Source organism: Strongylocentrotus purpuratus, unplaced genomic scaffold (assembly GCF_000002235.5).
Source record: "Strongylocentrotus purpuratus isolate Spur 01 unplaced genomic scaffold, Spur_5.0 spur5_scaffold_5, whole genome shotgun sequence".
Classification (NCBI taxonomy): domain Eukaryota; kingdom Metazoa; phylum Echinodermata; class Echinoidea; order Camarodonta; family Strongylocentrotidae; genus Strongylocentrotus; species Strongylocentrotus purpuratus.
This window is the reverse complement of record NW_022145611.1, coordinates 30,626,013-30,680,362: the sequence shown is the minus strand read 5'-3', so window position 1 is coordinate 30,680,362 and position 54,350 is coordinate 30,626,013. Positions and strand designations below refer to the sequence as shown.

Genomic DNA, 54,350 nt, shown 5'->3' with positions numbered 1-54,350 from the left:
TTTGAAAAATTGACATTTTGTTCCGTTGGGGGGGGGTGAGGTCACCTTTTTTAGGTCAGCCATTGGCATAATTTTTTTTTTTTTTTTTTTAAATTAAAAAACAAACCAAAAAACCAAAAACCAAAGGGGGGGGGGTTTCCCCAAAAACTACATAAAACATACACATAAAAAGAACTCAAGGGGGGGGGGGTTAACCCCAAAACCCTCGCCTGCGTACTCGCCTGCACACACACACAACAGCCATTTTCAAACCCTTTCGTTTTGAGGGAAGTTCTAAATAAGTATTGTCTTTCACTGAAATGCCTTTGAAATTTAACCTTTTCTTTTTGTGACCTGCAAGTGGGACATAATAGTTCCTTTAAAGAAATAGGCCATTTTAGTAAAGTAATCAAATTAACATTTATTTGAATTACGAAAATGGTATATTTTGATATAATTATGTGCGTAGGCCTACATTGTTAATTATTAGGGCATGGGTGCCACTCAAAGACAGGCATACTCCACCAAAGGCTTGATTAACGTTACCAGTGTACACAGTCAAAATATCCTCACAGCTAGGGGAGCTGGAAAGGTTTGAGTTGTCTCAACATGTAAATTGTCCTCCTAGCCAAGCTTGGAAAGCATGGTGCTTACATCATGGCTATATATATTTTGAGATCTGATTGCACAAGGATACCTCATATTTGACAACAAGTAGATTCATTTACAAAGATTAAGGTTCAAAATTTAAGATTTATTGTCCATATATAATACAGAAATTTGTTTTCCATGTAAAAACACAAGACAAAAACATGGTGTCGTGTGCTGAAAGCCAGAAGGGCGTCAAGACTCTATAAAGAAAAGTCTTTGGCTTTCAGCACAACACATAACAAGACAGTTATATGACTTATACATAGCAAGAATTTTAAATACAATTCTGAATCACATCATGAATAAATTCAGGTATGAATATAAATTTGAATATGAAAGGAGAATAGGAGCAGCATCACAATCGAAATACGAGCAAAAAGAGAAGGAAAAAGAGAGCTCAAGCTCGAAGGACTGATAAAAGAGAGAAATATAGGGAGAGTTGGTAAGGGTCCAAAGGGAAAGGGGCAGGCGCAGATCCAGGATTTCTTAGGGGGGGGGGCCAAATTTGAAATTATGCGAGCAAAATAGTGGTACGTAATGGTGACAACGGCAGTGGCTAAAACGTTTGGGGGGGGGGGGTCGACAAAAAAAATCCCCATCCCCCCACTCTTACATGCAGGCTCCACTGAACCTTTCTTGGCCTTTTAATGATATGTTCGTAACAAATAATTCGATTCATAGTTACTTCACTCGCCAGGCGAGCTCTTTTCATCTACCATTAAATAGAGCATCGTTTGCACAAAAGACATTTGTTTTTACAGGTCCAAATTGTGGAATTCTCTTTCAAAAATGTTGTATTAGGTTTTATTTCCCATTAACTGCATATGAAAAGAATTTACAAAGTAACGCATATACAAGGTAAAAAACATGGACTTATATTCGACAGATAGGTGGTGTTACAACAGTAAAAATTATTTTATGCAAGAAATTAAATACAAATGATGCTAACAATAATCTGCAGTAATGAGAAGGAAACCTTGGAAGCATTATGCTTGTGATTAAGGTTCCCTTAATATAATACGTTTGTTACAAAATATATAAAAACGAATAACAAGACAAAACAAAAGCAAAAACGGGTATGTGGTGCAGCCAACCAACGAGGTATGATAATAACGATGTACTCCATCATGATGACCTTCTTAAGCATTTTCATTCTGAGGAAGAAGTTTAAGTTTCAAGAGATATTTGAAAGTACTTAAATTTGGCAGCAGTTTGAGCGGCATTTCTAAGGAGTTCCAGTACACCGGACCCGTATAGATAAAAGTGTTGTTTTCAGTAAAGCTCTCAGTTTGTTTAAGTGAAAAAGGGAAGACTGCCGGGTTGGATAATTATGAAGTTGTTGATATTTTGGAATGTCTACGTGATGGCATGAAGAAGTTCGTTAGAATTTAATTTAAACATAAAACAGCCTAACAAGAAATTATACAAGTCATGAACTTTCTTTTCTTTTTTTAAAATTTAAATAAACTATTGATGTAGCTTAACCTATCAGTGTGGCAGATTATTCGTATGACGCGTTTTTGAAGTATCAATAATTTTTCAAACTGGTAATTAAACGAATTCCCCCATCCAAGTATGCCATAGTTAAGATAAGGCAAGATAAGCGTCGAGAACAAACTTTCCAACATATACAGGAATTTATTATTTCAATGTTCCTTGATAGTGTTTTGCTCAAATATAAGTTGTGTTCTTTTCAAGAAAGTTTATTGTCAATGATAAAAACCAAGGAATTTTGAAGAATTACCTATTAAGTTTATAACTGTTTTATGTAAACACTGCTAGGCAACCCCCGAAATAGAGTTACTGAAGAGCATACATTGAGGTTTCTTTAAATTTAGGGAAAGTTTGTTAGCACAAATCCACTCTTCAACAAGTTTCGGTTCAAGATTAACTGTTTCAAGTAGTGCATTGGGGTTTTTGTGTGAGAAAAACACGGAAGAATCATCAACAAATAATATAATCGACAAAACATTGGAAGAGTTTTGAAAGTCATGCATATACAATATAAATAAAAGAGAACCCAGAAGAGATCCTTGTGGAACTCCACAAATTAACTGTAGAAAGGCTGAGTCTACTCCATTTATATATACGTATTGTTTCCTACCCCTGAGGTAGCTTTAGAACCCCTCCATATAGCTCCGTTTAGTCTCATTTGACAACGCCCCCTATCGTCAGAGTCCAGCAGCCTATAAACATGTTAGCCTATGGACTTTTACCCACAAAAATCGTTAAAAATTCATTTTTTTTTTGTTTAAACGAAAAGCACATCCACCCCGACGTACGTTATCACTAGCTCTTTCATTGGAACCCTCATTTCCCATTGACTTTTGAAAGTTTACCCACCGTAATGTGGTCAAAATACGTCGCCAGCTCGCCTTTGCCTATATAACACATGTGCAACAAGTCGAACTTTGGACGCAATTTACCACTCAATTGTAAGGTTACAAGTCAAGCACAGGAAGGATAACAAGTATGAATTATCATACATCAGTTCTGATTTGTTCATTATGTCCATTTCAGCCAACCCCCCACCGTAATTTGTCCATTTAGTATAGGCAAGCAATTTGCCGAGGTAAGCAAAAACATGAATATTCATGAACACCATGGACTATTCGATCATTAACAGAGGGGTGCAATTGTGCCCCACATCAAACTCCCCTACTTTCAGTCAAGTATTTCATTGTATTATGTAGTTTGGTAGGTTTATTTTACTAACTATTTAATTATCAGATATCAATGATAGTTTAAAGAGTATGGAAAAGGTTCTTGTATATTATACTTAGCAAAGCAATCTCACATACAAAATCACTGTCAAGTGTCGTCTGATCCGCCGATTGCCGTCTGCTATACGCGAACTAGCTACGTTTGTGCTGGCGAAAATGAGACAACCGGAGCAATATGCAAGGCCCTTCAACGTATACCATAGTGTGAAAGTTTGTATAGTAGACTTGGATGGTCAAATGATCAGTGTAATTCGATACAAATTTTCGAAAGTAGACCCCAAAGCTTTGTTCTGAATAGTGACTAGGCTATTTCATTCCCCAATTAAATATAATATGTATTGTGAGATAATGCAACTTTGATGTTTGTGTAACTTTGATTGTTTCTTTTTATGTATGTAGGCCTATTTATCATCGTTTTGCGTTAACAAAAAAAAAGATTTTTGTATTACTGAATCAGTTATTGTTATTGTTGTTTTATAAAATATTTATTCATAATAATCAATAAACAAATTGAAAGAGGGAAAATGAATGAATTGAATTGAATTGAATAGAGTTCAAGGGTTCAATAATGTTTGTCTAAATATGCCACTAACCTTTGCAGGTGTATGCGTTGGAGCATGGAATGGGGTCGTATGGGAAGAAACTCCGCTTTCCGGCCGTTTCAATTGAAAGCATGAACCCTAATGAAACTAACTACAGGTGTGTTCATGTGGATGTTACTCCGACTTTGTTACATGGTATAATAATTTTCAACACGTTCAACCATTTTTTTTTAAAGATTAAACCGAACTTTTGAACCTTTGAATATAAATCATGGAATTACCTTGCATTGGAAGTGAAATAGCAGAAGGTACCCTTGCAAGTGAAGGGCGAGCTGCTCGTGATGGTGGAAGTCGTACAATTATCTGGTGTGTACCTCGCTCTGTTTCTACGGCTCTCACCAAGTGTCTTAGTTTCATCGAAGGCATCCAAGTGTGGTTCGAACCCTACATCTACTGCAGATACGCCAGAGTGATTACAAAGCAACAGCTAGACCATGATTTACCAGCCGAATACGAAGGGAATGAAGAGATTTATAAACGAATGGCTGATCACTTTAGAGAGATCGGGCTGATGAACACAACGAGACAGGAGAACCTTTCGTAAGTTTTCTTTAGATAATGCTCACGTACACCCCTTCCAGTGGCGTTATGAGCAAACACGTTTATTTCATTTTTTTTGGGGGGGGGGGCAGAAAAAAAAAAATCACGCATCATCACTACCACTGTGTGACAGAATATACAGATGCTTAGGAGTAACAATACACCTAAATCTTCCGTAGAAAGTGTAGCATTGACAATTAAAACAAAATGTGGGGTCTTAAAGCCCCTTTGCACTACTTGTAGCTACTTGCTCCCTCTATATAGAAAACAATGCCTAAGCGTTGCCCGTTGGTCCCTCATGGTCCTCTTTTTCTTATGTTAATTGAGAGCTGAGTTGATGAGATAACCACCTGTCAGTGACCACGCAGGGTGGTCTAATTCCTCCTGGTTAAACTAGTATAGACGGGCTTTAAAGAAACTTCGGACCTCACTAAACAAGAAACAAAATTTATCGTGCCCCACGTAACCTATTGTTGCAAAGTTTGGGCTAGACGATCAGAGTGTAACCACACTATACAGTTGTCACATTTCTGTAAATCAATTAGAATATTTTGTTAACATCTGCTAATTTCTTTATTGTGTGTGTGTGAATAATAATGAATATAATAATAAAGGATATTAACAGCTGCTACTCGTTTCCTTTTAGTGAAGTTCGAAAGCACATTTATAGGTTTCTTCTAATAAAATATTTTTAACAGCAATTATTCGTTTGTGTTATGTGACGTTTGAAATGTAATTGATGTAGTTTTGGACCTTTGAAACCGAATGATAGGAGAAAAGGCGTGTGTATGTGTGTGTGTAGAGAGAGAAAGAGAGAGAGAGAGAGAGAGATGTTCAGTAGAATATGTTTAATTTGGTGCAGGATTTAGGCCAGTTTACAAAAAAAATCGTTATCAATAACAAATGACTATGACAAATTTCGTCTTAGCCAATCAAATGCCACGAGTTCAGGAGATTATAAGATTTATACAGTTATTGTAACTTGTTATAGATAACAAGTTTTATAAAACAGGGCCCTGATTGGCCATGTTCAGGCCCGACGAAAGACTGATTTTGGTTATAGACAAGTAGTTTTACATCATACTTTTATTTCATGCCCCGTTTTTTCCCCTTCTTTTTACAGTTATGCATCGATCGGTCGTTTTTTGGAGCAGTCAGTAAGCCGTCATGTCTTGGTGAAGGATATGGCCCTCTCACCCGAACAGTACAAGTTCATCCCAAAGGGCTTCAAGCATATCTTCTTAATTCGACATCCTCTCAGAGTGTATAATTCGTTTCGAAAATCAGCATTTGACCAACTATCAGCCTGGGGGATGTTGAAAGGCGAATCCGCAGTTGAGGAAACGTTCGATATCGGACGCGACCACCCGTTCCGAAAAGCAGGTGACTCGGTGCATAAAGATGTTTATTACATGTGGAAATATGTCATAGAAAATCTAGACTCCGAATCCATTGTTGTCGACGGCGATGATCTGCTGACGAATCCAGCCGAATTGCTACCGAAGATCTGCCGATCGGCCGGGCTGCCATACGACGAATCGCTCTTGAAGTGGGATGGGTCTTCCGAAGTGACGAAGAGTTGGATGGTTCCTTCGAACGACATCTTAGGGAAGATGGTGTACTTCTTCGACACAGCTATCAGGAGCAGCGAATTTCTGCCGGCAAGCAAGATGCCTTTACGTGACGACGTTCGACCTGACGTCAATAGATGTACCGATCAGGCTATGAAGTATTATGACGAAATGTATGAAGTTAGGATCAAGGTCTAAGTAATTTACCTTGTTCTGAGCCTCTTAGGTGCTAGCTATAGGACACCAGTATGCGTGAATCTATATTAGCAGCTGTGGGACAGGGGCGCACAATAATGGGATTTAATTATAATTATTTAGTTATTATATCATTTACCACTGTATAATTATAAGCTACATTGTTTATTGTTAATTTGTGATCGCTCACGAAACCATATCACTTGTTGATTGACTTGTTTATGTAATTGTTTTATTTATGTATTGTTAATGTTCCTGTATTTGAATGAAGTTTACTAATATAACTCAAAAGATTTTTTTTTTATAAATTAGAGATGTCGCCCCCACCTTTCGCCAAGTCAATCTTTTTAACACACCGTCTCTATTTGTTGAGACATTTAATTAGAATGAGAAAATTCACGAATGCTGCCTAGATGGCCTCGAAGAATATAATTTAAAGGGCAATCAAACTTCTGTAATAATTTTATTTGTATGAAAGCGGAAATAAGAGAAACAGATTGGCGAAAGTTTGAAATGAATCGGACTAATGATAAGAAAGTTATGACAGTGTATGAGTGTTTGAAACATGAGATCACTAAAGCTATGCAAATCTCAAATAGGCAATTTGGTTACTGGATTGTGACGTTGTTGCGGATAATTATTAACTCTCCCATTCGTGTTGCTGTTTTTCTCCTAAGCGCCTTTTCCCTTGGGGCGATATTCAAAATATATTGTGGATAACATATTATTAAATGTTCTCTAAAAATAAATGATACTCTCGAGTCATATATTTTGAAAAATTAACATTTATGATTTATGTCATTTCGTATGTTGGAACAATGGGAAAGTTGCCCGGCGCTTCGTCATAGTGACTCTACCGATTCAGAAAATTGAAGTGCCCATTACGTTTAGTGATTACAGCTTACAAAATAAAATATTCATAACTTTCTTATTTTTGTCCGATTTCGTTCAAACTTGTACCAGCCTGCTCCTCGGTTTTCTTTTATAATAGTTTGCTATTAGAGTTGGATTTCCCTTTAACGAGAAGATTATGTCCTGGTGAAGGTGAAAATAGTTTATGAGCTTTCTAATTCCTTGTGCGTAAACTCATAAGAGAAATGCCCCTGAAAAAGATTGAATTTGCAAATGCCCTCGAAGTCGAAATATACTTGAGCTCTTGAGATTGAGCTCTAAAGTTTGGACAAAACATTCATGATTTCACATGTATTTATTGTATTGTAATGTTTTTATCAATTTGTAAAAATTCACACAATTCAGCCTTCGGGCTGCGAGATGATTTTCAATAAAACAAACCATTTATGTAAATGGGTGTAGTTCCACATTGTTATAGTCCCACTGTATATGGACGTTCAGCTCAATTTAGCCATCTCCTTTTCAATTTCCTTATTGTAAACCCTCAGACTACACAATGTATTATTATTGGCTCCATAATCTATTTACCTTGCTCAATATAGTTTGTCTCACCTTTATTGTATGACCAGAATAGAACTTTATGTGTAACAGTATTGGAAAATGCCAAAAAGAGAAAGACGGAAGAAGGCATAATCACAAGATACATAGAAGGTTCACGTAAGATAATATTTGAAATCACTGAGTAGAAGGACATAAGAAAAGAAGGAAATGAAACAAAGTTTAAAAAAATACACGGGAAGAAGAAAGATGGAAAAATGTATTTTGTTCTTTCTTTCTGCCCACTTTTTATTTAGATACGTTCTGAAGAGAAGGAAACAAATCTTTATACGTGACTCTCTATTCTCCTGCATACTCCTATAACAGCGTCATATACCCCCCCCCCCTTCCCAGGTGCTGTCGACTCAAGCATTCATGCTAATGATAGATGGCCTATGCTTTTATCTTGATTCTTTGATCTACCTCCATACTTTTAAGTTTTCATTTATGTTAGTTACATAGAATAGTATGTAGCTTAAGTTGTTCCTGTATTCAATAATTCATATATATATATATATATATATATAAACAAATTGTTAAATGTTAAGCTACTTTGTATTTGTGTTATGTGAAGTTCGAAAAGTAATTGATGTAGTTTTGGACCTTTGAACCTGAATGATAGGAGAAAAGGCCCGCGTGTGTGTGTGTGTGTTTGTAGAGAGAGAGAGAGAGATGGGGCATAAAGGGGGGAGAGAGAGAGAGAGAGAGAGATGGGGCATATATATATATATATAGAGAGAGAGAGAGAGAGAGAGAGAGAGAGATGAAAGAGAGAGAGAAAGGGGGAGAAAGAGAGAGAGAGAGAGATGTGTGTGTGTGTGAGAGAGAGAGAGAGAGATGAAAGAGAAAGAGAGAGAGAAAGAGAGAGAGAGAGAGAGAGAGAGAGAAACACACACACACACAGGGGGGGGGGTTAAAAAACATTAATATAGATGTACAGTGTGAGTCAAAAAAAGTTTACACCTAGAAAATTGCTAATTTTTTTAATAATCATCTACGAACAGTAAATTATTATACATCTTATGAAAGAGTGTTTTATTTCAAATCGTTTGGTATCATTTTTTGTGGTATGTGTTCACGCTTGGATGAACAGGAGGCATTGTTTGCGAGGGTGCAAAAATCGACTTGCGCCAAAGTTGCTTATGTGATGTTTGAATAAAACAATAGGGATTTGGGTATTTATTCGGTCCTTGCAGATCCAAATAACATCCTGACAAAGTTAATCATGCCACACATATCAAATATCGAATATCAAATATCAACGAACATTTGTGCCTGCGTGTGTATGTGTGTTGTGACTTTGCTTGTGCAAAAACCATAAGCAATGCATTTCATTTGATACATTCAATACATTCTCTCACTCCGCTAATCCCAACATAATACATGCTGTATGGCATCACTTTGGCGCAAGGCGATTTTTGCACTCTCGCAAACAATGCCTCTTGTTCATCCAAGCGTGAACACATACCACACAAAAATGATACCAAACGATTTGGGATAAAACACTCTTTCATATGATGTATAACAATTTACTGTTCATAGATGATTTTTAAACTAATTAGCAATTTTCTAGGTGTAAACTTTTTTTTGACTCACACGGTATATTGTGTGAATTTGAAACACGTATAGGCCTATACATAAATATTGACAATAAATATGAGATTTTATCTATGTCGAAATGCAGGGGACAGAAGTGAAAGAGGGAGTTTGAGTGTTCACAGAATTCAACAGTAGGTCCCGTTGTCGTTAATATTTTTCTGAATAATAACATTTAGAAAATTAAAGACTTGTATATTTTTCAGCTTGGACAGTTAATGTACACTGTACAATTACCTTTGCCTTTTAATGATATGTTCGTAAAAATAATTCGATTCATAGTTACTTCACTCGCCAGGCGAGCTCTTTTCATCTACCATTAAATAGAACATCGTTTGCACAAAAGACATTTGTTTTTACAGTTCCAAATTGTGAAATTCTGAAATTGTGAAAAATGTGTATTAGGTTTTATTTCCACATTAACTGCATATGAAAAAAATTTACAAAGTAACGCATATACAAGGTAAAAACATGTACTTATATTCGACAGATAGGTGGTGTTACAACAGTAGAAATTATTTTCTGCAAGTAATTAAATACACCGTCGCTCATATAGTTGGAATATTTTTGTTTTACCCCAATTTATGGAATTATTTTAAAAATAATTTAAAAATAATAGATCTAGATAATAGTATACATTCTCAGATTTTATTGAATATTAATTTGACAATGTGTGTTTTGCGTGACTGCTAAAGCATGTGTATACTACTATGCTTATCAACTAGGGGACCTACACCCTTAAGTCATAAAATGACAGTTATGAGGATAAATGCCCCACAAAACTGGGGCACTTATATAGCACATCGACACGGTTTTGATCCTGGGGCCTCACAGTAACGAGGCCATCGCTTTGTCACTGAACCATGGCTCTACGCAGCGGGGCTAGGGTAGGGGGCAGTTTCCATAAATAAAAAAAAAACAGAAAATGCAATAAATTTTCAATAATTTATTGCATTTTACCCCGGTCCCCAACATAAAAAAATCCTCTGGACGGCCATGCATTATGTACACTTGTTACCACCGGAGTGTTGGCTCAGTCAGTAGAGCGTCCGCCTCACAACTGGGAGGTCGTGGGTTCGAACCCCGGCCGCGTCATACCAAAAGACGTTAAAAGATGGGAGTTGTTGCTACCTTGTTTGGCGTTCAACAATAAGGGATAGAGCAACGTCGATCTGGCGCTGCTCAGTGGCTGCCGGGCTCACGATCAATTGGGCAAAAAGAATTTCCGTGTCGGTTTAATAAAATTTGGAGTGGACTATTAGGCTATTATTATTATTATTATTATCATCATTTAGCCCGACGCCTATCGGATAGGCTAACTCCAGACCGACTCCAGACTGTCTCCACACCGACCAAATTTGTGTTACTTTAGGAGTAATGTTTATTTTGTTAGGTCTGTATAGTCGGGCTGGGGTCGAACAGGTGAATATGCATGTGACACCTGTTCTACACATTTATACATAATAGCAGTGAAGAGATGTTCCTTTGTCTACCCGAGGAACTGTATATTTTGTCCGCTTTCTTTGTCCGCCATAATCATAGTGACAAACAGCGTGTTTCCATCACAAAACGCGAAGAGAAATGTGTAGTCATATCCAACATCACAGACGTGAAACGTGTAGCCATATCTTTGTTAACCTAGCAGAATAAAGAGGAACTTCCGATGACGTGTTCCCAGAGGTGTAACCACATTTTGACCCCTCGTTTTGGTGATATATACTAATTAATTAATTAATTTACAAAACGTTTTTGAATACCGCGTAACACTTAGACATGATTGCATGCCTCTATGCGCTTTACTTGCAAGTCTGGTTATACTTTACCAGAGTTGAAGTGGAATAAATTGTGACGCCTTTTAACCGAGACTATACACAGAAAGCAACATGCATGCTACTGATCAATATGGACCGATCAATACACCGCAGAAGTGAGTGATGTCATGCACTCCACGTCACAATGTCGGCCGGGGATTCCTGATCCTGTTCGGCTATCGCACTGCTGTATGAGAAATGGTAGTCAACATTCTGTCAAATGTTATAGGCCTATATATTTGTTTTTATTCTTCAATCCCCTTTTCCCCTCTTAGTTAAATCATGGACCTATTACGGATGGACATTCAACGTGATTCTTTCTTTGATCCAATGATAGTCACCGCCTTCTGATTATGTGCATCTAAATGAGAACATTCAGCTGTTTTAACAATAACGACTGCGTAAGCATTTTCGGTCATTGACAAAGGAGCAGTTTCCCTCTCTTGGGTTTTGTTTGGATGATGTGCTCTGTAAGAGTGTGTCTTAAATAAAAGCCAGGGGCGGATCTAGCTTTTTGCTAAGGGGGGGGGGGGTTTGACCAAAATAATGACGATGCAGAGCATCGTCCACGAGCCGCAAAGCGGCGAGCCGATTTTTTGGGGGTGTTTATTAAACCCCGTAAGTGATGTTTTCCTGGCATCTATTAACACAATGGAGACCATAAAAAGCAGTGCATGATAACGTCTTTTTAAATCAAGTAACAGTTTAATACACAGTTATATCCAGAGTTATCATGTGTTTGGTTAAGTTACCAGATGAGTTGAATATCTTCTCACAATATTTGCATTTGAAAGGGTTTCTCTCCAGCGTGTGTTCTTTTTTCTTTCTTTTTTTTTTTTTTTCCTTTTTTTTTTCCTTTTTGTTTTTGTTTTTGTTTTTTTGGGCCGCCCAAGGGGGGGGGGGGTTTAAACCCCCTAACCCCCCCCCCCCGTAGATCCGCGCCTGAAAGCATCCCCAATGGGGAGCAGCAAAGTTGAAAAGCAGACGATTTTGGTGATATGAAATGTATTATTACTGATTCGCAAACTTTCGCACACACCTATGACCTTATAAAACAATTAGAAGGTCATGATCTATATCAGCCCTGTGCGTTGTAACTCTGGAATATTATGAGGATATAGGGGGAAACGGGATTTTAAATCACAAATAATCCAACTATAAACTCTATCTAGTATATCAACATGTTTTTCAAAATAAAATACAGTACACGGAACAACAATTTCCGATTATAAGCCAGAACTGCACATCGATTTCCCATGACTTAGGCGAGTAATTATTTTCTGCGCATGTATGTAAAATCACTATCTTGATTCTGTCCCGGCTTTTTGGCGGTGACGATCATGAGATCAAAGTGAAGAAATATGTACGGAATGTTATTGAGACGACATTGACGGAGACATTCACAATGAATTTGTTAAGAAAACGATGAATGTCCATCCGTAATAGGTCCATGGTTAAATCAAGCAATATAAAATATTTTGTCTAATTGTCTAACTTATTTATTACGTATATACTTATCAGTATTTCGTTACTTGTATGATTCATTTGTTCTTTTATATATTGTAATACTGTACGGTTTATGATTATATGTCATTTTAATTTGTGAAAATTTGAGTGGAAAAATAAATCAAATCAAATCAATTCAAATCATCTTTTAAGTCACTGATCTGTATTTTGTCCGTACAGATCATTGGTGTAAGAATGAAAGGCAATTACTGTTTCCGTTTTAGTGTTTAGGGTGTGTCATTTTCTCAGCTGATTGGGCACGCGACACGGAAACAGTCCAGGCTGTGGACTAGGGAATTTGATGAATATTTTATTGAATAGTGGGGGGGGGGGAGTACCATTCTTCTTTATAAGACGACCATGTTATAATTTCAATAAAGCATGACAGCATATAGCAGCAACGATGCAATCTGCTTCATTCATTTGAATACATTACAAAAATGACAGTGTGATTTTGTTCCACTTTTGTATCCTAAAATTTAATTGAAGCTACTAAAAGAGTTGATTGATAATTTATATTGTCATGGAAATTGATATTCCTCAATGAATGATAAGTTATAAATATGTGTAGTATAATACAATGGAAATCTTAAAAGTGTAAAAATATACAAAAAATGGCCTCCTTGGCGGGGAATCGAACCCCGGTCTTCCGCGTGACAGGCGGAGATACTCACCACTATACTACCAAGGAATTGACGAGTGATAACGATAATAATAGTCTATTTGTTTTAACCGTGACAGTGTTCATAATTATGCTGTATGACGTGTACACAAGCAGATTTTACCAAAATAAAGAGGACTTTAACATATCCCATACCCCTGCCCCTTTTCTTTCTTTTTTGTAATTCTCTATCTTCAGGGTAGTACTATATTTTATTTGAAGTGTATGTACAAAGAATTGCTTTATTTTATTTGTTTGTTACATTGTTTATACAAAAAATATATACACTGTATGTATATTTTGATTATTGTGCCTCTATATATTGTTTTGGATGAAAAGGAATATGTACGGATTAAGTTTTGAATTGTTACTGATTTATCTTCTGAATGATGTCTTTTGCAGTTACTTTGTTTTTAATTGAATAAATTCTGCTTGGAGAAATAATACATTTCATAAAACAACCTGTTTACTAATGTAATTCAATGTAACTATGCATGTTTCTCTCCCGAACCCTTGGTTACCAACTACTCCATTCACCTGCTATGCAAAATTGCATCTCTATGGATGGAATTTACATTGCATACATTAATTTTTGCTATGTCGGAGAAGCCTCTGGTAACCTTTTCAGTCGTCAAGAAAAATATTTGTTCTAAAAGTATGCATAAAGTTAGTAATCAAATGTCCATTAGTAATAATCGTCCCCCCCCCCCTTTTTTTTTAGGAAGGGTGATCATTTCACCAAAATAATACTTATAGATTAGTTCAAAATAATATTGTAATGTAATATCTACTGAAATTTGAAAAAGCTACAAAAATACAATCCAACAAATTATTAAACAGATGATTGTTCAATATAGTGAAATTTGCTTTTATTTACAATAAAATATATAATACACATACTTTTCTCAAACAACAAATATACACGATTACGTATTACATGACTAGTTATTGGATGTGTACAAAACAATTTTTGATCACTAAATCCATAACACATTCAACAACAAAAACAACATAAAAATCAACTTAACGTAATTTAATTCTCTATATGAGTAGAGATTCGGCTATTGCATATACAAACACAACATCATATAATTGGTCAACATATTTGTACATAAATGTTGATATTTTTTCGTCACAAAAAATATAATCTTTTAAAAAAGATATTTAGACAACCAAGATAAGCTTAGATTACTACCGATTCATTTGGTGGACTATCAATAAACAGAAGTTTTACATGAACAAAAAAAAGCATATGTTATGTAAGGATCGCATAGACTGACATGAGTTATACATGTATAAATGTCTCTCTCTATTTGTATCAACAAAAATATATAATAGAAATACATTTTCATGTTTTCAACAAAACATTGGTATTAGTTGGTAATCATATTTGTAATGAATACTATATAACAAATATACACATTTAATCTTTTTTTCTTGAAAAAACAAGACCTTTTTATTTAAACAAATCTACATAGCAGTGGAAATTGGGGAAAACATTAAAAACATAGGTTTATTCATTATGTAAACTGGAAAAGATGAGCATTACATGTTTAACCTCTGGTTTTATTTGGCTTTCGCAGAATCAATGCTATATTTCTCGAATGAAACTGGACTTGAAGATTGTCTTTCAATGCAGAAAGTTGAGACTTCACTAACCAGCAATTCTATTTTTATGTTTACTTAAATATGGTGTCCTCTATCTTTTGAAATATGCTACACATTAATATGCACACACAAAATGTTGTGCATTGCAAAATGTTCAGCTCAACAACTACAAAATTACCATCTTACTTTTCGAAATCAAGTGACGCTTCAACGTTATGGCTCTCAAAATGTAGACATGAATGTGAAATGTGTAAAGAAAACGTATAGATTTGCGTATCTAAATAATGCCAGGGGAACGTATATAATCACTGATCGCTGCATGATATTTCATCAATGTTATTATTTATGACAACATCAATGTCTAAAAGGGCTTATTGCAAAGTACGTTCAGAGTGCATGAAAGACTGGTATAATAGCTAAAGAAGGACGCATTTATTGTGATTAGGAAAGGTCTACGATGCAACCAATATATTTTCATTACAGAAGCCCAAATAAGACAATCAAAAACATTTTGTTGCAAGAAATATCCCTCTGTCTTGACATTACATTTTAGCCCTCTTCTTACCTTTCTTTGACAAATTAATTTATATTGAGCTAAAGAGAGTTTGATGGAAATCATAATAAGTTTTTTTTAATGTTTAATTCAAATATGGGTCCCAATATTGTATTCTTGAAGATCATATTTTTTTAATGACCCTGCAAGTACACCCCCCCCCCCTTATTGCAGAATGAAAGACGTATCGAGTGTATATGCCGCCTATTAATAGCCAATCCTTCCCCTTCTTCAACATAATTATAATATCCCTAGATATGGATCGACGCCCTCGGTGACACCTGCCTGAGTAGATCTGCCCCACCATTGTCTTTTCTTATTCAAGTACATCTTACATGGACGTCTTTCCTCCAGATTTCTTGAATTCTCGGATCATCTTTGAAAGCTGCTGAAGTCCCTCGTACAAACCATCTCCAGTTGGAGCGCATGCGCCTTGGATATGCCAAGGATTCTGGGTAAGGTGTCGGAGTTGGAGCTCGTCGATCAATTTAGTGACGCCATATGCACCTTTAAACAAATGAAATAGAATGATAAGAAAGATAATGTTAATGATATAAGAGGCATGGGTATTGTTGGTTGATATCGTGGAAGGATGATTAATGGTTCCAAAGATATACTCGGAAAATGCCTCGGAAATCCTTCTTAATTTTTTACTTTTTTGTTAAACTTTCACCTTTATCAAGAAAATGATATTTATAGAAGATGAATTATGGTTCTTGCTTACACAAGGCATAAATTTCACTCAACATATATCTGATGCTATACAGTATACGTGTCTTTATAACAACAACAAATCCTGGGTTCGAAACCCATCCGGTGTGCTTAAACTCATATAATTTATATAGGACATAACTAATAATCGAAATGTCCCTTGAATATGATGAAGCCATACTTCCTTTCTTAGCAGTTAGAGATAGAGTCTCTGTCACTGAGTGGCTTACAATACGATCATCTTTTAATCCAATGAGTGAGTTATAATTCTATAAATACCTGGCAGATCTTGTTTGTTGGCGAGGATTAAGACAGGGACGTTCTTCGTCATCTCTTGAGCTTCCAGTATACCGAGTAGTTCCCCTCTGGCTTCTGCAAATCGTTCTCGGTCTTGACTGTCTACTACGAAGATGACACCTGAAAAGGAATAAAGAGAAACGAATAATTATAAACTACTTGAGTACTAAAACGTTGATATATTTTGAACAGATCAGGACTAGCAAAAAGTCTATGCCATTCTAACATTTATATATTTTTTTTAAAAGGGGGGGGGGGCATTATAGTTATCATATAATTTAAAACTAATAGAAGAGTCATGGTATCCCATTTTGCAAAAGGTAGGTATATTTAATTCAAAGATTATATGATAAAATGTATTAAAAAAAGTAGTATGTATATGGATTGTATTCATCCCGCAAGAGAGATGGGTATATATATATATATATTACATACATACAGAACTGCAGAATTTTTTAAATAAAAATATACACAGAGGAATTACTACCATAATTATATAACTAATTGGGCAAAGAAAATATATCAAAACATTTCTCACCATGTGTGCCATAGTAATAATGTCTCCAGAGTGCCCTGATTTTCTCCTGACCGCCGACATCCCACACGGTGAATGATAACCCTGGTAAGGGTGTGACGGTCTCGACGTTGAATCCGATGGTCGGGATCGTCGTTACGGTTTCATTAAGCTTCAGCTTGTACAAACACGTGGTCTTCCCTAGAAATGGAGAGAAAGATGGATATATGAAGGTTGAGGGTGTGGGTTATAGATTTATTTGCAAATATCGTGTAAATTATATTTCAACATCCCAATAAACAGAACACTAAAAAGTAACCTCTTTTGGGAGTGTATTTTAAGTGATTTTAAAGTATAGCGCCTTTTGAACTAGATTTAAACGTTATCGACACGTGCCTTCATTTAAACAAAAAAGGTATTCCTGTTCACGTTTTCATTTAACCTAAAAACCACCAGTTTATTACGCGACTGGAATAACGTGATTCCACTTACCTTTGTAAGTGGAGTGTTTATGACCAAATAACCACTTGACCAGGCAACGAGTTTTTTGTCCGTTAACCGATGGTGGCGATAAATACGCAATTATTTGGTCTAGCACCTTTATCGATTGGTTTCACAGGTTATCCAAGGTTGATGGTAATAATCACGTTGCTTACACCGGCTAATCGTCTTATTGTTCTGTCCGTGAATCTCTGGTTATATTAAATTAGTAATTCGGAGGTGTCTTACACACCTTTTTAAATGGTTTCAAAGTTACCATAAATTTATTGGTTATGATCACGTGGCTCAAGCTGATTACTAATCTAAGCTGTGAATCCATGATATGTAGGTGTGAAAAATGAGTAATTATTAGGTGTCTTAAAACACCTATTTAAATGGTAGTCAAAGTTGCCAGCAGTTCCGCGGTGATAATCTCGTGACTCAAATGGAATATTAACCTAAGCTGGGCATACGTGACTTTTAGGTGTGAAAAATTAGTAATGATTAGGTGTATTAAAGCACCTATTTGAATTGTAGTCAAAGTTGCCAGAAGTTCCGCGGTGATGATCCCGTGAGTCAAACGGATTATTAATCTAAGCTGGGCATACGTGACTTTTAGGTGTGAAAAATTAGTAATTATTAGGTGTCTTAAAACACCTATTTAAATGGTAGTCAAAGTTGCCAGCAGTTCCGCGGTGATGATCTCGTGATTTAAACGGAATATTAATCTAAGCTGGGCATACGTGACTTTTAGGTGTGAATAATTAGTCATGATTAGGTGTCTTAAAACACCTATTTGAATGATAGTCAACGTTGCCAGCAGTTCCGCGGTGATGATATCGTGACTCAAACGGATTATTTATATAAGCTGGGTATTCCGTGTTTTTCAGGTGTGAAAATGAGTTATTCTTGGGTGTCTTGATGGTTTCACAGTTACCATTTAAGTTCCGTGGTGATAATACCGTGACTGTTGGCATATTTTTATGTTCACCAGTTGATAACTGACTGTTGGCATATTTTCATTGCACCAGTTGATAACTGGAGTGTGTATATTTCCAGTTGCACCGGTTGATGACTGAGTGTTGGCATATTTCGAGTTGAACCAGCTGACACCAGTTAATTTGCATATTGAAAATGGGGTGCGTGCAGATCTATGTTTTTTAAACAATTTATCTGAATTTACAGCATATTTCTTAATTACTGATGATTTAGTTATATGCAATTCATTTCGAAAATAATACAAATATAAATTACCAGTTATTAGGACATTTCGCTACTTCGTATAAATTACATTTAGTTAAACATGAATAAGGGAAACATTAACTATGAACTAAAATAATTTCAAATGATTCATCTCAAGTCAGCCTCGTAATATTCACGTGAATTTCACGCAGATATTTTGACTAAAACTATCACTAACGCTTCACGTGTTTCTGTGACGCGATAATTTCGTTTATGAAGATGTAATTTCATAACCAAACAAACACGGGAATATTAGGTTTACAAACCAAGGTCTCCAAGGTAGGGATAATCACGTTATTATAATGGTGATATTGCAGTGACAATTGCGTGATTTAGTGTACGTGTGTTTTAAGTTACCTAGTGCAATAAACGTATTAACACATTTACGTAAATGTCAGGTGTTTGAAGAACGTAACTGTCCTCAAGTCGATACCTTGATATTGACGTGATTTTCACGTGATTTTGTTTATTGGGATGCCATAATTATATCCAAAAAGGACTATAGATTCGTCCCAGCCCTCCCCCATCCGAGAGCATCTCTCGGTTGACCAGCACAACGATCTCATTCCTTCCGATCAACCCCTCCACTCTCTCTCTCTGTCTCTTTTTGTCTTAATCTCTCTCTCTTTCTCTCTCTTTTTCTCTTTTTTTTTCTTCTCTCTCTCTCTCTCTCTCTCTCTCTCAGTCACACACACACGCACACACACACACACACACACTCTCCCTTCCCCCTTGCCCCCTCTCATCCATTTCTCCCTTGCCTGTCTATATAGTTCTTGTCGATGGTAGAATGAATAATTGAGCTTGATCTTTCCACTCCTAAATAAACAAGTTTGGATAATAATTGAAAACTGAATAGGAGTTCCATTTTTTAAGTGTTAATGGAGTCTTATGAATACAGGTAATCTGTGTAAGCCTTTAACTATTAATAACAGATAAAACAAAAACCATTTATCATCTATGAAAAGATTTAATCGGTATAAACTTTGATGAAGGTCGTTAACCGTTTCAACACGTAAAAGTAATTAATATAAATGAAGGAAAACCTACCTGCTGCATCTAGACCAAGCATAAGAACCCTTGATGGACTTCCTTCAGACCATTCTTTGAAAAGAGTCATCACTTTAGACATAAGCAAACCCATCTTTATTATCCTCAGGTGATCGAACAATGAAGACAAATTTCCAAAAGAGTACAAAAGCACGAAAAAAGATAATCCTCGGAATACTGATATCAAATCTCCGTGTGCATTCAATCCACTATGCAACAAATATGTAGATCTGTTAAAAATACTTATTTGAGAGTAAGTCCTTAGTATTATAGATTCAACATCCAGGTCTCACCATGATCTGAGCAAGGTAGAATTTGTTATTTTCAGCATCCCTTTTCTACCTTTTATAACAAATCTCGCAGGGCATTGAAAAACACGATGATGCGATATTGGACACGTGTAAGTAAAGCTGTCATTATTTTGCCTCGCGTCGACCAATCGCGGTGAAGAGGGAAGTTTGATGACAAGTTCCCGGATGTGAGACCATTCGACGTTCTGGGGACATGTCTTTCACCACTATAATTGTACTTTTAACCCATATTTATTAGGCAGGAATGAAACACTAATCAATGAATCATTATCTTACGGCTTATGGTGCAATTGATTAGATTATTTGGGTAATCACCTTTCCCTGCAGAGTAGAAGTAAGACGTGTTTATCTCCATGGTGATTTTGAATTTATCATCTGTCAACGACCAAATGAACTGTCATGAATAAAAGGGATACCTCGGTGTTAAAAAAACAATGCAGAGGGGAAGGGGGCTAAACATGAGTAAAATGCGACTAAATACACTACCCGCTATCTACAATGATTATGTCTTTTTACATCATCTCATAGGCAAGGGGTTTTAAATAATTTGACATGGCGAAATGATATTGATTTCATTTTCAGGATAGACCTGATTATATTTTTCATTCATATTCATGCAATATAGACTTATGGAAAAGTGAGAGTGGTAAGCTTACATAATCATAAACAAAGAGATATATCAAATAAATATATTCTACGTGTAATATCAATGTCTATGCCTACATGATTATCATTCCTGTTGTCTTCAAGGGTGTAATTAAAGTTATTAAACAATAACAACAATAACAACAAAAACAATGATGGTGATGATAATGATAATAATATCAACAATATTCATAGTGATAATAATAATGATATCAATAATAATAATAATAATAATAATGAAAGTAATGATAATAGTAACACAAATAATGATGATAACAACAAAATTATAATGAAAATTGATTATGCGTCTCTTTTTTTTTAGAATGTCTGTTTATCAGTTGCCCAGGTTACGTGTATTAGGCTATTACTCTTAGCAACGTATATCAATGAAATCAAGAAAAAATTGTATGTTAATGTTATAGCGGGAAGACTTCTGTCTGTGTTTTTACAATAAATAGCTGTTTAAACACGGACAACAAAAAAAAGCATTTTACCAAATTATTGCTACCTGATTACGTTGGCAAATGTGAAGTGAGTCTACCCCTTAACTGAGACTAATAATAGAAAGCAAACAAAATGATTGCACCATATCAACAAACCGTAAATGTACGTGTGTCAAACGCTCCACGTCATATATCGGCGATTCCTATTGTTATCTCAACTATTGATACGCTGCTTTTACATTGGTGGAAGAAATATAGGTTCGATATACACGTCCATGTAAACAAGAGAAATTCTATTTTTAGTGGTCAGGGGAATACGGGATGTTGTCTACCTCTCTCTCTCTCTCTCTCATCTCTCTCCCTCTCTCTCTCTCGTTCTCTCTCCCTCTCTCTCCCCCTCTCTCACTTTTTCTCTCTGTCTCTCACCTTCTCTCTCTCTCTCTCTGTCTTGCTCTCACTCTCCATTTCTCTCCCTCTCTTTATTTCATATTATACTTATACTTTCTCCACTTCCTTGTTCTGTATCTTTCTCTTTCATAATTATGCCTCCCCCCCCCCCCCCCTGTTGCAGTAATCTCTTCATTGAAAAAAGACATACCTTGTAACATGCATTATCTCAAAGAGGAAGTATTATGAAGATCAACTAAAATAACGGGATATGTATGCAAATAAGGCCAGAATAAACACGATTACTAACATTATACAAAATGCTATGCATAATTTGTACACAAAACATGTTTTTGACAACCCGAAAGCTTGTCCGGCATAGCAGCAAGTAATATTTACAGACTGGATTCCCGGTATTGCAGTTTATTCATTAATAAAAGGTTAACTCATCACTAGGCCTATAGGTCCCCAGAAAGGAAACATCCATTCATTTGAATGTGTTAGTATAAACAAGTCTATTGGGGGTCACTCATAGTCCACTGGCACTGTTTTGCAACGATGCTCATGATATTGAATTTGAACTTTATCCAAAGGATCAACAGAAAATCAAAGTGACCAAACATTAAAATATACATCATTATATTGAACCAACCCATCTTGAACTTGAATAACCATACGAAGAAAATTGTACAAATAAATATCATACAAAATAGACGCCTGCAGAGACTTTCTAAAAATCAACCCAAGGTGATTCTATATCACACACAAACGATGTTCACAATGCTAATTGAAATTACCATAAGTTGATTTTTAGATAGTTTTTGCGATGGTGTTATAAAATATAACAATGCCATTGGAAACGATACTGGCTTCATTAAGTCCTTTAAATTTGTATACGGATCACCAACATCGCGGAGTCACTCGTCCGTTTAACTGACAATGTTATTAACCATCAAAAACTTGTAGACCAAGATTCTGGTAGTAAAGTGGTGAGTATCTCCGCCTGTCACGCGGAAGACCGGGGTTCGATTCCCCGCCAAGGAGACGCACGTTTTGCTCTTACAGACAGTCTCGTATTTGTTTTCTTAAAATGTATCACTCTATATTATGTCTCATTTAACATTTGTTCAGATGAATTTATTTAACAGGGTGCTGTCCTCTACTTTGCAATAGGGACTTTTAGATTTGCACGACGAGAACGTGGACTGCTATATATTGTGACATCCTTTTAAGGCAATGTGACGTCACTACCAGTGCCTTAAAAGGACGTCACATGGATGTCATACGTGATACGTCGCAGTCGTGCAAATCTAAAAGTTCCTAATATTGTCATAAAGAAGGACACAGACAATAATTATCGACTGTGAATATCATCAGTAGATTTGAAAAAAGAAGAATAAGAGAGTTCTCTTTCATGAAAAAAAAAATGTAATTGAAGCTATTAAAAGAGTTGTGTAATAATGTATACATTGTCATGGAAACTGATATTCCTTAAAATGGAAATCTTCAAAGTGCAAAAGTATGTAAAAAAAAAATAGTCTCCTTGGCGGGGAATCGAACCCCGGTCTTCCGCGTGACAGGCGGAGATACTCACCACTATACTACCAAGGAATTGACGAGAGCGGTGGAGTCATTTAAAGAGTGATCATTCATTGCTGTGCCGAACAAGGATGAATTAATGAACTCGTCGAAATGGCGTCATCGCCAGCAGGGTTTTGTATTAGATATTTAAAATTTCATGCTTACCATATTATTTACCCTGAACATGTTGAAGGTTCTTTTTATTTACGGTTTTAGTAAAAATTCTTAGAGCTATGATATCATTTATTTTATGGTAATAAAATGTAGCTCATTTGCTATTTACATGACTTAGGAATGGCGCAGTAGGCATATTTTGTCAAATTTGTCATAATATCGAACTAATCAATACCTGGATCTTGTGCGATGGATGAATCTATACAGATATAACTATATCTTTATTTTTCTCAAACTAAATTCCTTGAAATGACATGAAACTAACATTCTTCTCCTGTCTCAACATTAATTAGCCCTGGTCTTCCGCATAGCAAGCAGAAACTGTTTTTTAATGAATATTTCATTTTAACCTCCAGAACCTCGATTTTCTTTCAAAATCTGATCAGTCGAAGATGCATCGTAAATAAAGTGTGATTAATTGTATTATGTATTCTATATGAGAATTTTTCTGGTTAATTTTCTAGTTTGACAATGTCAGGCGGTAAAAGGTTCATTTATAGAGGCGTTGATCACTATGCCTAATGACTTTCCATACTTGTAATGCTTTAGATCGACGTGAGTTTCCAGTATTTTGAAGAATCGAGTCATCATGCAGATAAATCGAATTAAACAGTTCATCAACGTAAATAAACACAGGGAAAAGATGTTCATGTGAGGCAACAATTCATTTTATTAAAAACTAATGCACATTATTCTATGCAAGATCTCTCTATTCATTCACGAAAAGCTCTTCCAACTTTAACATTGGTAGGCAATTTTTCATTCACCTCTGTGGACTTTCTCAAGCCAGATGCTGTTATGACTACCCCAACAAATACATTTTTTATGTTCAAAAACTTCAAATGCATGTTGGTACATAAATATACTCTGTACAGATTTCATTATTAGTTGTACAAATAATTTCTGTTCATTAACAGTAATTTGCAAAAGTGTAGAAAAGGTAACTCTCTCATCGTAATTTCTTCTTATCAATCTTGAAAAAGAGCAACATTATATTAACATTTATCGTTAGAAGATATTGGAATATGATCACTTTAATGATTTAAAGGTCGTGGCAAACATACAGAGTTTGTTGTTGATATTCTTTCAAAACTAGTTTTTGCATCAGACCATTCCAAAGGTTGAAATGATTACATACTTTAACATAGTCAGTCAGGGCCAATATTGACTTTGCACTGTATTGGCCCCCAAAAAGCGTACTTGTGCTATTGGCCAATAGGTGGTGCATATTTCAAGTTCCAGTTCACTTTATTAAATTTAATAAAAACATTTCTATATACAAGTCATGTGAACATTTGGTTAAATGAATATACAAAACAACAACATTATTCACAATGTGCTATCACTTCCTATGACAATAGAGAAAATCACATTATTTTGAATCTAAATTCCTTTATACTTTTCTAACAAATGTTCTGGCGAGATTATCTAAATGTTTTACCGATCAGATGATGAATAAACTGAATAACATGTGAAACGTATTGGAATGATCTAACCAAAGAATTGCCCCCAAAAGAATATAACTAGCTTATTTACGTGTTTTTCTTCTTTTTCTTCTTCCAATCAATATCAATGAACTACAGTATAGGCTTTACATGTCTAAATTTCATTTCAGTGGTGGTTAAATCATCTTTAAACCTGTCTTGCTATCTAGCTTTCACACATAATCCTATAATTATGCTACCTATGAAGGATAAATCGGGACATGACATAACTTTTTTTTTTTTAATAATTGAAAAAAGTTTACCGATAAAATCAATCACCATGCAGGCACGGCGACCCCATAGCTACGTGTATATACCCTTCGTGACCAAACCGCGATACTAGGGACTTTTAGAATGAGTGGACGAGAACACGACGAACTGATCATGCGTGTCAACGTAATTAACTGCCCATGTTGACTACAATTAGAAATCTTTTAGATTGCACTCGACGATATACATGCATGCAGGAAGTAACATTATGAACATCACGGACAAAGAAAGAGGACAAAATATACAGTTCCTCATTCTACCCTCAACAAAAGAACATCCCTTCACTGCTATTATGTAAAAATGTGTAGAACAGGTGAATATGCATGCATATTCACCTGTTCTACACATTTTTACATAATAGCAGGGAAGGGATGTTTCGGCTTTGTCTACCTGAGGAACTGTATATTTTATGCGCACGCGACACACTAGTACCTTGAGCATGACTGTAAAGGCGCTATATAAATATCAATATGTATGTATTATACAGATTTAGAAAAATAAAGGTTGACGCATTCTCGATCGCCGACTGAGACGTCGTAACGCATGCGCAGTGCCTTAAAATGACGTCACACGTTGCAGTCAAAGCTGACAACGTGCAAATCTAAAAGTCCCTAATGACGCAGCAATAACTCATGAAAAGGATCACTGTATGACAATCAAATATCTTGCCAGCCTCCCCCCCCCCCCCCACTTTCCTCAATCTACCATGCACATCTGCATATCTGCACATCAATTATATAGAGGGATCGGGGCCCTTGTTGGCATTATAGCTCATTTTGTTTTGTTTTGTCTTAACATTCCTGATTCATCCAACGACTATTGATTGTCTGTGACAAGATTATCAAGAGTTCTTGAATTCTGCGATCATCTTCGAAAGCTGTTGAAGTCCCTCGTACAAACCATCTCCAGTTGTAGCGCATGCGCCTTGGATATGCCAAGAATTCTGGGTAAGGTTTTGGAGTTGGAGTTCGTCGGTCAATTTAGTGACATCACATGCACCTTTAAACAAAATGAAATAGAAATGAAGAAATCGTAAGGAATACAGGTATTATTGCTTGTCATTCAATTTGATAAAGCTCACAGGTATGAAAATGCCAGTTTCCAAAGACAGATCTAGAAAATAGGAGTTTCTTTGACCGATTCCCGTAGCATGATAAATTATCATAAGGTTTGGGGGAGGGCACCCCCATTTATTTTTAGGCCAACTGCCATATTAATGATTTATACACTTCTTTTAGGTTCATTATATCTGCCACTGGTGAAAGCATGCATGCATACCATGGTATGTGAGTGAGTCCCCATGCATTGTAGCGTATTTCACTTGCAGTCGATAACGTCAGGAATATGAGTGAAAATGTAATAACTATGAATATCACCTTCATAAAGAAATGAAATAAGGTTTCAAAAAAATTGCTGTAAGATAACAGCATACTTTACCGCGCAAAATAAAACTAATGAGTATAAAGTAGCACATACTAATATAGTGAAGAAAGCCTCAATTTCACAATATCCACATCTAAAATTCGTTTTGTAATTTCTAATTTTGTGGAAACAAATTTTGTTTGCGAAGTTATTCTACGTATAACAATTAATTGTATATCTTAAAGTTATGAAAATAAGTTTTCATGCTATAAATACCAGGCATATCTTGTTTGTTGGCGAGGATTAAGACAGGGACATTTCTGTCCATCGCATCATCCTGCAGTATACCGAGTAGTACGTCCCTGGCCTCTGCGAAACGCTCTTGATCTTGACTGTCTACGACAAAGATCACACCTGCAGAAGACAAAGAAATATAATAATACTCCATTGTATAATGCGCGCCAGATATTTCCAACAAAAAAAGATGAAGAATTAGTAAAACTATCAGTCTAGCTAATTTGAACTACACATGCACGATCAACAACAAAGTATCTTTAAAAAAATGCATATCAAAACAAAATATACAATTAGATCCTCGAGAAAAAATACCCATAACATTTTCTTTATTCAGTTCGATGTACACTAAATCGACTAAAATGTGCGTAAGCAAGTGAGAATTCAAATCATTTGCTATATGATCCCGTAGCAGTATTGAAGGGGTCTTGTGGAATTAAGCCCCCCCCCCCCCCTCCACTCACGTCACTCCAAAAACATTATTGATCAACATTGAATTTAAGTAAGGCACATGCAGAAAATGAATGTCAGAACTCCCAAGTCCACCCCCATCCAACAAAAGATTCTACTAGAACCGATTGTGGTTTTATCATAATTCATATTCCTTACCGTCTGTCCCAGGGTAGTAATGTCTCCACAATGGTCTGAGCTTATCCTGATAGCCGACATCCCACATGGTGAATGATAACCCTGGTAAGGGTGTGACGGTCTCGACGTTGAATCCGATGGTCGGGATCGTCGTTACTGTTTCATTCAGCTTCAGCTTGTACAAACACGTGGTTTTCCCTAGAAATGGAGAGAAAGATGGAGATATGAAGGTTGAGTGAGTGGGTTGCAGGTTCATTGACAAATTGTATCCTGTTATTTAAGTCGAAAACCCCATGTGAATGATAACCCTGTTACAGGTGGGACGGTCTCGACATTAACTGCGTTGCAGTTTTTTTTTTATCAGTTTCGGCCTGTAAAGACACTGGGTCTTGCCTATGTAATTGGCATAGAGTGACTGAGTGATTGAGTTTTAGATTTATTTATCGTGCCCCTCCCCATCCAGTGACTTGCCCCCACCCCTCCCACCGGTCCACTGATATAAGAGCTTTCTCTTCCCCTTCTCTATTCTCCCTTTTCATCCCTCTTGTAGAGTCGGACGGTATAATGGATAGTATCCAATATCAAGAATTCCAAAGTAGCAGAAATTAAGCAGTGCAGGGTAATAGAGAGAGAGAGAGAGAGAGAAAAAAAAAAGGAACGTCGTCATAATGAAAAGTCAATTAAGAGAGACATACCTGCTGCATCCAGTCCAAGCATTAACAGCCTGGACGGACTTCCTTGAGACCATTCTCTGAATAAAGACATCACTCGAGAAACCAACAAACCCATATTCTTTCCCTTTTCCCAAAGCACAAAATTGAGATCCCTTTGATTTAATCTGTGTAAGTCTTTATATTAAATTATAAATCTGATGTAGATCTGATTATTGCATCTAGTCAAAGCAAGATGAGGTGTGATATTTTTTCTCTACCCTTGACGCCTTATATTAAATTTTCCTCCCAATTTCACCGCGCAATGAATACGATGACGCAAAGTTTGACACGTGTTTAAAGTCATTCTAAAAATAAATCGTTGAACAGTTGCGGTGAAGAGGGATTTTTGTTTTATGACTAGTTCCCGGATGTGAAATGGTACGAAATTTAGTTGACATATGTTTAGTCCATAAATATTGGCCTTGTTGTATTTACTGTGTGTTTGTTTGTAACGGTGTATTGTGTAATCACCTGCCGTTGATTGATATCCATGTTTTACATGACGGATGCCCCATTGTGTTTTAGGCTACTTTAAAAATCATGGTCCTGTTTTCCTCCTGTGAACCAGGGTTGCTTGGCCGGGTGCTGCAGAATGTGAGACGAAGGAATTTTGAAGTGGAAAGACACCCTTAAAAGTGACGATTTTTGTGTATTGCTTTGTTAATTGCTTGCTTGTCTGGCAATACATACCATGGAACTATCTGTGAAGTAACATCAGTATAACTTGAAAAAATAAAAGTATTCATTTTGAAACGACAAACCCAGTGGTGGGTAAAACTATGTTAGCATGCGATACTGCGTGCTTGTCATGATCATCCAGCCAACAGCACTCTATAGTTACAAAATATTAGGGGTGGGACCCCTCAGATTATATCTTTACAGATATATCATGGACGTGTGCAGGGTTTTGTGAGGGGGAGGGGGAGGGGGAGGGGGGGGGGGGTGGGTGGGCTGAAACATAATGTTTGGGGTACCAGTTATATAGAGCGACGAGAGCGCAGTCGGTTAACATAAGAAAAAGGGACCATTTGGGGATCAACGGGTACTACTTATACATTATTGGCTATATATAGAGGGCGCAAGTAGCTACAAGTAGTGCAGCCCCTCTTTAAAGAATAAAAACGCCTCTCCTCGCATAATTTTTCTTCCACTTTTCAGACAAGCTTTGTCTCAAATTAGGTGTTACACAATGATATACAATAATATTAAGTGATATACAAACTCACTGTTTGTCATGTTATATATAGAGGTATACTCGCATGAAATTATGATACCTGTAATATGGCGGAATCCTCAAATCCGATCAGAGAGAGAGAGTCTGTTTGTCTAGCTATAGGTACCATTGTTCTCATGAATAGTTTCCTTTCATTTTCTTATCCACTCTCTACTGTCCCATCCAAGCATTTCTAGTCTGTAAACTACTTTTGATTTGCAAACGATAATAGCCAGGCATTTACTTGACATTATAAAAGGGCACTTCAACTTTCATGAGGGAATACAAAAAGCCTTTCACATTGAAGTCTATTGATATAATAAAAGGGGCTTAAATTAAACCGAGCTGGTCCGCATTACCGAGAAGTACGTTCTATAGTGGTCAACAATAGAATAGCCAATAACCACTTATTATCTACTGCTTCTTGACCTTTAATTGGCTACGAAAAAGGAAAAAAGGAATCCTCCTTGGCGGGGAATCGAACCCCGGTCTTCCGCGTGACAGGCGGAGATACTCACCACTATACTACCAAGGATTGGTGGTTACAATGTAATTTCGTAAATGTTTCTCATGTAAGTCTTCTTCTCGTTTACGTGTATATGCATGATATGTTATCATGACGATTGATGCAGGGTGATGCCCTTCATTGTGAATGCATTGCGATTAAACAAAATAATTGTATAGCTCTATGAAAAAAAGATTTCCTTACCTTATGCCATAGGACGGATCAAGAATCTTGTAAAATAATTATGAGACGCAGCTCCGTACAAAATAATATTGACAATTTAATAAGCCAATATATACGTGTATAAATGAAATTTAAAGAAAATACTTATCACAATTTCTGATCATGCAAAGGAAAAACAAAGTGTAGTTGATATATTGTGATGGAAATGTTGATTCAGAATATATTTTTTACCCCAAAAAAGTGTATAGTAATATAGACCGAAAACTTCAGTCTCTCTAATCTTCGGTTGTTCCACTGAGACTACGTCTGGCTCCACTAGACCTCCGATTATAGAATGACAACAAATGTCAGTTTTATTAAAGAAATGACCCAAATCAGATGGTTATTGCTGTCTAATAGTAATAATGACTTGTGTGGCTCAGAAACAAAAATGTAAAAAGTGGAGCCCTCCTTGGCGGGGAATCGAACCCCGGTCTTCCGCGTGACAGGCGGAGATACTCACCACTATACTACCAAGGATTGATGGCTCTTAGTGTAGTTTCATAAAGTCTTGTCAATGTAACTATACTTCTCGTTACGTGAAAAGAAATCTGCATGATATGTATTCATGATGTTTGATCAAGGAGTTACTACAGTGTAGTAACTCCTTGGTTTGATGCAGGCCAGGTGGTGCCCTTCAGGGCCTTCATTGTGAATGCATTGCGATTTAAAAAAAAAGTTTAGTTCTATGAAGAAAAGATTTCCTTACCTTATGCCATAGGACGGATCAAGAATCTTGTAATATATTATGGGGCACAGCTCCGTACAAATATTAAAAATTTAATAAGACAATATAATTAAGTATTTTTATATATAAATAAATTTGAAAAAAAAAACAAAAAAACAATTTCTGATCAAGCAAAGGAAAACAAAGTAGAGTCGATTTCATATTGTGTTGGTAAAGCTACAGTCCCATATACGTCCCGGACCGTCCCGGACCATCCCGGACCCCATCCGGGGTGATCCGGGATTCGGTCCGTGTTGACACCGTGTTGGCACCGGGGTGGTCCTGGATGGTCCTGGGTGGTCCTGGATGGTCCTGGATGGTCCTGGGCGGTCCGGGAGTCGACCCCGGATGTTTTTGACGGTCAAAAACTGCCGGGGTGGTCCGGGACGGTCCGGGACAATAGTTTGATCCGGGGTGATCCGTGTAGCCACCGTGCTGGGTCCGGGGTCATCCGTAGTGGCGCCGGGGCGGTCCGTGTTGATCCGTGGCAGTCCGGGAGTGAGTTATTGACCGCCCAGGACCATCCAGGACCATCCAGGACCACCCCGGTGCCAACACGGTGTCAACACGGACCGAATCCCGGATCACCCCGGATGGGGTCCGGGATGGTCCGGGACGGTCCGGGACGTATATGGGACTGTAGCTTTTAAAGCATCACACTTTTTTGAACAAAACATCCCGGACTATCCCGGATCAACCCAGACCATGGTCCGGGATGGTCCGGAGTGGTCCGTGCTCGTCCGTGCTGGTCCGGCTTTATATGGGACTGGGGCTTTAGGTCGATTCTGAATCTTTTAATTTAACAAAAAAGTGATGATAATAATGACTTGTGTGGTTCAGAAAAAAAAAGAAAAAAGAGAAGCCCTCCTTGGCGGGGAATCGAACCGCGGTCTTCCGCGTGACAGGCGGAGATACTCACCACTATACTACCAAGGATTTGTGGCTTTCATTGTAATTTCAAAAACTTTCGTCATGTAACTCTTCTTCTCGTTTACGTGTAAAGATATCTGTATGATATTATGACGATGGTTTCAGGGTGATGCCCTTCATTGTGAATGCATTGCGATTTTTAACTTGAAAAAATGAAAAAATTGTATATTATAAATTTTTTTTTTACCTTATGCTTCAAGGCGGATCAAGAATCTAGTAAAAGATAGGGCATAGTTTAGTGTCATATCATAAACTGAAGGAAAAGGCGTCTGTGCCGACTAGTGTATGATAATTCGAACTAAAGTCAAATTTAGAATTGCATGTAATGTAATCTTAAGTAATGATTTTCTTGGGGTCATTATTGATGTCATATGATCAGTTATATTGAAAAGCTAATATAACTGATCATATGACATCAATTCAGAATTACTTTTTTTTTAAAGTAGGGGCTCAGAAAATATGTTCATAGTTTCACATGGCATAAAAGAGGAGCATTATAGTGTATATCTATTTTTGGCGCTTAAGACATGTCAAGTAGATATATAAATAACAAAATATGTAAATAGAAAAAAGGAAAGATAGATAGATCGTAAGATGAATATATAAATAAGTATTTTAAAAAAATCAATCATGTAATGTATTAATCAATTGGTTAAGCAGCCCTATTTTCTATAGTTGGAAGAAACCTGAGGAGGAGGAGGAGGAGGAAGAAGGGGAAAAAAGTAAGAAGGAAAAGAAAAAGAGGTAGGAGGAGGAGAAGAAGAAGAGGAAGAAGAAGAAGAAGAATAGACAAGAAAGAGTACAGATGAAGAAGAAATCTTCTCCTTCATCTCATCCAGACTGTTTATTCTCGCCATCTTGCCTTTCTTGAGTCCTTTTCTCTCAAACTGTTTCACCATGACATCATGATCCTCTACCACCAACTCGTCGCCAAATCTCTTGCCGTGAACTCAGAAACTCTCATTACATAACTAAAGAACTGAAAGACACCGTACGTAAACTACCCCCTCTATCGTACGACTTCTTAACAATCAACTGTGATTTATAATTCTCCTTTTCACGTTTGCATTTATTTATTGTTGCTGATGAACGCTAATCATTCTTAGCTTTCCCATCCTCTGCTCTTATTAACTTTTTCTCCTTACTTCTTGAACTCAGCAGAGTAATTATTACAATTTTCGTTATTAAAAAAAGGTAATTTTAGAACGATTAAAAAAAAAAATTAGTATCTTTATGATGGTATAATAATTTGTCTCACTAATGTTTCGGTAATTTTAAAATCACACTCATAAGCATGTCTTTTCTGAAGGGGGGGGGGGGGGGGGGGGGGGTTGACTTTTTGGGATTGCTGCATGTGGTTTGTTTTTGCGATGGAATTTCATTTTCTTTCATTATCCATGTCGATGGGTCTCCATATTTATGTGTTAGACCTACATCTGTGTAATATTATAAACTCTCTAGCTAGCTTGCTCAACTTAAATTGAACGTCTAAAGTGATATTATTGTGTGCAAACAGCCTTATATTCCTGAACATATGCTCTATTGGATTTATCCTCGAACTATTATTCACATCTTCGATACATGTTTCTAAATCTTTTATAGTATTGCTGCGTGATGTTACCATTGTTATTTTGTTAGATTGCTTTTGCATTTTGATGATGGTATCATTTTATTGTAAATAATTATCTGATTAATTTTTAAAACATACAATTTCAGCCTTGAGCTGAATTTAATTGTTTTGATAAATACCCCGGAGGGATACTCAGATTTGGTCGGGATGGGGGTGTGCCACTCAAGCCTCGAAACCCCTACCCATCAATACTGAGCCAATTTAATTACCCCCCCCCCCGAAAAAAAAATGCCTGACAGTTCGTCCATACAATTCTAACCCTAAATCCTAAACCCTCCACCTACTCGATAAAAAAAGCCAAAAGAAATTAGAAAATGGAGTTAGAGTTAGAGAGAGAGAGAGAGAGAGAGAGAGAGAGCAGGGCACCTCCCTGGAGAGAGAGAGAGAGAGAGAGAGGGAGAAGACTAACACAATACATGTACTACATGTATTTTGCATGCATGTGACATAGCCGCGACGGATATTGATTTGTGGTGAACGGATTCCGGTTACCATTGCCCTCAACGACTAGTCGGCTGTGCAAAACCTAATGCAGTTCCACCCTAAAAAACTCGGCCCTCTTCAATGTTGTCCCACAAGTTTCTGGCTCAATATACATGTAATCTATATAGGTCTAAATTTGACGTTTCGCCTAATTTTGCAGATTATTGACCGAAATCCTGAATCCTAAATGAAAATAATCATATATATACTTGGAAGCTACGTTGGAGTATATATAACAGGAGAAAGGTTTTTACTGTGTTACTCCAACCAGGCACGCATCAATGGAGCACTGGCTGTAGGTTATACAACTTACTTCATAAATAATCTGTACTAAATGCTTTGAAACCATTCAAATTTATATCAAATTCTGGAAAATGTATCTCTTAAAACTACTTTCTCCCATCTGCAGGCCAAAAAGAATGAAAAGGTTAAATAGTTTGAAAGATAATACTAATTTAGAACTTCCCTCAAAACAAAAGGGCTTGGAAAATGTCTTTTAGTGGTAAAAAAGAGACTTTTAATTGTCGAATGGAATTTAGCTATCGCAGTCGTTTAATTAAATAGTCTGATTTTCAGATCCTTGTACCGAACGGTCGTACGTTATTTGCTACGCAAAGACTCCATCAGTTTAATTTTACAAGATCGCGGGTTATTGATGTAGAAATGATCATGTACCCTTTACATATGCAGCTCATTTTAATGATTTTATGTTTGTTATTACCAAAGAAAAAAAGAATTCAGTCACTCACTCAATAGTGTTTGATAATGAAGTCTAGAAAGTAAAAGGGGTTAGGACGCTGCTAACGTTTTAATTATACAGATAGGAGATATAGTCTACGTGAATATTCATATTATTCCTGCAAAATTTTACAGAATTTTATGTTGGCTGCAAAATGGGATACCTTTTTGTTTTAAACTTAAATTCCAAAATAGTATAGGCCCATCCGAAATTCGCCTCTCTTTAATTTTGAAAAGATTAAGGAAAACTCGCAATTTGTTTATTTTGACCTTACTTTTATTTTACTTCAATCTGAGAGTCGAAACTGATGGTGTCAAAGCATCGTGGGGTGGAGCTGAAAATGAGAGACCTCTGTTTGAATTCGGATCCGGATACATATGACAGACAAGGAAGCCACACCAATCCCAATGACCCGGATGTTGGGTGTATACAAATTTGTTTACGGAATGGCGTCTTGGACATGGATCTAAGTGCGAGGGACTGAAGAGACAAATTGAAGAGAAATTCCTTGATGTCATCTGGTTAGTAAGTAGCATTTTACTTTCAACAAAGTTGATCGTGTACCTAATCTATCAATATCATAATCGTTTATACAGTTAGGAGTGACATGTTGTAGTGTGTTTGGCTGGTTCTGCGGAACTCTTGACTTGTTCAATTTGTGTTCAATTTGTGGGCCACCGTTTGCACGGGCCCGGGTGACAAATGTAAAAATGATTAATGAGTGATGTCGGAGCGCGAGCGGAGCGGCTAGCTGTGGAGGTAGAGGCGAGCCCTATACTATAGCTAGCTACTCAAATAAATTGTTGCTATCTGGTGGCATTCTTTTGAAAGATTATGGGAATTTGGAACCTGACTTAGACTACAACAATAGAAAGAATCAGACTAGACCTAGATTCTAGGCCTCGATCTAGATGTAAATCTACATGTAGTCTAGATCTAGTTTTGTTTTACAAAAGTCTAAAAAAAAGTAACTCCAGATCCAGGGAGCTCTGACGCCAATGTCGAAGGCGTTTGGGGCCCGTTCCTAAAAACTGTCGTAAGAATTAAGACTAACTTCTTGACTATCCCATTGAAACGTGTGTTAATTCTATAACACACGTTTCAATGGGATGGTCAAGAAGTTAGACTTATGACGGTTTCTAGGAACGGGCCCCAGCTCCAGAGCTCCAGAGCCCATTTCTGAAAACGATTCAAACAGTGGGTTGGGTCACATTTTTTTCGCAATGTAAAGAGATAGTAGATTATAATTACAATTTTGACTTACAATGTTTTTCGACTCCTCTGGGCATCTTTCAAACCACTCAGAATTATAATTCAAAGAAGTTTGATGGGAAAAAGGGTGATTCTTCGTCCTAACCAGACGATTCATTGATGTTGTATCGTCGATTCAACATGGCGAAGCGAGAGTCAAGAGACAGTAGGCATGTGCTAGTAAAAGTTTCAGAAAATATGAGAAATACAAGAGTTATTAAATCTTGCAATTTGACAGATGTCCACAATTATAAACTAGCAGTTTATTTATTTCCTTTGTTAGCTTTCCTCCTTTTCTTTGGTAGGGTAAATTACTTGGAAATAAAAATTATTCAGATTTTATGAAGGACTGTAAAAGAGAACCTAAATAACATGTCTCAAATCAAATATATACAATTTTACTAATTAGATCTATATTGTACAATAAGTTTCCATATTGACTGACTTTTCCCATCATTAATCACCTATTAAGTTTACACTGTACATTTACTGTATGTCCTGATAAATTTTGTTTAATAAAAAAAAGTGTTTCATCGCAAAGAGCAATTCATCCACCTTTATGTTTATAGAATGTTCATGTAATACTGTCATGTGTGAATGAATATAAACAGTTACATGTAAATACATGTAGGTCATGTAAAAAATAGTTTGCATAAATAATTAATCAAGTTCAAGTACATTATGTACTAAGGCTGCGACGGGTAGTCAAATGCTCGAGTACCCGCACGGTTGACAACTAATCGGGTACAATTTCTCGTACCCGAATATTCGGCCACAAAAAAAAAAAACTGTCCAGGCCCACGCTTGCCCGCGCCAGGGAGAGCGGCGGCCGCTGCCATAGTACCGTCGGTAAAAATGTTTCCCAACTCAAGCACTGTCAAACTCACCACTCAGAAACTGGGACCAAATGTCCGGATTTCTGTTTGGACTCGGAGGACTATTCTGCCATCTTTGGGTTTTAAAACAGTATTGTTTACTGTTATTATTATGATTAAATTGGCGCCTTCAACTGCAACTCAAAGTAAAATTGCATGCGTTTTCGGCGATACTGGGATACTGCACCAGTGGTATGGTGGTGGCAAAAAAAAGAAAACAAATCAAAAAATTCAAAAAAATTCAACAACAAAAAATCAAAAAAATTATAAAAAAAACATGGCGTCCGAATATTCGAGTATTCGCTTATAAGCCTGGGAGTGTACTCGGGTACCTCATTACACTGTTGTGCACATCCTTATTATGTACAATGCAAAAAAAAAAACAAGATCATGAACAATATTGTTCAACACCTTCTTGGTTCTTCAGTAGGTGGTGTGTAAAGCAGAGTTAGCATTATCTGCCACGTTGTTTGCTTACACAAGTGCCTGGGTTGTGAATGTAAGCTTAATCTGACGGTTTTGGATAGAAGTAGGCACATGTCATTAAATGGCTGGATTTGCGTCTACTTTCCGGTAGCCAATCACAGCCGTTAATGTTGTGCGCGCTTGGTTATTAAGCTTCCGCTTATAATTGTCTGAGTTGGGCCTTCTGTTCATTCTTGCAATTTACCCCAATGAGGGCGAGACGAAAAGCTTTAGTGCATGTACCGGTATGTCTGTTTTCATTGCTATTTTTCAACCAACCATCTCTTGAAGGACAAGTCCACCCCAAAAATAACTTACTTTCAATAGAAGCAGAAAAATCAGACAAACCAATCCAAAAAAGTTTGAGCAAAATCGGATAACTAATAACTATAATAAGAGAGTTATGAATTTTTGAAAAAGTATGTAAAACTAAGGAAAAATGAAAAGCACAAGGCAAATTGGGAACTCACTCATCAGTCTGTGATGTCATGTTCTCACTATCCACTGATTATTTTCTTTATATTGATAATATAAATGTCCTATTTTCCCCCTAAGAATCTTATTTCTTCACACCAGCATCCAAGTTAGATTGATAGTAATATGTTTTTGTGTGGATGCACCAATATAGAGGGGTTGTTTCCAGTTAAATCATGAAAAATTTAGAATTTTGATAAACTATTTATATAAAAATCAATAATTATGAATATATACAATATTAAAAAAATAGTATCAATTCTTCAAAGTCCTTCAAAGATTTTGTGAAATGTCTTGCATGCAATATGAAAGTGATACAAATCATATAACGTAGGCAAAGCTATGGGGGAATCAAGTTTTGGGGGAGAAAAAGGGAAATTAGTGGGAGTAAACTACCGTATATAAAGCAGTTGATAAATAGTGAGGACATGACATCACAAACTGATGAGTGCGTTCCCAATTTGTGTAGTGATTTTCATTGTTCCATTGTTTTACATGTACATGTACATACTTTTTTTTAAATTCATAACTTTCTTATTATTTATCTGATTTTGCTCAAACTTTTTGGTTTGTCTGATTTTTCTGCTTGTATTGAAAGTAAGTTATTTTTGGAGTGGACTTGTACTTTAAGCTTGATTTGTGTTCAGAAATCATTAGGGGTAATTTCATGAATAACTTTTGATAGATAATATGTTAGACTTATTTGCATGCGCAGTTCATGTTCAGAGTTCAAACATAGCTATGCCAGGGCTGGACACTTACACTGTACAGGCACCCGGACACATGGGCACCTAAAAGTTACATGTACATGTAAGACCGGACCCCAACATTTTTGAGATTTGTACATGTAGGGCTTTAAATGCGTTTAATATACAATGTATACTGTAGAGACTTTAAAACTTTAAATCCGGACCGCCTTCAAAAAAAGTTACAGTGGAGCCCTTACTACGCCCAGAACCATCACTGTACTACAATGTACATGTACTGTAATGCTCTTTTCATGTTTCTTTTTTGCATGTGTATTGTCACTCTTCTATTTATTATTTCTTTCTTCAATAGGAATGAAATGGGGGTAAGTTGTAATCAAATCCTGCTTCTATCAAAAATGCTAACCTAGCCTATGTTATTTTAATTTCTATTATTAGTGCTGTAGTTTAACTGAATATGTAGGCTACTAGGCTCCATCAAATGGCTTGTACATACACATTCCAATTCATTTCACATAGCACAGGGAAAAACTTTATATTAAAATCCAATGTATTATGCTTCACCCTCAATAAAACAAGATACTTTAAAATATGCACATGCATACAGTCAAGGTTTTCAAAGCTTTTCAAATTATACGGGGGAAAGCCTTGGGTAGAGGATAATATTTTCTTTGTAGTCAACACACTACAGAATAGAAATGTTCTTTTGAATGATTATGAATTGTTATGAAGGTATACATGTAGGTACTGCATGCTACACTGTACATGCATGTAACCACAACAGACAAGATAAACATATGAGTACTACATGTCTTTATGGATGAGTTAAACTTCTAGTTTGACAAATAATGTTGGGGTGTTTGGTATCCTGTTTATGAAAGAAATTATTAAAAATATGCCTCCTGATAATCTGATATGATAATAGTAATAGTGCCATGCAGCATTACATGTACATATATGTAGAAAAATTGTATCATCCAGCTTTTTGTTTAGATGTACATGTACATATGTACATGTACATGTACATATCAATTTAAAACATAACAAATACCTTTTGCAAACTTTCATAAATCAAATTGGTAGTTAATAAAGTGCATACATTGTACTTGCAATATTTAGTACCTCAGTGAGAAATTATGATTGATTTGTGTATACCTTACACTAAGTGTTTGACCTTTTAACAAGTTTACACAGCTCAAATTGACAGTGTACCCTCATAGTTACACTTACAGGTACATAGAGACAAATTACTCCATAAAATTCCAAAACTCAATTATTTTTAGTAAAATCTAATTTTTATCAATAAAAATTGATAATGATATTGATAACAGTGATCACACAATTTATTTTGAAAATACAAGAAGCGCTGAAGTACATGCTTCATGGCTGGGAGAAATAGTTTTCTATTGTCACACGATCAAGAAGACCTTTGGTACCTGTGTTTTGTTTGCCATTGTTCTGCAGTGCAAAATAACAAATCTCGCGTGCAGCCAGTGCAGGCCTTCCTAGGAGTATTGAATGCATTGTGTCATGCAGTACGTTACAGGCAAGGCGTTGGGTCTAGTCAATGGAGAACCCGCCCACTGAATTCCTTGCATTACTCACAGTTACATGTATTTGGATAGTCCTTGATAATATCTCCATACAGTCAATTAACATGGTATCAGTCCCACCCATTGACATTGTAGGGGATGACTAACGGGGGTTAATCATAGAAATAGCAAGCCCACATGTCTGACTCTCTGCATTCAAGGTGAACTGGGTTATTGGAAGAAAAAAATCCTTTATTTTGTTCTTGTAGAATGCTGGTGTTTGTAAACAAATCATTTCCCCATGTATTTTGCTTCACTCACAATTCTTACTCATATTTTATTTAAGGTGATTTTTATGAGTGGTTTTGGAAACCCATGTCATACAGTGTAGTGTGATTTTGGGAGGCAAAGTATTTGTATGCACTATTAACTTGCACTACTCAGGAGAGTTAGGACCCGTTTAATATGCATGGTGATCATTTTCATTTACTGACAACTTCAGGTGCGTATTGTTCTATGTTTAAATGTACAATGTAGCAGAATGAAATAGGTTGAGTAATATGAATATATAAATGTATTCTATATAATGGGATGTACAGGGACAAAAAGTGAAAAGGTATTTTTTCTTTCTATTCCAGAGTAATGATGCAGATCAAACTTTATTTTATTTAATTTTGAATGAAACAAATAAATAGCATTTGCATCATTCTTGAAGGGGAAAAATATTTTAAAACCCTCCCCCAACTTTTATCATTTTCTCCACTCATCCCCATTTTCATTACATTTGATGTTACATCAGTTTAAATTTCTGCCAAAAAGAAAACAATTTGTGTACCATTTCCTTTTCAAACAACTCATGAATTCAACTTCAGTTACTACTCATTTAGACATCCAGCCAGGTAATATCATGTTTTTTTTAGTACCGTAATTGACTTCATGCCAGAGTCTAGGAAATCAAATTTGTTATGATTGTTAAAAACACAGACAGCATTGTCCAACAGCATGTAGTATGTGGGTTTATAATGGTATTAGAATAGTGTGCATTATATCATTGGCCTTGGTGTCAAAATTTAGATTGACAGCACATGACCTTTCATAACCTCATACACTCTGGTGACGCTACACCTTTTACAGCACTGGTGCCATTACATGCAGTGTTCCAGTTCATTGTACGCCCATTGCACATTGTATGATACCAGAAGATTGAGGTGAATGTGAAGTGCCAGTACTTTCTAACATTGATAAGATAAAGTGAAGTTGTTTCTGATATAAAAACAAATTGACATGTGACATTGTAACTATGTATCTTTAAATTTCTATGTGCATACAGTGTACATGTATGTAGATACAGGTAATGGTTGGATGATATCTGTAAAGCACTTATAATGTACATTTATAGGTAGAGACATTGTCGATTGGATGTATTATTTAAGTGCCATATAAACCCCAAATATTATTATGTTAAATTATTATGATGATGAGAAACGTGGGAGCAGCACTGAGCTATTAGCTTTGGAGAGCTAAAAGATATACCGGTACATTACAGTATGCCCCAAAAAATACATTTCTTAGTAAACCCCAAAGAAACTGGGACCTTTAAATGGTATATATTTGTGCATGTGTATGTACGTATAGTTAGAAAACATACATGTATATCTGTACGAGTGTCTATGGTACGGAATCATCAGGATACAGAAATCTGAAAATAGCCTATTGTCCTATATGTTTTGTTAGTACCGTGAAAGTACATGTAGAACTCAATCTATTTAAGTCTATTGTACTCATAAAGTTCTGTGCAAAGCCGATAAATTGTAAGAACTCAGTTTTTTACAGTTTTCTTTCACAAAGCTTTTTATTCATGTACCTTGCTTACAGTAAATTTTATATGGGTTCATCGATGTGTCCTTAATTTGTACAAGCAAAGTTTATGCTGTTGATTGCGTGTTGATTGTTATGTTGCACGGAATTTCTAGGATGGGGAAGAAATATTTTGAAGGTATGGGGTCCTGCTTGCTCTCATAATTGGATTTTACGCTCTGCATGAAGGCAGAGTCCAGAGAATTAAGGCTTTCCCTGTATCATAATCTATATAGCTCAAGTGAATGACTCCAGGTACACATGCTGAAGTAGTTCTTCTCGTGATGCTCGGATATTTCAGAAAAATATTGGTTATCAAACTCTAGGAATAACCATTACAAGAGAAGATCATATTTAGCAGGTAATATATGGATAATATTTTTACAGAGTAAATGCAGTCAAGAACCGACTTGATATTAGTGGGCATTGTCTGAATGTATGTTCTAAAAGCTAGTATATAGTACTCTAAAATAGTATTCTAAAATTCGCACTTACAAGTTACATGTACATGTACATGTGGCCTACATGCAAGCCTATTAAACCAGAAAGATCTAATATTTTTGTGAATGCTTCTCTGTCGATATCTTGTCATTTTTGTGGCAATAAACTTCCTCCTTCAGTGAAAATGAAATGCAAGAATGTTGTGATTCAATTTAGATAGATGTGTATGTATGTACATGTACATGTATGTAGATGGTCTACATAAAGATACAAGTTCCTAGACAAGAGCTTATATATACATTTCCTTGAACATACATGTAGGTACATGTAGTCCAGAATCTGGCCTATTTGATTTTTTAAAGTTCAGAATATTCTGTAAGTATACAGGATCCCCAGCACATATATTACAGAGTTTATAACACCTCCATGGTACTGCAACATAAATCTCTCAGAGTGTTATTCTAAACCCCAAACAACCAGAGTCATATCATGGAGGTCCTTGGTCATATGAACCTCTTCTTACCTGGCAGGTAAACACAAGGTTCCATGTCAAGGTCAAATCGGGTATTCAGGTACATGTACATGTATATTTATTGTAGGTCAGGTGTATCAGTATCAGCTCTCTTGCAAAGCTGATGGTGGAAACATGTTTCGAAGAGTATTCTCAGTAGTTCCCAATGACAATTAATGACTCATATGGATTGTACATATATACAGAGGAGGATAATTGTATGTCAACAACAATATACGGGAGCTTGCTTGCTATGATTTGCATGTACCTGTTTGCAGATCGATGTACTTTATATCAGCAACTTAAGAATGAACATATTTACCTAGGCAATTTCATGTCTGTATTTCCCTATACCAGCCTACAAATAATGTACCAATCTAACAAACAAGAAATGAACAGTGCATGAGTTCATTTGTGCAATGCACTCTGACTTTCATGCATGGTCAATCACACAATTATTACCAAAGTTACATCCTTATCTGCTATTAAATGAACAATGCTAGTTGTATGCACATAACAAATGCAGTATTCATACCATATTTTATTTACTGGTGTAGTGCACAGGTGTAGCATGAGATATATATCTGTAGTTTAATCTTCTTCTGCCATAATTTGTTGCATACTTGTGTAGGAAGCGTAGCAAACCATGCCTCATCAATGAGTAAGTCCTAGACAATAAAAGTGTATGTTTGTAGAACATGTACATTGTACAGTACATTGGGTGGAGTAGCTCTCTTGTAAGAATGAAATTGTAGTTTTCTTCTCATTTACCATGTAAATATCCTGACTGTTGGAGGTACATTTACTTCTTCGTTGAGTTCTGTTGACTGTTGCTTATACACTATCAAGTACATAATAAGCTCTCCTTTTTAATCTACACTGTATCTCATTGATTCAGGCCTGCATTGACTCATTCTTTATCAATTACAGTGTTTATATTTGTTCATCAATAGAAGTTCCGTGTGGTTATTGTAACTTTGTATGATATTGCATACATGTATTGAATATGAATATGTATTATGATTGTACATTTTGGGAGGCATTTTTCTAGATTTTTTTCAAAAGTTAGATTTGATGCTTATCATTCTCTTCTGATACTTTGACCTGTCATTGCAAAATAAATGCTGATACATGAAAAAGAAAAGTATCAAAATTGAGAATATAGAATCAGTGATCCAACTTTCATATTCAATAATGAAATAATGAAATGTACATGTTTATGCAATGGCTATTTCATTTCACTGACAATGCATCACCTCATTTAAAAAAAAATTCTTCTCTTTTACTAGAACGCTTTGAAAATGACATCTAAAAAGAGAAACGGTAAGGTGAAGATATCCACCCCATCTAACTTTGAGCATCGAGTGCACACCGGCTATGATCGCAGACTGGGCAAGTATGTGGGGCTACCGCCCCAGTGGGCCAGCATCATTGGAGCAGAGGAGACCAGACCCAAACCAATCGTTGATCCATCCTGTATTACACAGACTGAAGCCTTTGAATTGAAGGTAAAAATAGAAAGCTTTTTCTTCCCTTTTTCTTTTTTCCAAAATTTCTAAAAAAATATTGTTTTCCTTGCTTAGAAAAGAACATTAGTTGAAGAATGTATTGTGATTTATCATCTAATTTAATTTAAAATGAGATGGATGCCCACTGAATAGATAACAATGAAACAGAAAACCAACATCTCAGTTTTGAAATCCCAAATCTTTTATCTCTTTCCCTATTGTATGCTATCACTTTCTTATTCACTGTGATCAAACTACTTTTGTCCATATTTTAGTTTTGATATAAGCCATATTTTGTTATTTGAATACATACATTAGATTTGTTTTGGCTGAGCTAAAAGTGTCAATCAAATGGCATTAAATGCAGGCAATACTTGAAGAGCTTGAAACATATCAAATTATTATGATAATACAGGTATACATGTAGGTCAAATAATCCTGTCACCTGTATAAATTGATTTTGGTAATTAGTGCTGCAATGATAGAGAACAATAGACTGCAGTCTAGACACTTAATCATATTCTTTTATGGATTGTTATTGTTCATTTGACCTACTACAGTATATGTTATGATGTACTGTACAACCATTATTATTATGTTTACTAAATATACCACACTGAGTGTAGGGCATGCATTTATTATTGTGAGACTAGTTCAAAGTCCAGTGATATTTCTTCCTATATTTCTTCCTATATTTCTTCCTTTCTTTATTTTGACTATGTGTCTCAATTTATTTCTACATGCACATACATGTACATTTCTTTTTACAATTTTTAGAAAGATATAATTTCAATAAGTTGATTTATCATTGTTTCATACCCTTTCCTTTCAATAATCACTATTCCCTATTATCTTGGTGTGTTATTTTCAGGGTATTGTCCGGGGCTCCAATGCACAGTCTCCTGAGCAGAATGGGACGAAGCCTCGGATGTCTGTGGCACGCTCCAACTCTCTGCGCAGTCGTGGCAGCCCACCTAGGAGCAGGAGGAGAAACCAGGAGGAGGATCCACAAGGCCAACAAGGCCCTCAAGGGGTGAGAACAGTTATACTTATACTTTTACTATAATACAGTCAAACCTGCTTTAGTGACCACCTGTCTACAAGGACCACATTTTTTGTTTCCCTTGAAACATTTACTAAAGGAACCTGTCTACAAAGACCACTTTTTGTGTTTCCCTATAGACAGGTTTGAATGTACAAAGATTTGAAAACTTTTCACTTAAATCTCGGTAAAATATATGTAACTATGATATGTGTTATTAATAAAGCCTCAAAACAAAATTTCATGTAAAAGATAGGTAGAGTAACAGTCACTCTTTCAATGATTGTTTGAATTAAGAACATCCATAATGATGTATGTTTGACATCGGACTAAGCCTTGTTTGCGCCTGCATGAAAATCTGAATATTTATCATGAGTTTCAAGTACTGAAAAGCCTTTTAAACCCCTGTATTTGATAATATGTAATGTATCAAAATCTAGTGATGTGCAGCATTATTTATAAATGACTATAATGACTTGATGTTCCAATCTCTTTATATATTTCACTATACATGTTTCCTGGTACATGTTTCCTGGTATATGTTTTTATTTACTAGGAGTTAAGAAAACTGAGAGTAAAATATAATTAGTCCCAGAATCATCCTAACATGCAGATGTGTTTGACCATTAAAAAAAAATCTTGTGCTTTATTAGGGCGGGGAAAAGAAACCTGAAGATAACACGAAGATTCCAGCACATCCGTATGACCAAAACCCAAACAGCAGTGCCCAGCAGATGATGATGAACAGAGAGATGAGGGACCGATTGAACTCTAAAGGAAGCGGTGGTAGTGGTGGTAGTGGTCCCCCACCCAATCATCCAGACCAAAGGGGTAACCAGTACGCACCAAGAGAGGGCAGCTACAGACCAAATGACAACCAGGGTCCACCAAACGGACGACCACAAAATGGACCAGACGGTCCGCAGAGGCCGGTGAACAGTAGAGGCAATTATGAGCCTATGGATAACTATAACAAGGATAACTATGAGAGAATGGACAATTATAGTAGTGGAGATCCCAGAGCTAGGGATGACAGGCAGAACAGGGGGGCCAGTCTTGGTCGAGGGGTGGATCCCATGAGAAGAGATCAGCCACCACAAGGTGATCCAAGGAATAACCCCAGGAATGACCCTAGGAATGACCCTAGGAATGACCCCAGGAATGACCCCAGACAAAATCCTAGGCAGGATCCTAGGCAGGACCCTAGGTATGACCCAAGAAATGATCCAAGACGTACGGACCCAAGAAACCAAGACCCAAGAAACAGGGACCCAAGGAATCAGGATCCCAGGAACCAGGATCCAAGGTCAGTTTAAGTTTGCAGCATTGTACATTTTTGTTTGATAGCATCAGTGCATTTGTCTTGAGAGTCATACATCCTTGGTCCTGCAGATATGCAACAATTTATCCAACAAATGCTCAAATAAACAGAAGATGCTTTTGTGCCCAAATAAACACTCAGCTGCATGACTTGAGGTCATTCTATGCTGAGATGACAATATAAGATAGTATCTAATTGTTATACCATTTCTGAATCTGAATCTAAATTCACTTACCTTATATTAAAGTTTTATAAAGAAGCCTGTCAGTAGTCTGTCTGTTTATAATGCATCTTTATTCAAATGGTTAATAATGTGCTATGATGTATGCTCATTTATGATGTAAATAGCCTTGTTAAATTATTACTGTAAAATGTCTTAGGGCATTCAAAAATTCATGATGATTTTAATTTGTTCAGGTACCAGGACAGGCGACCTGATGGCCACAGTCTACCACGAGGGGCATCAGGAGACCCTCGCGCTCACCCACCTCAAGGCCAAGGACCACCAGGCTACCCTGGAGGACCAGGGGGGCCACGAGGAGATCCCAGAGGAGATCCCAGAGGATACCAAAGAGACAGTACTAGCAGTGGAGGATCAGGTCCTAGAACAACCGGTTCACCAGGCCAGCCCCAACCACCTGGGGGATTCCCACCAAGGGTAAGTGAATTTCACAGGTGTCCTTGCAGTTTGACTGTAGAATGTGAACTTTTGATAGAGTTAACCTGTCTTGCTTTAACACTTGAATTGACATGATCCAGGTATATCTCTGTCTGTTCACATTTCCTGGAGAAATAAAGAAAAATTGCATTTAAGAATGAATCCTCTTTTACTACATTAAATCATTTCACTTGCATAATTCATTCACAGGAGACCTTAATATCTTAAGTAGGCGTACAGTATGTGTAAATGTCAGTATTGTAATGTGATTATCGACTTCATATTCATCTACAGCACCCAGATGCACAAGGGAGACATCCACCTCAGAACAGACAGCCCCCACCCCAAGGTTACGGTGGGCCCCCTCCACCAGGTCAGCAGCAACAACAACGCCCCCCAGGACAAATGCCACATTCCAACTCCAGCCCCTCCCCCAGCAACCCCACCCCTAACCCTGGTGAACAGCATGTGTCACATGAACAGTTCCGCAGTGCACTGCAGATGGTGGTCAGCCCCGGTGACCCCCGGTACAAACTGGAGAACTTTGTGAAGATTGGTGAGGGGTCAACTGGGATTGTCTGCATCGCCACAGAGGCAAGTTCTGGACGACAGGTTGCTGTCAAGAAGATGGATCTGAGAAAACAGCAGAGGAGAGAATTGCTCTTCAATGAGGTATGAATACTTTCCCAACCCCTCATACAATAGAACATGTAGCAACATAATTTAATATTAATAATCTAGTTATTCATAAAAGATGTTGTCTTTGGATGATATTAGAGCACACAGTTTTGATACAAGAAGATTTGTTCATTTTAATGCCTTTTTTATTTCCTTTGACTTCTCGTAATATTCTAACTGCAAATATAAACCTAAATCTGTTTTAATTCCATGCATAATTGCATATAAACAATATGCTACCATGAGTATTACATCCTGGGTATAAAATCCTTGTCTTGTCTTGAATCTATATTGACCAAACAAATCTGCGTCGATATTAATAGCACTAAGGTGAGAAAGTATTTATAATGTTGATTATTGAATACCCGGTACTCCATTGAAATCATCTTCATTCAGCAATTATTATCTCTTTATTATCACTCTAAGCAGGAAATTTAGTGATATTCTAGGTATGGGTTGTATATGAATACTGTATTGTATGTACCATACATGTCTCAGCCTCACTCTCAATGACAGTCGGTGATCATCATCATGTTGCTTTTAATAATCAGTGGAGATAGCTAGACATGAGATTAATTGGTTATTTCCTCTCTCACACCAGGTAGTGATCATGCATGACTCCAAGCATCCTAACATTGTTGAGATATATGATAGCTTCATTGAATCATCTTCATTCAGCAATTGTTATCTCTTTACACTTTATTATCGCTCTATGCAGGAAATTTGGTACCAACATTTTGAAGATATGACATTCTGAATACTGTATTGTAGGTACCATGTCTCAGCCTCACTCTCTATGACAGTCAGTGATCATCATCATGTTGCTTTTAATCAGTGGAGATACATGTAGCTAGACATGAGATTGAATTGGTTATTTCCTCTCTCACACCAGGTGGTGATCATGCGTGACTACAAGCATCCTAACATTGTTGAGATGTACGATAGCTTCTTGGTGGGGGATGAACTGTGGGTCGTCATGGAATTCCTGGAAGGTGGGGCCCTCACAGACATTGTGACACATACAGGGTAAGATAGTCAGAGTAGTTTGGAAATTAAATGGCAGTAATATCAAATTAGAAAGTACATCTTTGATTAAATGTAGATGCTACTAGGCACTGTTTTGTAATATGGATTAGTGATTTTAAGGTTGAATCACATATTGATGTTTCATTAGAAGTGTCCAAGTATCATCCTTGATTCAAATTCTTGTTGCAAGGAATAAAATGTCTTCATAGTGTTTTTATAATTTTGATTTATTTTTTTAATTTTTTTTTTTTTCTTCTAACATTGCAGTTGAGGTCTTTTTATTGTTGAGGATATTCCTTTTAAGAGAAGTACATGAGGTAAAATATAGAAAAATAAAATTGTGTAAAGAGAATCAGCTTTTTTTTTGGGGGGGGGGGGGGTTAATTTTCAGTTGTCTTAGATTGGTGAGCAATATCACTTCCTGAATTGTATCTTGGTTCAATTTGAAGTATTGTTTCTAAGGTCCATGTCATCATGGATAATAATGCAAAACTCCTTTCATATCTTTTTTTCCATTCCAGTCGTATGCAAGAGGAACAAGTGGCCTATGTGTGTCAAGCAATCCTGAAGGCCTTAGCTTTCCTGCACTCTCAAGGAGTCATTCACAGAGACATCAAGAGTGACAGTATCCTTCTCACACACGATGGAAATGTAAGCTCCCAAAACTTCTCATCACATCATTTTATACTCATTTAGGATATTCCCATGCCTTTCAGTTATTTTTTTGTATTGTCACTTTGTCAGTCATCAGAATTCCACATTCTGGATATTATGTCGCTATTAGTGTGTTGGTTGCTAGAGACGAATTTGACATGAATGTGGACAAATACTTCTACTCTACCAATCATAGGCAGGTTTTATTGATCAAGATGTCATAATGAGAAAATGTAATAACCTGTGAAGTGAGTATATTTTACTTAATCAATAACAATATTTTGGGATTGAATCTGTTTTTCTTTGATTGACTTTCACTGTCTATTGCAATTTTGCATTTTTTTTTAAATATTTTTTTTATAAATCATCAATAATGCTTAAATCAGCCCATTTTAGAGTGGTCATTTATGTACTTAGTGATGCTCCATGCATAGCATAATTGCACCATGTTAGTAAAGTCCTATATCATTTATTTGTGATTTACAGGTGAAGCTATCAGACTTTGGGTTCTGTGCTCAGATCTCATCAGACACTCCGAAGAGGAAATCATTGGTTGGTACGCCATATTGGATGGCACCAGAGGTCATCTCTAGGTTACCTTATGGTACAGAGGTAAGAATCACATGGCTATATCAGACCATTTGTAGGCACTCTAATGTTTTTGTTGGTTGTCATTGGTTGGTGCGCCATACTGGATGGCACCAGATGTTATCTCTAGTTTACCTTATGGTACAGAGGACTGGAAAAACAAGACTATTTTACGAGACCATCTCAATGTTCATTCCTTTCTTGAATCTTGAACCGCTGTTGAAAGATCTGTGTATTCCAGTACTTTAATCAAATAGTATCAATAATTGTAGAATATACCAAATGTTCATCAATTGTGTGATGCTGTAATACAATATTTGCTGCTAGTAACTTAAATCCTGTGATCATATGATTTCATATGCTTGGTCAGAATATTCATTATCAAAAATATTCCAGTAGTTATAGGAACTATGCTTATTCTTCATCGCAATCATCAAATGATCCTTGATATGTGTTAAAGCCACATCATGACTAGAACAAGCGGTAATGAACAATCAAGGAGATTTATAAGTCAGTTTAGATCTTTTTTAGGGATATCATAAATGTAAATGTGCTGTTATTGTAATCAAGGAGCATCTTCTTTGTATGCATGCATTTGTAAAATGATTAGTCTCTACTATAATTCTAAATTCATGTTTGACAACTTCTCTCTCAGGTTGATATTTGGTCACTTGGCATCATGGTAATGGAGATGGTGGATGGGGAACCCCCATTCTTCAACGAACCCCCGCTCCAGGCTATGAGGCGCATCCGAGACATGCCCCCTCCTAAACTCAAGAACACTCACAAAGTAAGTTGTCTTAAAAGTTTTGGATTCATGAAGGTTAATGTATTTGAATATTTGATATGTTTAGGGGCTTTAGAAGTGGAAAATATTTCATTATGTGAAAAGTATTCCAATTATCAGATATTATTAAATTGTATAGTACATAGTTTGGGTAATTCCTTTCTTTGTTTTTTGTTCAAGAATGAAAATGCTGTTATGCATGACATATTCAAATATTATTAAATATGAATTAGATTATGCTCTCCTCAGATAATTTAACAATTGATATGTTGTTAAATTGTTTTAAATTCTTTAGTAGATGTATCCTTTTTATTTGTCTGTTCATATCTATGTCCTTTCAGCATTTATGTAAATTGTTATCTTCATAATCTCATTTGGATATATCTTGTGTGTTCTTGCAGGCATCACCTCGTTTGTTAGGATTCATTGAGCGTTTGTTGGTGAGAGATCCGTCCCAGAGAGCATCTGCCTTTGAGCTCTTAGAGCATCCATTCCTGAGACAGTGTGGTCCAACCTCCTCTCTCCTGCCCACCATGAGCCAGCTCAGGCACAAGTAACAATCCTCCTAGGAAATTTTCTGCCTTTGAACTTTTTAAGAGCCTCCATTTCAAACCCCTCTCCTGACTACCGTGAGCCAGCTCAGGAACAAGTTATGATCATTCATCTCTCAATCTGACCGTGCACTTCAACCTTAGAGCTCCTATAACATCGGTTTGTGAGAAAATATGGTTCAAACCCCTCTCTCTCCTGCCCAATATCAGTTTGCTCAGGCACAATTGTCCATTGTGTGACCATACTTCTGCCTTTGAGCTTATAGATCAATGTTTGTGAGGTGTTGTGGTCTAAACTTGTGTCTCCTCTGTGAACTGTGAGAACCAGCTCAAGCACAAGAAATCATCAATCACCTCTTAGTCTGACCCTATGCCGTTGCCTTGGAGCATCTGTTCATGAAGCTGTGTGATCCAAGCAGCTTTCTTGTGCATGCAGGCTTCTTTAACAATTGTCCATACTTAGGCTGTGTGTGCCCATCATGTAGGAAAAGGCAATTTGAATCAGATCTTCCTTTACCAGTCATGGTTGAAATGCTCACTTATGCAGATACCAAAGCACCTCATCATGGATCTTTGACATAGCTCTCTGTTTGAGTACATGATAGTTTGCTGGAGCCCAGGAGTCATAGTGCGGTTAAAGTGTGCCATTCATTTGATTTTTTTTCTTACACAGAGGTATGAGCAATTCCATGCCTACTGTACATAAATTGGCAAACCATGTGTTTGATTTGTGTACTTATTTTGTGTAAATATTTGATCCAATGTGCCCTGTTTATTTGACATTATCGAAATTTTAAAAAACAACAGTAACTTGTTTGTGTGCAAAATGTTTGATGTGGGCATAAACATATAAGCAGTGCTGTGGTTTTGCAGAGGATTCACACGGATGATCTCACCCACATACTGGTTGATATGTGTAGCTCCAATGCACCTAGATACATACAGCGTTGCAAACATAATGTGTAGGTGTGTGGCCATTTTCGATAGGATACATGCTGGTTTAGATCAACCAGTCTGCAAGCGAGCATGAATACTAAACAAACAGCCCTATCCTATCAAACTTGTTTCACGCCATACTTTTTATGTTGTATTTTAGAGATATATTGTTAAAGTCTTACAAAAGTACTATCATTTGATTCACAGATTGTATTGGGAATAGGAGAACACAATGAAATTTTTTGCTTGCGTGTGAACAAGCAAAACATAGGAATGAGGATGTGGACTGATTATGAACAGGAATGAACATACCCCAACTGAAAACAAAAGTCAGTGTTTTTTTAATATACCGGGCAGTTATTTTTTTTCCTATTTCTTGTCTGTGCTTGCCATGACCATCCCTTGTACATTGCATACAATTACATCACTTCTACTTTCATATGTAATTTTTTTTTCTTTCTGAAATTATTATTTTAGAACCTCCCACCTGTAATGTAATGCATATTCATAACTATATTATTTTGTTTAAAAAAAGAATAGTTGTATATCTTAAGGGTAGTTATACCGGGCATGTAAAGGGCAAGTAATTAAAAATAGATTTTCTAAACATTTTTATCATAAGTGATTATCTGCATGGTCCATCTGCAGAACTTTGCTTGTGGCAAGTTAACATGTTTGAGGTTTGCCAATGCAGTGTCAACACAATCTATTGTCTCATAGAAAAGCAGTATTAAGGTGATCTTGACACAAAATGTTCTGCTTGCTTTGTGGTAATACTTCACTGTGTTATTGCCGTGGCTTTAAATGACATGTACAGATCAAGCCCAAGAAACACAACATGGGAGGGCACTGCAAGTCCTTCACAGCAGAAATCATGCCATGTGACTGATGTGGGACCACTTTAAGTGATCACTGGAAACAGATGGTCTTTATGAAAAAGTCGCATCCACAGCTGGCCACTTCTGAGCTGATATGTGCGATTATGGTTTTTGTGTGTCTCTTCTTCTCTGCCTTGCCTCTGCTTCAACTCATGCTTGTGTTATTGTACATATAAAATAATCTGCATATTTTGTTGTGAGACTGTGTGTGACCTATTCCTAGTATTTTATGGATTGGATGAACCATTTTTTGTGGTTTATTGTGCTTGATTTTTATTCCTCTATTTACAAACCATTAAGAATTCCATTATAGAGCTCTTTATTTTCTTATTCATCATCATACATTCTTGAGAATGCAGTGTCATTTTACTGCTTGTGTTAAATCTCTTGAGTTATTTTCACAATTAAATTGATGTGTGAAGCATGTTGATGAGGCTAGGATGAAGTACCTCTGGAGCAGTGTACTTTTGATGGGTTCATCAACTTCATCTAAAATGATTTGTGGACCTTTTTTTGGCATCACATTATCTCACATAATGGTACTTCTTGATTTATTCCAGTTCCTCTCTAGAGGTTTGGGGTATTTTGATACGATTCAATCATTGACAGATTCAAAGGCACATACACAAATTGGAAAGAGAGAAAGGTATAAACACAATGTTGTTAATGTCCAGATCAAAATATTTTGAGAAAAAATGAATTTGTTTTATTGGTTGTTTGGTATATCTGTCTAATACCTTTTTAGTGCAGCAGTAACTAATTATGAAATATACCTGTTTTTACAAAAGCCTGTTTTGAACAAAATGCTGCTTTGACATTTAGGTATTACCTCAACCTCCAGAATGAACACAACAATCAAATGATTTTAAATAAATGTCTTAAAATTACATGATTAAATGGATGTTTTTTTACATCATATACACCATTTTTTTTTAATGATATATTTAAAAACTGGATTAAATCTTCTAAGATATACCTTGTTTCTCACAGTAAGCAGTGCCTTTCCAAAAAGTATGTCTTCCTTAGAATTAAAAAAAGAGAAAAGAATAAAACAATGGTATTTGCATTACACAAGTTGACTTCATCTTAACATGCCCATTTCAGAATCTTAATATGGGGACACATGTAAATATTTTACAATTATCTGTTAGTGGTAAAATTGATTAGTCT

General features: G+C 36.4%; 4 protein-coding genes and 5 non-coding genes across 12 annotated transcripts; 2 read left to right on the top strand and 7 right to left on the bottom strand.

The window, feature by feature from the left end:
* Positions 1 to 4,088: 4,088 nt before the first annotated feature.
* On the top strand, positions 4,089 to 7,401 carry LOC105438976. The gene is made up of 2 exons (XM_011667405.2): positions 4,089 to 4,495; positions 5,619 to 7,401. Exons 1-2 carry the CDS (start codon positions 4,167 to 4,169, stop codon positions 6,262 to 6,264), a joined length of 975 nt encoding a protein of 324 aa, XP_011665707.2. The 5' UTR covers positions 4,089 to 4,166; the 3' UTR covers positions 6,265 to 7,401.
* A 5,841-nt stretch (positions 7,402 to 13,242) lies between these two features.
* TRNAD-GUC lies at positions 13,243 to 13,314 on the bottom strand. The gene has a single exon. It is a non-coding gene; the product is annotated as a tRNA-Asp (tRNA).
* An 805-nt stretch (positions 13,315 to 14,119) lies between these two features.
* Positions 14,120 to 20,038, bottom strand: LOC763814 (ADP-ribosylation factor). The gene is made up of 4 exons (XM_001199912.4): positions 19,740 to 20,038; positions 16,992 to 17,168; positions 16,436 to 16,573; positions 14,120 to 15,952 (listed from the first exon to the last, which is right to left on the bottom strand). Exons 1-4 carry the CDS (start codon positions 19,831 to 19,833, stop codon positions 15,777 to 15,779), a joined length of 585 nt encoding a protein of 194 aa, XP_001199912.3. The 5' UTR covers positions 19,834 to 20,038; the 3' UTR covers positions 14,120 to 15,776.
* A 3,026-nt stretch (positions 20,039 to 23,064) lies between these two features.
* Positions 23,065 to 23,136, bottom strand: TRNAD-GUC. Its single transcript has one exon. It is a non-coding gene; the product is annotated as a tRNA-Asp (tRNA).
* A 2,625-nt stretch (positions 23,137 to 25,761) lies between these two features.
* Positions 25,762 to 28,146, bottom strand: LOC100892463 (ADP-ribosylation factor-like). The gene is made up of 4 exons (XM_030999442.1): positions 27,974 to 28,146; positions 27,300 to 27,476; positions 26,673 to 26,810; positions 25,762 to 26,033 (listed from the first exon to the last, which is right to left on the bottom strand). The coding sequence occupies exons 1-4, from the start codon at positions 28,065 to 28,067 to the stop codon at positions 25,876 to 25,878; spliced, it is 567 nt and encodes a 188-aa protein (XP_030855302.1). The 5' UTR covers positions 28,068 to 28,146; the 3' UTR covers positions 25,762 to 25,875.
* A 1,521-nt stretch (positions 28,147 to 29,667) lies between these two features.
* TRNAD-GUC lies at positions 29,668 to 29,739 on the bottom strand. Its single transcript has one exon. It is a non-coding gene; the product is annotated as a tRNA-Asp (tRNA).
* Positions 29,740 to 30,339: 600 nt separating this feature from the next.
* Positions 30,340 to 30,411, bottom strand: TRNAD-GUC. The gene has a single exon. It is a non-coding gene; the product is annotated as a tRNA-Asp (tRNA).
* A 1,111-nt stretch (positions 30,412 to 31,522) lies between these two features.
* Positions 31,523 to 31,594, bottom strand: TRNAD-GUC. The gene has a single exon. It is a non-coding gene; the product is annotated as a tRNA-Asp (tRNA).
* A 3,212-nt stretch (positions 31,595 to 34,806) lies between these two features.
* LOC587831 (serine/threonine-protein kinase PAK 4) lies at positions 34,807 to 51,995 on the top strand. Of its 4 annotated transcripts, none has more exons than XM_011667401.2 (12): positions 34,807 to 34,961; positions 38,565 to 38,577; positions 43,843 to 44,061; positions 44,933 to 45,094; positions 45,757 to 46,409; positions 46,842 to 47,082; positions 47,377 to 47,754; positions 48,653 to 48,786; positions 49,308 to 49,437; positions 49,927 to 50,052; positions 50,684 to 50,818; positions 51,217 to 51,995. In XM_011667401.2, exons 2-12 carry the CDS (start codon positions 38,572 to 38,574, stop codon positions 51,370 to 51,372), a joined length of 2,340 nt encoding a protein of 779 aa, XP_011665703.2. In that variant the 5' UTR covers positions 34,807 to 34,961; positions 38,565 to 38,571; the 3' UTR covers positions 51,373 to 51,995. The 4 variants fall into 4 exon arrangements, with proteins under 4 accessions (XP_011665703.2, XP_011665702.2, XP_792633.4 ...); XM_011667400.2 differs by having other exon boundaries at positions 34,807 to 34,965; XM_787540.5 differs by lacking the exon at positions 38,565 to 38,577 and having other exon boundaries at positions 34,808 to 34,961.
* Positions 51,996 to 54,350: the final 2,355 nt, after the last annotated feature.

What these genes read in the sequence shown, in the direction of transcription:
- LOC587831 (XM_011667401.2), top strand. An exon ending in CTGAAGCCTTTGAATTGAAG is followed by an intron (nt 44,062 to 44,932) that starts GTAAAAATAGAA and finishes TGTTATTTTCAG; the next exon opens with GGTATTGTCCGGGGCTCCAA. An exon ending in CCCAGGAACCAGGATCCAAG is followed by an intron (nt 46,410 to 46,841) that starts GTCAGTTTAAGT and finishes TAATTTGTTCAG; the next exon opens with GTACCAGGACAGGCGACCTG.
- LOC763814 (XM_001199912.4), bottom strand. Translation starts at nt 19,833, where the DNA reads ATGGGTTTGCTTATGTCTAAAGTGATGACTCTTTTCAAAGAATGGTCT. An exon ending in GCTTGGTCTAGATGCAGCAG is followed by an intron (nt 17,169 to 19,739) that starts GTAGGTTTTCCT and finishes CTCCATTTCTAG; the next exon opens with GGAAGACCACGTGTTTGTAC. An exon ending in CAACAAACAAGATCTGCCAG is followed by an intron (nt 15,953 to 16,435) that starts GTATTTATAGAA and finishes ATTTGTTTAAAG; the next exon opens with GTGCATATGGCGTCACTAAA.
- LOC105438976 (XM_011667405.2), top strand. Translation starts at nt 4,167, where the DNA reads ATGGAATTACCTTGCATTGGAAGTGAAATAGCAGAAGGTACCCTTGCA. An exon ending in ACGAGACAGGAGAACCTTTC is followed by an intron (nt 4,496 to 5,618) that starts GTAAGTTTTCTT and finishes TTCTTTTTACAG; the next exon opens with TTATGCATCGATCGGTCGTT.
- LOC100892463 (XM_030999442.1), bottom strand. Translation starts at nt 28,067, where the DNA reads ATGGGTTTGTTGGTTTCTCGAGTGATGTCTTTATTCAGAGAATGGTCT. An exon ending in GCTTGGACTGGATGCAGCAG is followed by an intron (nt 27,477 to 27,973) that starts GTATGTCTCTCT and finishes CTCCATTTCTAG; the next exon opens with GGAAAACCACGTGTTTGTAC. An exon ending in CAACAAACAAGATATGCCTG is followed by an intron (nt 26,034 to 26,672) that starts GTATTTATAGCA and finishes TTTTGTTTAAAG; the next exon opens with GTGCATGTGATGTCACTAAA.